At 48.1% G+C, this 60,948-nt stretch overlaps 4 protein-coding genes and 1 long non-coding RNA gene across 8 annotated transcripts; 2 read left to right on the top strand and 3 right to left on the bottom strand.

Annotated features, from left to right (window-relative positions):
* The first annotated feature begins 1,173 nt into the window (after nucleotides 1-1,173).
* On the top strand, nucleotides 1,174-11,418 carry sp2 (sp2 transcription factor). Of its 3 annotated transcripts, XM_088906194.1 has the most exons (9): nucleotides 1,174-1,263; nucleotides 3,598-3,915; nucleotides 4,302-4,378; nucleotides 5,434-6,177; nucleotides 6,411-6,629; nucleotides 6,934-7,237; nucleotides 7,402-7,585; nucleotides 7,796-7,989; nucleotides 9,083-11,418. In XM_088906194.1, exons 3-9 carry the CDS (start codon nucleotides 4,316-4,318, stop codon nucleotides 9,181-9,183), a joined length of 1,809 nt encoding a protein of 602 aa, XP_088762320.1. In that variant the 5' UTR covers nucleotides 1,174-1,263; nucleotides 3,598-3,915; nucleotides 4,302-4,315; the 3' UTR covers nucleotides 9,184-11,418. The 3 variants fall into 3 exon arrangements, with proteins under 3 accessions (XP_088762320.1, XP_088762319.1, XP_088762321.1); XM_088906193.1 differs by lacking the exon at nucleotides 3,598-3,915 and having other exon boundaries at nucleotides 1,214-1,263; XM_088906195.1 differs by lacking the exon at nucleotides 1,174-1,263 and having other exon boundaries at nucleotides 2,652-3,915.
* Nucleotides 11,419-12,521: 1,103 nt separating this feature from the next.
* LOC148814869 (leucine-rich repeat-containing protein 46-like) lies at nucleotides 12,522-17,615 on the bottom strand. The gene is made up of 8 exons (XM_088906134.1): nucleotides 17,606-17,615; nucleotides 16,943-17,045; nucleotides 15,878-15,986; nucleotides 15,126-15,172; nucleotides 14,519-14,628; nucleotides 14,093-14,162; nucleotides 13,729-13,892; nucleotides 12,522-13,260 (listed from the first exon to the last, which is right to left on the bottom strand). The coding sequence occupies exons 1-8, from the start codon at nucleotides 17,613-17,615 to the stop codon at nucleotides 12,599-12,601; spliced, it is 1,275 nt and encodes a 424-aa protein (XP_088762260.1). The 3' UTR covers nucleotides 12,522-12,598.
* Nucleotides 17,616-17,871: 256 nt separating this feature from the next.
* On the bottom strand, nucleotides 17,872-25,223 carry scrn2 (secernin 2). Of its 2 annotated transcripts, XM_088906056.1 has the most exons (10): nucleotides 25,089-25,223; nucleotides 24,785-24,949; nucleotides 23,242-23,420; nucleotides 22,745-22,926; nucleotides 21,967-22,166; nucleotides 21,537-21,752; nucleotides 20,795-20,960; nucleotides 20,521-20,701; nucleotides 19,103-19,271; nucleotides 17,872-18,786 (listed from the first exon to the last, which is right to left on the bottom strand). In XM_088906056.1, the coding sequence occupies exons 3-9, from the start codon at nucleotides 23,413-23,415 to the stop codon at nucleotides 19,113-19,115; spliced, it is 1,278 nt and encodes a 425-aa protein (XP_088762182.1). In that variant the 5' UTR covers nucleotides 23,416-23,420; nucleotides 24,785-24,949; nucleotides 25,089-25,223; the 3' UTR covers nucleotides 17,872-18,786; nucleotides 19,103-19,112. The 2 variants fall into 2 exon arrangements, with proteins under 2 accessions (XP_088762182.1, XP_088762181.1); XM_088906055.1 differs by lacking the exon at nucleotides 24,785-24,949 and having other exon boundaries at nucleotides 25,089-25,222.
* LOC148814866 (uncharacterized) lies at nucleotides 24,468-46,555 on the top strand. The gene is made up of 5 exons (XR_016086103.1): nucleotides 24,468-24,564; nucleotides 25,165-25,245; nucleotides 27,823-27,915; nucleotides 45,333-45,413; nucleotides 45,598-46,555. It is a non-coding gene; the product is annotated as an uncharacterized LOC148814866 (long non-coding RNA).
* On the bottom strand, nucleotides 28,235-38,573 carry sp6 (Sp6 transcription factor). Its single transcript, XM_088906057.1, has 2 exons — nucleotides 38,337-38,573; nucleotides 28,235-30,886 (listed from the first exon to the last, which is right to left on the bottom strand). Exon 2 carries the CDS (start codon nucleotides 30,592-30,594, stop codon nucleotides 29,722-29,724), a length of 873 nt encoding a protein of 290 aa, XP_088762183.1. The 5' UTR covers nucleotides 30,595-30,886; nucleotides 38,337-38,573; the 3' UTR covers nucleotides 28,235-29,721.
* Nucleotides 46,556-60,948: the final 14,393 nt, after the last annotated feature.

The raw sequence follows: 60,948 nt of genomic DNA, 5'->3' as shown, positions 1-60,948 counted from the left end.
CCGAAAACCTGCAAAGCCTCTTTTCAGCAAATACAGAGAACAGAAATAACGAGAAGTGGGAATTCAACGGGCACAGTAAGGTTAAAACACTATTTCAGGTAGCACATTAGTACGTTCACGTCAGTTAAACTGTAACTCAGCAGCGCTTGCACATATCAAACGTTACACTTGTTCTTGATGCGCTACATTTCCGGGCGTGTTAAGAGTACAAAACGTCTTGGCGGGCTCCAGCCGTCAGTACAGGAGGAGAGCGGTGGCGTCACTTCAGACTGACTATTTTATTGTTAATAAAAGCAAGGAATTGCGAAGGGTCCAAGCTCACCGACAGAGCATTAGACAGCAGCTCAGGAGGCCCTCCAATCAATTCGGCTGCGTCGCCTTCAGAAACCCACACGGAGCGTCTCGCCTGCAGCTCGCCTGTCCGGCTCCGCTTTTGAAACTCAAACACGGTTTCACGGGTACAGAGAGGGCCCGGCCCGGCCAGGCTCCACCTCCATGTCATCGTCACCCCCCTCTCCGCCGGCCTCACACCGAGGGAAGACTAAGACATCTTAAAGAACTGAAATAAAATAAATAACCCGAGCGCCCCCGCCGCTACAGTTGAGTCTTCGGATTAAGATTCAGAGGGTATCTGTTGAGTCTGATTCGATGATCACCGCAGTGCCCCGGCTCAGGGGCAAGTAGCTGCTCTCTCTCGGACAGAGACGCGTTTGCGGCGCCATTGGTGCAGGATGGCTGCCAGCTGCTCGAGCGCCCCAGTGCAGCTCCCCTTCCCCCCGCCTTCCCCTGACCCGGGGCGGGAGACAGCGTGTAATCAACTGCGTCATCCTCCGCACAGAACCAATCACGTTCCACTTAGTAAAGCATCCCACCCCCTCCTCTCACATCATTGGGCGGTATAGCTGTCAATCAGAATTTGATCGACAGACCCGTGGGGGAGGTGATTGGATAGTAAGACTGCCGGTAAAAGGAAACGCCCGCTCCATTGGACGGGGTTCCATCAATCCATTCCTCGAGGTCCGCCTGAAAAACCCTAAAACTCGGTATTCTATTGGTCTAGTTTGACGTCAATCGACGAAACACACGGTCCTGGCACAACCATTGGCTAGACGGTACTTCATTCAAGGAGATGCCCGTCAGCTATTGGCTGAGCGCGCCGTCCGTCAGACTCCCGCCTGCTTCTGGATTGGCCCCCGCGCGCGGGCGGTGTCGCGCGCTGGCTCCCTCTCGGAGGCTCGCGGAGAGCGAATGTCGTCATGAGCGGTGGGTAGGAATTAAAACGTTGGTGTTTATATTACATTGTACTTCGTAAAACAATTGATTTGTAACAAAAACGGATACAAATTAATCCCGGGTGCATTAAAATGGGTAGAAAGAAGAGGAAGAACCTATGTGCTGGTTAAAGCGAACTGCGTTTTATTCGCCCAAGTTTCCACGGAATGAGTGTTTTTCTCGGGAAGCGCCCGCGGGCGGCCGTGCGGGTGGCGGCCGGAGCCCCAGGCCGGGGCCGCCTCTCCCTCTCCCGGCCGCGGAGCCGGCGGGCTGCGCTCTTTGTTGTGCTTGTGGGTGTTGTACCGGGCTCCATCGCCGGCCGTGCGGCTCCGCCGAGTGTCCTGCTCTTGATGGCGGCGCTGTTGCAGCCCTGGCGCTACGCTTTTAAAGGGCCCGGCGCCTCCTCGGGGGCTGACCTCGGCCGACGCATCCAGAAACACGGTTTCAGGTCCCGATCACTTTGACGGCACCCTATGGGGTTCTCTGGCTTGCGTGGCGTGTCTGTGTTGTGCTTTCGGCTGGTACTTGTGCTCGGGTGCAAGGGGGCGGTGGGTACAGCTCCTGCCCCAGGGGCTCCGTCAGTCCCACGGCCGGCCGGTTCGGTTCAGCGCAGCGCTGGGACGCGGACACCTGGCTTGTTAAATTAACAGCTCCGTCCCGCCTCTGAAGCAGGTACGACATGGTATTTGGCAAAATGAGGGCTGCAGCCTGCAGAGTGAGAATTGAGTTCTGCCAGCAGTTTCAAGGGTGCCTAGCGTGCTACTGCCTTACTAACCCCCAGTGAGTTTTTTTGCGAGGTGTCTGAAATAAACCGTGGATAGGGTGAGGATGATTTCACACTTGGAGCTCATCTTGGGCGGCCTCTGTCAGGCACCACATGGACGTTTGATGCAGGGACAGTGAGACTATCCCCTCTCTTGCATGTCCCCCTAGGCACTGTACACAAACTAGGAGTAGGAGAGAAACACCCTTCTGGGCCTCTCTGAGCACTGATCAACAGAACTTGTTCAGGCTGAGATGCACAGGGTGAGGTGCTAGAAATTAGTGAATTTCTGACAAAGTGAGTAAATCTGTGGGACACCTTTTAAGAGACCCTACAGGGTGTTCTGATCGAATCCTATAAATGAGTTCTTACTGTTTCTCCTTTCTTGTCTCAATCTGGTGCAGTTCATTTTGCTTTATCAGAAATGTCCCTTGCCTGGAGCTGGGGCTTCTGTGCTGCAGCTGCAGTACATCTGGCTCAGCTCTGCACTCTTACCACAACACAGGAAGCTGCAGAAATCTCTTGAAGATGTTATTTCATGCCATTTCCTCTCTGCCCGACCAAGCAGTAAGACGACAGAAATGACTAAAACAAGTGAAAGAAACAAAGGGAGAAAGCAGAGAACTAGTTTGCCCTGTTTCCTATGCTACAAGCTTGTTGTTTATCACTGTGCACATACACAATGTTTGTACATTTTAAAAAGTAAGCAGATAGGTTATCTTTGGAATAACAAGGTAGCAAGATCACGTGGTAGGATCTCCTAAGAATGTCAGGTGCTCGGTGTTTGTTATTTGAGTTTAATTAAAAATTCAGAACTGAGTTGATTAGGGATATGTATAAATAGCCATTTGGAAACACATGATTTTAGTCTACTGAAGATCAGTGAAAGATATGACCGTACCCTGCCTGAGTAATTGAGATCAGCTGTTTGCTACTGTTTTGACTGAAGGCATTCTGTGTGTGAGAGGAGCTGTCCAGAGATTGTAAGCTGTATTTGCTTTAGTAATCCATAGACTAGTGTACATAAACCAGGAACTGGCTGTGTGATGGACAGGCCATGTACTGGAAGGCATGAGATCACCCCACTGTTAGAGCATCATTACATCAGTCTGATCCTTCTGTTTAACTGACTGCAGTGGCCAGCCACTTCCAGGAAATAAGTATGTACTGTACTTCAGCTAAATGACTGTAACCCTCTATCTTCATGAAAAATCTCTTCATGTACGAAGGCTGTTGATAGGCAAAATGGTGACCGTCTTTAATGGGCCAGCAGCCTTAGAGGTGTCAGCGATAGTGCTGAAGTGTTTTCTTCAACTGTGTGCGGAGATGTTGTGATGAGCTTACTGATATGTTTTTCAAGGCAGCTTGGGGGATGTGTAAGTGTGATGCAGGAAGAAATCGTCCGTAGCAAAATAATACTTTTCAATTGCTGCACATTAAGGAAGACTGAAAGCAGGCATGTAACCAGAACATGGGGGTTAACAGCCTTACTCTTATGAGCAGTGCCACGGGATCTTTAATAACCAAATAGTTAAGACTTCAATTTTACATTTTCTCCAAAGGATAGCCACCCTACACACTAGTCTTCCCAGTTATCATACGAGGCCATGGGTTTGGAAATTCTAGCCCAGAGGGAAGTGCGTCACCTTCAGACCTGCCACTAGCACTTTCAGCAGCAGCCTGGTTTTTCTTGGAGGTCTCCCAGCCCATTGCTAACCAGATCGGGCCTTGCTTAGCTTCTGAGATCAGGCCAGATCAGGCTACAAGTGTTGCCGTAGAACAACTGAGAGACCCAAGTCGCCTTCAGCAGAAGACCACAGTGACCAGCCAGCAGGAAGAGTGGCAGGACCTTCCACAACAGGTGTCCCGAAGCTGAGCAGGTCTGTGTTTCAGTGCGGCCAGGATCGTGTTAATACTGAAGCAAGTGGTACTCAGCACTAACTGTATTGTTTTCATCCTGACAGCATGTCCCATTTCACACTGAAATATATCATGAGTTTGCTATCTGGATTTTTGTCCACGTTTTCCTGGATTTTGTGCAGTATCTATTTTTAAAGTACAGTCTGCACAGCTGGGTCTTGAGGTGCTGGAAGGCGGTTACAGATGTTTGAGACTATGGAAGCTAAAGGCTTCATCGGGTTATAGACAGGGACTGGGGTTAAAGTTAGAGGTGCAATGGCTGATTTACTGATGCTGTTTGTTACAAAATCTGTTGTGAGCAGGAGTTACACTGGAAGCTGAGTAAGTTTGTGTCGTGTGTTCCCAGACCAAAAGGACAGTATGGCCGCCACAGCAGCTGTCAGTCCCAGTGAGTACCTGCAGCCCTCTACCACCTCAGCACAGGTAAGCACAGACATTTTCCTAATGAATGATGTTTTGGTATATATCTGAATATCCAAAAAATACCACAAAGAGATCCATTCATCGCTATGTATTAATGAACATATTTGGAATATTTAGACATCTCACATTTCTAAATATTTTTTAAAATATTTTCAAATAATATTTAGACATTTCACCACATACAAGTAAAAAGCAGTGAAAATATTTCATTCTGTTTGGTAGGTATTAAGAGTTTAATCTGTTTCTCTGTGAATTAGAAGTCTTGAGAAATGCAAGCTATATTGAAAAAACAACATGTTTCTTTTTGTATATAATTTTACCATCCATATAAAGCATTTCTGTAAAAAATATCATCATAATCTGAGCTGTGGCTGTGTACATTGACCTTTCTTCTATTTTTTTTTGTTTTTATTCTATGAATGAAAAATATATATATACTGTTATTAGGTTCTAGTTATTAATCAAATGTGAGTCATAATTTAACCAGCGCAGATCTTTATGATATAATTTTATTGGAATCGGTGCTTCTGCGTTGTTCTACCTGTCACTTGTAAACCACTATATATACACTGCCCTGGATAAGACTGTCTGCTTTGCAGTGAATCTATTAGCACTTACAATACCGTTAATGAGACTCAAACTTACAGGCTGTTTGTATAGTATTGTATAGGCCTGAATAAATATGTAGTGACAATACCTCTATAGAGTAGATACTTCTAATAATATTGATTTTTATTTATCATGGTAAATAAAAGCTAAGCTGTTTGCAAAAGAAAAATGCTCTCAGCATGATCAGAGGAATTGCTTTTTTCTGTACAGTGTTGTGTATAAACTTCAGTGAATTACTTCTAAAGCATTATAGATATATGTGGATAAATGTCCCTTCTGCAGTGTCTTCTGTCTACTTTCACAGTTAAAGAAGCTGAAGTTGTATTTGCATTACGTTCTTCAGCACAGTCAGTTCACATCCTCTTATCCGTTTAAGGAGGAGAAAGTAAAAGTGTTTGGCTGCTACACCAGCGTTCTTTGCCTGATCTTTGACATTTATTCCTCAGCCGGACTCCCAGCCCTCTCCCTTGGCCCTCCTGGCAGCCACCTGCAGCAAGATCGGCCCGCCTGCCGCCCAGGCCCCGGTGAGCACCGCCCCTGCCCAGCCTGCCACACGCAGGCTGCAGCCCATCAAGCCTGCGCCCATCGCTCCCGCGCCCCCCAAGAACATTGGCTTCCTTTCAGCCAAGGGCAATATCATCCAGCTGCCAGCTGGGCTGGGCTCCTCGAATCCGGGCACTCCATTGCTGCTCACCATCCAGAACCCAGCTGTGGTCAACAAGGTGGGCCGGCCCAGTGCTAACATCCAGTACCAGGTGGTGCCGCAGCTTTCTGGGAGTGCTGGGCAGACCATCCAGGTGGCTGGAGTGCCTCAGAGCGGGCACAGCCAGATCCAGATCATCCCAGGAACCAACCAGGCCATCATCACCACGCAGCCTGCCCCTGCCACTCCCGCTGCACCGCAGAAGGCGGTGGCCATCAAGCCCTCTCAGAAGAGGCAGAACAGCACTGCCAACATCGTCCGCCTGCCGGGCGGGCTGACGCTACCGCTCAACGTGACGGCGGCGGAGGCCGCGACACAGATCGTGGCCGAACCTGAGCCCGTGTGTCCCGCGAAATTGATACGCAGATCCCGGAAGAAGCTGGCAGCTGCAGCAGCACCCCAACACCAGCCCCCCCCACCCTCCGTTGCTGTAGCTGAACAGGTGGAAACCCTGCTTATAGAGACCACTGCAGACAACATCATCCAGGTAGGCCTGTTTACAGTACTGGGTATGTGATCATTACAGTGATGCAATAGTGCTGTAATATTCTATATATATATAGAGTAATATTCTCATTAATTTGATTTGTCTGATACTTTCTTCAGAGCTGACTTGTAAGAGTTTCGGTGAGAAATTGACTGTCCATGTGCGGTTGTGCCTCTCGAAGCCCCCCCTCTCTGAGTGCCTGTGTGTGACCCCGGCTCTGTGCTGTGTCCCAGGCAGGCAATAACCTGCTGATCGTGCAGAGTCCGGGCTCAGGCCAGCCGGCTGTGGTGCAGCAGGTCCAGCTGGTGCAGCCGAAGACTGAGCAGCCACAGGTGGTCCAGATCCCACCGCAGGCGCTGAAGGTGGTGCAGGCTGCCTCTGCCACGCTGCCCCCCGTCCCGCAGAGACAACCTACCCCGAGTGTGCAGGTCACGCCAGCTGAACCCACACAGGTGTGCTCACACTTCCTTTACTGCACAATACTAAAAGTCAGTATTGTGTTAGAGCCATATTGTCCAGAAATCTTTGAATTGCACAATTTCCATCTAAAATCTTACAATCTTTAATGGAACACAGAACTTTATATGTGAAATATCCCTTTGTTTCCATTTGATTATAGTATGGATAAAGCCATGTTTGTTGTTTGCTGGAGTTGCGATGGTGACCACTGAATTGAGAGTGACCCTCAGCTCAGATAACTAAAATGCATTTCTGAGTCTTTACATCGCAGAGTAATGTAAAACTCTCCCTTCCCAGGTGCTAATCAAGACCGCGTCAGGGGAGTGGCAGGCAGTCCAGTTACAGGAGACCGCGCTCACCCCAGCAGCAGCAGCCTCCTCGTGTGCTGGGGGGGGCGTGTCAGCCAGCCTGCCGTCAGCGGGTGGCAAGAAGGGGGCGACTGCAGGACGTAAGGAGAGGACACTACCCAAAATAGCCCCAGCAGGGGGGCTGATCACCCTCAACACAGCCCAGCTCTCCTCTGCAACGCAGGCTGTGCAGACCATCAATATCAACGGGGTGCAGGTGCAGGGCGTTCCTGTCACCATCACCAACGCAGGCGGTAAGGGCTAAGCCGCTCCACTGTCTGTCTGAGAAACACGGACTTGAACCACGCGCGCCTTGTGAGGCTCCGATTGCTGAGTGCTTGTATGGATGTTTCCATCCCTGCTCCGTGTCCCCGGTGTGCGGGAGTGATTCAGGCAGTGCGTGCGTCTCTCCCCTCAGGCCAGCAGCACCTGACTGTGCAGACGGTCCCGGGCAGCGGGCTGGCGATCAGCGGGATGAGCCCGGCGCAGAGCCACCAACTCCAGGTGGAGCACACCCTGGCGCTGGAGATCCAGGGGCAGCCGGGCGAGAAGAAGCGCCGCATGGCCTGCACCTGTCCCAACTGCAAGGATGCTGAGAAGAGGCAAGTGGCCTTTGCAAGCAATGATGAGAACAACCCTCGTTTCCATGTCACAGAGCTCCCAGGAACTGTCCTGAGGATTAGCACTTGAAATTCCTCTGTTGTAATACATAGCTTTCACATTTCCCAGTATTTCTTACCTTAATGCTTTCTGGTGCCAGCCCTCTGTGGTCAAGTTTGTCTGTGTGACCCTGGCTGTCTCGGTTTCCTCAGGCCAGGGGACATTGGGAAGAAGAAACACATCTGTCACATCCCCGGGTGCGAGAAAACCTTCCGGAAGACCTCGCTGCTGCGGGCACACGTTCGCTTGCACACGGGAGAACGGCCCTTCGTGTGTAACTGGATGTTCTGCGGGAAGCGCTTCACACGCAGTGACGAACTTCAGCGGCACGCCAGGACACACACAGGTCTGCATCCAGGGCTCAGTGCAAACCACTGTAGACATACTGTACCGCTGTCACAGCACTGGGTAATAGAGCTCTGTAGTAACAACACCTAGCCAGTAACACGCTGAAGTGGTAATCGTCCACAACACAACAGGAACACTAGCAATCATTTCCATGTGTTCACAACATGGAAAAGGCACTATATGGTGATACAAGTGTCCATATCACAGCAAGAACACTGCAGTGTGTTTGCAGCATAAGCACATCCACAGTGAAGAAAGGCTGTTCAGCTTTTCATGCTGTCTCACTTGGTGATTCCTCATTAGACACTTCAGTTGCCACAACTTATCGTCATGTGCAGTGTGTCTGTTGCAATGACTGAGGGTCCAGCTCTGTCCTCAGAAAATGCTAGCAGACCGAGGCCACGTTGCTTTTTTCACCTGTCCCCCTTGGGGCAGAAAGGTCATTAATCATCAAACAGAGGAACTGGTGCAGTTTTTGCTTGAAGTTTATTATACAACACTTAATCATTCGCTTTGGAATTAAACATGGTTGGGTTTGATGGGTTATTGCTTGGATGGTAATCAGGGTACAGTGGGATCTACATTAATGCTGAACTGATTTGTTAGGACTCAAGAGGGGTTCAATAAATGGGTAGTAAGAGGGAAACAACGTCAGGAAAGTCAGGGCTGGGCAGTTTACCTAGTCTTCTGGTCTTTTAATTTAGGAGACTGCTGGCAAAAGCAGGATGTAATAACAGACCTTGGGCTGGCAGTGTTCAGGTCTCTGCACTAAAGGGCAGAGCTTGTGGGTTCAGATCCCAGGCAGGACACAGCTGCTTTAGCCTTGAGCAAAGTGCAATACTCAGATGACTTAAACAAACCCACCCAAAGAAATAAAGATCCTTTTTTAATACTGATGACCCTGACTGGTTCACTGTGCTTGGATGAGACTGCAGTGTGCTGTTATTATTCTTCCTGTTCCTGTGCTTTATACTGTTGTGTAATTCTTAAGACCCACCTGATGAATATGATAAGTCTGTTCTGTGAAAAGCAGAGATGTCTGAAATAGTGCTTTCAGTATTGAAATATTTTTTTGTTGTCTTTTTCTGCAGGAGACAAGCGTTTTGAATGTGCACAATGTCAGAAGCGCTTCATGCGGAGTGACCATCTCACTAAGCATTACAAAACACACATAAACACCAAGAACTTGTGAAAGTAATTTTACACGTGTGTATATTTATATATCTACGCATCGATATATACACACATTTAAAAAACTGATACTGAACTGGGGGAGGTGGCAGGAAGAGGACGAGTTAGTTTGCCATGTGGACCTTGTCCTGGGTGGGCACCATGACCCCACACCCACTCATCCCAGCGCCACAAGAGACCCTAGCACACTTTCTTTCCCTGGGTCTGGAGATCTTATGTTTGACTTTTTTATTAAATCATTTGGATGTATGAACATGAGTGTGGACAGACTGTGCACTCTGGGACTGTTTCAGTAGCCTTTGTGTCTGTAGCACCTGAACCTGCAGGGAAACGGGGGTTCAGCTCAGAGATGGGGCGTTCTTAAAGAATGCTTTTTAAATCAGTTCAAAACTGATATGTTACACTTATGAGATCAAAACCTTTTTTTTTCCATCAAAGAAGAGGAAAAGTAGTTTTTAATGTCCTTTCTGAAGAGGAAGACTTGACACCCCAAATGTACAACTGGCCAAAGGCTGAAGGATGCTGTTTTTAATCTGTCTTTTGTAATATATATATAGGGCGTTAGACCAGAATGATGATGAGCATTCGGGCTGTTCTGACTGGGTTTTGAAGGATGAGAAAGCTGTACAGTTTAATTGAAGTGTAATGTTGTAAAGCTCATTCCTTCTTTTTCGAGAAACTGAAAAAAAGAACCTTAGAGAAACTTTGTTCAATATATAAAGTTGCCTTAGATGAATTGCACCCAGTATTAAAAGAGATTGTCTGTTGTGAGGAACTGCTTTATAGGTTTATTTTTTCTCTAACATGGTGAGAAAGCTTTCTCTCTCTGCAGAGTGGATGTGAAGCCAGACTTTCTATTTAACTACTTTCCTCCAGAGTGAATACAAGAAGGGAGTTTCCAGGCAGTTGAAAGGAAATATGGGACACTAAGTGTATGTAAACATTTTTTCAATAAGATGATTGTCCCTCAGGCCTTCAGAAATAAGCATCTGACATCAATTACAATCTTTTGGTGCCAGTTTTCCAGTTCAGTGGGTATTATTCTAGGTTTTATTAAATGTTTGTCCTTGAACTATATTTGTCTCAAGGAAGGGGGTGTCACTGGCCTCTTAATAAATATTATTCAGACTTAACTCACACCTGTCCTACTTAAAATACATTAATTTATTATATCTGGGTTTAACTAGTCCTCAAAACAGTGAACACGTCTGCTCTTTCTTGTGCAATGCTCAGTAAGAAGGATTTTACTATAATAGAAAAGGCTTCAGATTTCAATGCAGTCTTGGTTTTCATCTTGGTTGTGGTTAAAAAAAATAAAACTTGAATCATTTAATGCCTCTACGGGTTCCCACAGTCCCCTGGCAGTGAGATGTCTGAGTTGAGTTGTTTTAATGGTGATTTCGATATACAACTCATGCAGCTGGAAAAAGGAAAGGCAGCAGATGTTTGTCAGCTGCTGTTAAATGGCTCTAAGATCTGGTGTTGAGAATCGCTGGAATTAAACACTGGGACCAGATTTAGTTATGTGCAAGCAATAAAAGTGGATTTAAAATAAAACTTGCCCAGAACTATTAAAAGTAATGCAAATCAACTTGAGCAGAAACATAAGCACTGATGGGTGTTGCTTTTTAAAACTATTTAGAATTTTTAAACCTTTTTAAAAAATCCTAACTTGTAGTGGGAGAAGCTCTCTCAAAGCCTGTTCCTCTGACTATAACTGCTCTTGTACTTTTATTTGCACTGTAAAGACGCCTGTATAGACCCAGCAGGGTTCTGTGTGTCCAGTTGTTTGTGAAGATGGTCAGTATAATCAGGGTAGGGTTCAAATATCTTCACCATTCAGGAAGTAATATGCCTCCATTTTCATGGCTGTAACAGAAAATACACTTTATGAAAGAGTTCTAGTTTAATTCTGGAACATGCTTAAACTGATATTTCTATTCTAAATCAACAACTGATCTCTATCCCCATCATCAGGCTGTCGCATAAATACACAAGGATGGTACTGTAAGGGAAATTGTTTACCTTTATTTTTTTCCTTGGAAATCTACATATTGTGTTTTGAATTATTTTGCTGTATATAAAATGCAACTAACTAAACCCTGAACTATATAGTCACTGAACTAATTTTCACTCCTGCAATTTATACAACAGGTTGTTAATTCATTTTTCATTGTTCTTTCCTACCAGCCAATTGAGAATAGTGTTGCTACCCTAATAAAACAGCTGCCTGTTTGCCACTGTTTCCAGTGTGGTTTTGGACCGACCATTGACAATGCAGCTGAGTGATTTCAGTGTTTTGAAAAAAAACTAAAAGCATTATAACTTCCATTGTTAGTGGGCAGTGGGAAGCTCTTTCAGGGGTAACAGTAGTGCTCCTAGGGTTTACAGTGTAGTTCCTGGGTCATGCCTGGTGGGAACCGCACACTCACTCAGCATAGACTGGAGGCTACATCATAAGCTGAAGGGCCATGCTGTCCCAGTTACACTGTAAAAATTCTTACATTGTAAAAATCCACTGTAAAAAAGGGAAACATTCAGCTGTATTGGAATGGTAAAAGTATAGCATTAAAAAATAAACTTGTTAATATTTTTATTTGCTTCGGACACGTCTGGCCAGGGTGTCTTAGGATATAGAAAGTTTGCAGTGTGTAAGTACACGGAACAAAAGTGTTGGGCGAATCAATTAAAATGAAATAAAAGAACACAGACCTTGATGACAGACGAAAGTGCTGCACAAGTGAAAAATGCTAAAATTAGCAATGATCAGAGTGTACAGCCTGAGAATGAAAAACAAAAACAAGGGGGGGTCATAGAATGGCCCCTTCTTTGGCTGGGAGGAGGTGAAGGAGAGTAAAGAAACTGAAGACAGGCAAGAGCGCAGCAGTTGAGCCAGCGCTGGGTGAAAACTGCAGTTGTGCCTCTGATGTGTACGGTGACAGGCCAGTGCAGGCGCTGGGGTAGAGAGGCAAAGGGGCAGAGCTGCAGAGGTCAGGGTGACGCGGAGGGCAGGTGGAGTTGGTAGGGGTGGCAGGAAGCTCTCATTGTCCATGTGGGAGGGTGTCTGGGCTGAGAGCTGAGGACAAGGAAGGAGTCGGGAGGTTCTTAGAAGAGGAAGGCTAATAGAACAGAGGACAAGGAAGAAGAAGGAAAAAAAGTCCAGCCTGCAAGTGGTGGAGTTTAATGGGGAGAGGAATATCAGTGGGAAGAAAGGGGGTTTAATTTCATTGCAACATCTGCATGATAAATAATACAAAGAGTCATAAGGGATGATGACTGGTCCCGGGAATTTGAAATAGATAACAGTGATGCACAATCTTTAAGGCAGGACATTGAGGCAGCACAAACTGATATGCATACTTGTGTAAAACAATGTAAACCTTAGATTTCTCTGAAGTCTCCAGTAAAATCCTGTTTCAGAGCAACGTCCCTTCTGTCCCCTGGCTGGATCTGCCCCTGAGTATCTGTCGGCTGGTCGGGACTGCTATGTTAGAGAGCAGACTCAGCCCTGGGCTCTTCTGTTTCCTGGTTGTTCCAGCACTAAGTGTGCTCTGTTTCTTGGTGCTGTCAGACATACTGCTCGTTTTAATAATGCCTGCTCTAGCGCCTCCTCCTGCCTTTCCTACTCCTGGAGCGGGGCTCGCGTGTCCGCTAGCAGCCGCTCTGTTTGGGGGGATGCTTTTGGTTCTGGTGCTGGCTTCAGCAGCGGTGTTGCCCAGCCTGGGTGGAGCTGTGTTGGCAGGGCCTGCTGCTGCGCTGCTTGACCTTGCCGCAGGAGTCCGAGTGGAGCTGGGTGTCCTCTTCGTGGTGCTCAGCCTGTCTTTCCTCCCCTGAGGGGGCTGCAGGGGAGGAGTGGACTTCTTCCTGCTGGCGTCCTCGCTGCCCGGGCTCTGGCTGTGCTGACTGGCAGCAGGCGTGGCCACCGGCTCTGGGGGGGCTGTGGCTGCGGGTGGAGGGATGGCCTCACTGCCCCTCAGGGCCAGGAGCTCCTGCAGCCGGTCCTCATGCTCCGAAGCTGCCCAGCTCACTCGGCCCCGGGACCGTCGGGCCATATCCTCCCGCAGCGCCCGGAAGAACTCTGCACAACACACACGTGACTCGAACAGCCCGCTGAGGGAGCCCGAGCGGCCAGAACACATCCTTTGCTCTGTGCAGTAGGTTTACTAATTTATTTTTTATCTTATGAACTAAATAAATTACTAAAATATCCTAGTCTTGAGTTCACATTAATATATATATATATGAATGTATTAAAACTTAAAAACAAGCAAGGTTATGTGGCTTGAGGATCTTACAAACTGGCCCTTTAGATTTGCATTACTCTTTTTATGTGTCCATAAACTTCCAGCTATGAATAATAAAAATGAATAATAAAAAAGCATTCAAGGGATTTAAATGAAGATGCTGTAAATGGCAAAACAGTATTATAAAGAGATGGTTAAATCATTTTAAAAGGCAGAGTGTCGCTTGTTTAATCAGGATGGGTTCCATGCCGGGGAGGAGGGGAACAGACATGGAAAAAACATCCCTGAAGGCTGTGCCTCACCATGTATGCTGTCCAGGGACCAAGGAGTGAGACTGCAGTAATCTTTCTCTTCCTCCTCCTCTTCACCCTCAAGGTCACTGCTGTCCTCCTCGATGCCCGTCTGTCCCGGGACCTCCTGCCCGTCCAGCTCCTTCAGGTTCGGCAGCGCAGCCCTCACAGCTGCCCTACAGACCGACAGAACCGAGATACCGAGGGCTCACTGGCACAGCTAGGGTTGAGACAAGCCACCAGCAATAATGAAAGGGATCTGAAGTTTCCTTAACAGAGATGTGTGCTGACTAGCGTGTGTTGTGTATGTAGATCTGCCACCAATGAGTCCACACCGAGACAAGTGTGTGCATCTCCATCATCACTCCAGGCTTACCGGTAGTCGCTGTGCTCCACACAGGGATTGCCCCTTAAGCTCAGGATCAGCAGGCTCTGGGGCAGGCCGTCTGTAGGGGCAGACCAAAGACAGGCGTTGGATAACTAAAGGAAGTGCGGGCAGCCAAAGGCTTTTATCAGAGGCCCCAACTCGGCACCAGAGGGATTGAGGGCCCTTATTCAAGGACAGTTTTTTTTTCAGTAAAGCTTTTAGCAGAACAACAGAAGTGAATGCAAAGTTCCAAAACCCAAAACACCACCATAATTTGAAGACTAAGGGTCTTGCAGCTGTGAAGTCAGGTACCAAAGGGCTGGAGCTGCATGGCAGGAGGGCTCTGCCCCAGAGGGGAGATCACAAGACCTCAAGGGGGATCTGCCCCTTTATCTACCTCCGCCAGCCTGTGCCAGAAACCACTCCTCTCCTTACCCAGGTCCAAGTGCTGGATGAGGTTGTCGGAGAGGTCGAGGAAGCCCAGCCTCTTCAGACACCGAAGATTTTCTATCTTTGTGATTTTGTTGCCAGCAAGGGTGAGAAACCTGGAGGAACGAGAACAAGTTCTGTCTGCGTGATGAACTTTCTGCTGTTTGTAATGGATGTCCTACTAGCATGGCCTTGACAAATATTAATTAGTTTAACATGTCTGTGTTTGTGCTGATCAAAAGGGCAGGAGATCTCTCTTAAAACAGGAAAATATGAACAGCCTTAAACTTTGATTTCTCCAGCAGTGAGTCTTAGCAATGTTCTATGGTAAAGAATTTACTGATGTGTGTATGATAAACATCTCATTCTGATCTGATGTTTTTAACTTGTATAGAAGTATCTAAGAAAGGTGACTATTTGGCCTGTCTCACTCGCCTGCTTACTAGTAGCCCCAGTATGCTGCCCTCATCTAGCCATTTCCTGAAAGTTGTCAGAGGCCATGCTTGTTGTTAACACACATAGTATATTTTCCTTCCAGAGCCACAGACAGACAGTGCTGCCCCCTAACATTCTTCTACAATGCTAATGAAAGGCACCACCAATAAACTCTTACCTTAAACTAGACAAACAGTCCAAGTTTTCAATTTTCTTGATATTGTTCTGCAAAACAAACACCAATTATTATTCTGTCCCACCTAATGCAGTACTATTGGAAGAGACTGTTTCCAAAACAGAACACTGAGATGAGGGCTAGTAAGGACCAGGTGGCGTTTCACTGATGGTACTGTAAGGTATTTGGCAGTGTTTGACAGCACTGGTACAGTGCTCCTGATACTACATTGTGCAAGCCCAGTTACTGTGACTGGGATTCCCCCAGTGGTGATGGATGGGTAGGGTGGAATAAGTAGGCCAGGGATTTCTAAGACTCTCCTGCGACCCTTGCTGGCTCCTAGACTGGAAACAGATGTTCATCCAGGGGAAGTCAACACGATAAAGACGACAGAACTGTACTTAGACTCTAGCTACCGGAAGACAGGAGACCCAAGCCTCACTGCAGAGGTACAGGCCATGCCCCAGCCCCTCACCTACTGCAGGTAGAGGCCACGTCACCACCCCTCACCTGCTGCAGGTACAGGCTACGCACGAGCCCCTCACCTGCTGCAGGTACAGGCCACGTCACCGCCCCTCACCTGCTGTAGGTACAGGCCATGCCCCAGCCCCTCACCTGCTGCAGGTACAGGCTACGCACGAGCCCCTCACCTGCTGCAGGTACAGGCCACGTCACCGCCCCTCACCTGCTGCAGGTACAGGCCACGTCACCGCCCCTCACCTTCTGTAGGTACAGGCCATGCCTCAGCCCCTCACCTGCTGCAGGTACAGGCTACGCACGAGCCCCAAGCACTCCAGGTTCCCAATGGCACTGATGCTCTCCCTGTCCAGGCGCACTGTCTCCAGGTCTTGCAAAGCCTCCATCCTGAAACACACCCAAGCTGTCACTGCAGTGTTGCTGCAATCAAGCTGCCTCGTATTTCCTTATGGAACAATATCTGTTCTCCACAAGCTGGGAAGCTGTGAGCTGTTCCAGTACACCACACAGTCCTCAGACAGAAGCAGCTGTGCACAGAGAGTCTTCCGAGATGCTTGGATCTATGTGTTTCTTTTGGCCTGGACATCACATATCTGAAATGGATTTATCTTGGTAGACTGTTCTAAACATTTTGTACAGATCACATGTGCAATGGCAGATACCTGCCAGCCTCTGTTCTACAGTGCTGTCTACACTGACTCTATTACAACCTGCACATACAACTCACACCCCAGTGCAAAACAAACAAAATAAATGTTTAGATTTGTTGTTTCAAACAGATAAAGCTTTTTGCTCTACTTGCCTGAATGGGCAAGTTTTGATCATTTTATTGATTTATTGCTGGAGCATAGTCCACTTCCTTATCTTTGATCTTACGAATGAGACCATCTTACTGTGCTGAAGACCAGACTCTACACAGAGATGTCCTGTGCACACCACATTTGCCCACTACACTTTATTAAAGACCTGTCTTTTCACTTACGTTACTGATTAACAATTTAATGTTACGTTTGGTTTTAAAGTCATTTTTCTACAGCTTTCCCTCACTTTCTTTATGATTCTGTTGTGTATTATAGACTGATTATATATAAGATTATAAACAAATGAATTGCACTGTTGGACAACTTTTGTGTTTCCTAAATAGTACACGATAAAATTATATTATACATTAAAAAAACACCAAAAAAATAAAAATAACTATATTTAGTTGAGTTTTTCAAAAGAAAAAATATATATTTTCTAAGTTTCCTTTTCAGACGTTTTCATTAGAATAAAAAGTAAACATTTTGTCGTGGCCAGAGAAGCGGCTCTCTGCCGCCCCCTGGCGGAGGCGCTGTACTCACAGGTCCCGGCTGCAGCGGGGGGCTGGGCGCTCGCTCAGGTGGCGCTCGGCGATGAGAGCCGCCGATATGTAGACCTGCTTGTCCGCTTCTCTCCCGCTGCGATCTGCGGGGACTGAGAGTCACTGCGAGGCTCCCTGAGATCTGGTATCCCTGTGCTACACTTACCAAAACAAGCCCTATCATGTCTGGAAATAGAGTAGATTCCGGCGTCGTATCCCATTCGGCATCCCCTTGGAAATTTGTAGCCCCTTCCGAAATGCCGTTGTGCTGCGAAAGCCACCCCTGCCTCATCTCTCGGGAAACGCAGTGTCATCGATAATTACAATTTATATGGAAAAATCACAGATGCACAGAGCACACTGAACGACACCCGTTAGTTTTTTTACATTTAAAACATTTTAAGCATTTATTTTATAAGTATATGCAGAGTGCTCCACTGTTATCATAAAACTACGTTAAGTGATATTTCGCTTATGTCAAGCAAAAAAAGAACTTTAGTTCTAAAACACGTTTGTATCAGGCTTCCTGTGTTCTGAGCTGTAAACGTTTCAAAAAAGTCATTTTAACGATATAACGTTTCCAGAAGTATATTCATGTATCGACTCCGCTTTGCACAACTCTTAATTACACACTTAATGAGAAAATAAAACTAGTATATCATACCTCCTTCCATGACGGGCGAGCTGGTGTCTGTGAAGAAGCCGCGGGCCTAAATGCTCCGGTTGCTAGGATACAGGTCGGAACGCTTCACGTTCAGATAGATTCCCCACCTTGAGAAAAAACAGCAGCGCCACCGTGTGGCTCGGCCGGTCCAGGGGGGTGGACAGAAAAATGGCTTGTAAAAGTGTTGGGGAACATCAGGCACTGTGGTCAAGAAAGCTGTTCCCCCTGCCTGACATGAACCTGACATGAAGACAGACACACGTTGCTTCTTGCACAAGCTGTACTTTATTTGTTTGTTGCACAGATGTTCCAACTAGGGATGTTGTCTGGACAGCAGGGCAGAGCAAATTAATTAACTACACACTGCAGACTACCACTGACACATCACAATGCTCAGGATTAAAGTTCACATGGTTGTTTTATTGATGAAGAAGCCTTGACGTGATGTTAAGGACTGGAAACCTTAGGACACACTGTTAGGTCTCTGGAACCCTGTGTTTCATATTTTGCACAGCAATGTGTTGATACAGAAAAGTGAAGCACGATGCACAAGTTGCACAACAGCACCACCAGCAGGGGGAGCCAGTCAGACCTTTATGAACACACCTCTGTGCTGGAATAACTCTCCACCCACAATGTTCTTGGTGGCATTTCACATTTTCTTATACGCAGAGTTTTGTATTATTCTGGATGGGATGGAGCTTGAGCGATGCAGCAGGCCAGCAGAAGCACAGATCTCCCTGCCTGTCAGTGATCCTGCTTCTGGGGGACAGGTGGTAACAACAGTGTGGCTACAGAGAGACTGTTTATAGGGGAAAAGCAAACCCCCAACTTCTAGATCTGAAAAGGTACCAGATTGTTACCCACTGGGCAAGAATCACACATCCTACAGCTCAGCCATATGCTACAGGTGTATTAAATATCCACAACAGATATATCATATTAAAAGACAGGCTTGCATTTGCTGGGTCCTTTTGACGCTGTTAATTGCTAACACTTAGAAACGGGCTTCTGCTTGCTGCACTGGATGAGAAGATTCTACCCCTGCCTCTAACTGTATCTGCCTGGCTGTTCTGTTAATTGTGTATGTACTGGGAATGCTATTCAGGCTGTGGATCAATGGGTGCTGTCTGAAGTCCGTGTCCCAGAGCTGCAGGGCTGTAATACTCCATCAGGGGGCACTGAAAGAGAATAAAATAAAAACAGCTGAAAAAGCTGCAACAGCCAACAGCACATTGCAGATCTTGCTCTGTCTCTAACTATCTGCATTCGTTTTCTTTCAGTTTTATAATAGTGATTTCAGGCAATTGATTTGAGGCAAGTTTCCCCTTAGTTTTACTGTTTGGTGTTCCTAGAGTTTCATATTTTCCAGTATAACATAGTTCAATGTCAGAACACCTCATACAAGTTAAGGGAGCCCTGTCCAGCTTTAAAACTACTCCCTCAGAGAGAACAGGAGGGGTGACAGGTGGTGTCACCTGGGCTGCTGGACTGTACCTGCGCCCCCTCACTGGTAGAACTTCATCTCCGTGTCCACACAGTCGAAGAACAGATCGCCCAGCTCCTCCTCCCCCAGTCCACCCCCCTCCTGCAGTATCATGGTGATGTCACTGAGGCCCTGCTGCTCCAGATCACGCAGGGTCTCCTGAAGCTGAGAACCCCAGTCCTGCCAGAGAGAGAGAGGCGGACATCAACATCCCTCTCACCCCCAGCACCACAGAACACACACACTGCTCCTCTCTCACCCCCTCACCCCCAGCGCCCCAGAACACACACACTGCTCCTCTATCACCCTCTCACCCCCAGCACCACAGAACACACACACTGCTTCTCTCTCACCCCCAGCACCACAGAATACACATACTGCTCCTCTCTCACCCCCAGCACCACCACAGAAGACACACACTGCTAGTCTCTCTCACCCTCTCACCCCCAGCGCCGCAGAACACACACACTGCTAGTCTCTCTCACCCTCTCACCCCCAGCGCCGCAGAACACACACACTGCTCCTCTCTCACCCCAGCTCCACAGAACACACACACTGCTCCTCCCTCACCCTCTCACCCCCAGTGCCACAGAACACACACACTGCTCCTCCCTCACCCTCTCACCCCCAGTGCCACAGAACACACACACTTCTCCTCTCTCACACTCTCACCCCCAGCACCGCAGAACACACACACTGCTCCTCTCTCACACTCTCACCCCCAGCACCGCAGAACACACACACTGCTCCTCTCTCACCCTCTCACCCCCCAGCATCACAGAACACACACACTGCTCCTCTCTCACACTCTCACCCCCAGCACCACAGAACACACACACTGCTCCTCTCTCACCCCCTCACCCCCAGCACCACAGAACACACACACTGCTCCTCTCTCACCCTCTCACCCCCAGCACCACAGAACACACACACTGCTCCTCTCTCACCCCCAGCTCCACAGAACACACACACTGCTCCTCTCTCACCCTCTCACCCCCAGCGCCACAGAACACACACACTGCTCCTCTCTCACCCCCAGCACCACAGAACACACACACTGCTCCTCTCTCACCCCCAGCACCAGAGAACACACACACTGCTCCTCTCTCACCCCAGCTCCACAGAACACACACACTGCTCCTCTCTCAACCTCTCACCCCCAGCACCAGAGAACACACACACTGCTCCTCTCTCACCCCAGCACCAGAGAACACACACACTGCTCCTCTCTCACCCCAGCACCACAGAACACACACACTGCTCCTCTTTCACCCCCTCACCCCCAGCACCAGAGAACACACACACTGCTCCTCTCTCACCCCCAGCACCACAGAACACACACACTGCTCCTCTCTCACCCCCAGCACCACAGAACACACACACTGCTCCTCTCTCACCCCCAGCACCGCAGAACACACACACTGCTCACCGGGTCAGCCTCTACGGCAGACAGAGCTGCCTCGTGTGCTCGGTACAGCTCGTGCCTCCGGTCCACTCGGCTCTGGAAGCGCGGTTGAGTCCTGGCCGGGTCGGCAGCGCCAAATTGTGGAGAGCGGACCCGCGGCACAGGGGTCACAGCCTCGGTGAAGATAAAGGGCTTGAACACAGACCTGTCGGGGTGTTAGGGGATCGTTAAGGCTCTACTCTCTTTCTGTTCAGTCAAGAACAAGATGCCCTGAAAGACGCCGTCCCTTCACACTGACCTGGAGGGATCGGGGGTCGCAGTGAAGAAGTGCACGCAGGGGCGCTCGGGGTCCCGGGGCAGAATGGACACCATGCTGCCTGTGGTGCGGAAACCCCCCGAGTCCATGCAGATCCCACTGGGCCGGTCCCTCAGGATCTCCATCATGGCGCCAGCTGTCACAGAGCCTGGAACAGAGAGACAGCCCACAGATTCACTGCCTGCTGAGCAACAGCAGAGCAGATCAGTGAAACTCACTGCAGCCCCAGACACCAGCTGCCTCTGGTCCTCATTCGGCCCAAGCTCTTCACAGCCCAGCGGAATCAAGTCTCGATGGTTTCCAGGTCTTAAAGCATGGAAGCTGTTAAAACAAGCTTGCAAACCCTGCAGCACCAGAGGCTGCAGTACAGTCACAGCGTGGCTCGACACAATGAAATAGTACACTTGGTAAGTATAAGGGACCTGCCTTCATACACAGTGTAGATCAAAAGTCTCTACACCCTTATTGAAATTTCAGCTTTTGTTTTAGTTCACTTTTAATGAGATATTGTAACCAACAATATTTAAGTGAAAAACAAATTGATCATTTTTAGCAAAAAATAATTAAAAATAAACTGTGTATATGTGGGCTCTGCATAGGAAATCCCCATGCAATTTGACTGAATTCCAGTCCATGTACCCCCTGCACCCCCACACCTCTCCCATCACTCTCCGAGGAGGACGCCCCGATCCAGCCCAACCTGCAGCCGGGCCCCAGCTCTCACCCTGCCTCTGTCTCAGCAGCTCTGTCCCGCCGCGGTACCGCTGCTTGGCTGCCTCCATCCTGGCTGGGGGGTCGTCGGGGGTGAAGGCGTCGGAGAAGCTGAAGTCCCCCTCGCCGCTCCACCAGCCCCGCGCCTGGGCCTCCTGGCGCAGCTCGGGGTGCTCGGCGTCCACCTGCGTTGTGATGGTCAGCTGGTTGGAGATGTTCTTCACTCCGGCTACGGGAGACAAGACTCCGCACTAAGACAGCTGTTCTCCCCTTCTGGCAGACCCACAGACTGTGTTGGTCACAGGTAACAGTGAGAGGTTAAACACTTCTCTTTAATACACCCAAACTGCCAGGGAAATCTAGGAAGAATAAAGCCTACGTGCTACACTTCCCTGAATGACATCATCTTGGTAAACCCCCTCTCCCCGTCCTGAAGGGCTCACCGGTGACTCTCTGTGCTGCCCACAGCCGCCCGGCTGTCTCCAGGACCCAGGCCTCGCTGCGGTCAGCCAGCAGAAAGGTGTTGTGGTAGCTGAAGAGCGCCGGGTCCTCCCTGCAGCGCCCCCCCTGGCCATGCTGCTCCAGGAGTGCGGTGATCACGCCCAGAGCTTCCCTGGCCGACGCCCCTCGTTCCAGGCCCAGCCTGGCGCACACACGGTGGGCACAGACAACACAGCACATTAAAACCACCAACCCTGCCAGGCAGAAAAATACTGCAGCATGAAGCAGGCACATGAGAGCAGAAACAGCCGAGTGTATCTGGCTGGTGGTTTTGTGCATCACGAAGGGTAGGGCAATAGTCTTGATATTTAAATGATATTATACATTTAGCTCACACCCTTATTCAAAGTGACAAAGTGGCTTCATACTCATTTATACAGCTGAGCAATCTAAATTAAGCTTTGCTTCAGGGGACAGCAGCACCTCCCCCAGGGTCTCTCTCCCACACTACACCGGGGTCTCGAGCCCCACCCACTCCCCCACACTGCACCGGGGTCTCGAGCCCCACCCACTCCCCCACACTGCTGCCTGCAGCACTTGTACCACAGCCTGGGAAGTACTGAGTACATTTTTAAAATGCCTGATTTCTGATTTATTGTGCAAGAGGCTGCCATTCACAATCAGACTTCTGTGCATTAGCAAACTGAACCTTTTCCCCATCAGCCTGCTGAGCGTCAGAGCCAACTGGAATCACCCACAGGGTTGACACTGACCACACACCTGACCAGATCCATGCCAAGCAGGGCCTCTGTGTCGCTGACCGGCACCCTGGTCCACACCGCCTCATTGCCGATGCAGACGCCATGCTCGTTGGCACCCATCTCGGCGCCCCACAGCCAGGCCGGCCGGCTCAGCACCACAGCGTGGGTTGACTCTGCCTGGGGGATCTCGATGTACGTGCACTGTGGACATCAATATGACAACAACTCTCCCTCAAAGCCCATAAGAACAGTAACGAAAATACCAAGACCGTAGAGACTCCTCATATTTACAAAAGCAACCTAGGGACACTACTGGGGACAGCTGTGGCACTATGGCACCAGTTTGCTTCCCAGTCAGTACTAGAGCTCTAGGAGGCCCAGCAGTAACTGGGACTGTCCGGGTCTTCGCCACCCCGCTGGATCACCCCCTCCTGCAGGCAGACAAGCAAGACGGGGGCTGGTGATGTCACAGCAGGTGCGTGCCCCCCCCCCAGACCCCTCCCCCACTCTGCTCACCTCCACCTTTGACCCAGGCGGGTGGGAGGCGGCAGGGAAGTAGACCACCTCCTGCACCTCATCGCTCGGCCGGTCCGAGTTCTTGCCGAAGATGACCTCATCGCGCTGCGAGCCGGGCGGCAGCGACACGAAACAGTCACAGGAGCAGGGTGGCGCAGCAGGACCGTCGGCCATGACACCTGCAAGAGCAGCACAAGCAGCTGACGCCCTGACCTGCGACCTGCGACCCCCGACCTTCCCTACTTCAGTAACGTGCAAATGCTGAGCCCGCAAACTCTTAGGAACAGACTGTTGCACTAGGTCTCAGTAAAACATTGCAGACCTGCAAATTAGGCCTGTATATCTTTCTGCTGTGGTCTGTGGCAGTAAAGCTCTGCAAGGCTGCAAGAGGAGCAGACGTGTTTTCTCTCCTGACTTTAGCCTCATGAGGACAAAGACAAGTGCAGAACCAGAGGACACCTCTACACCGAGGCCACAGTGTCTAACCCAGCAGGGCACAGCTCCCATACAAAAAGCAGAAAAATTACCTATGAAAAGAAAAAAAAAATCTTACCAATAAACAAATAAAGAGATATATTCAATATTTTATATTAAAGAGATATTTCTTGAATACACTAACTGCCTTAACTGCTGTATTATTGGATACAGTTCCAAACTCCGTTCAGACTTAAACTTCAAACTGTTCAAAAGTCCCGTCATGGGAATTAGAGAATTTGCATTTGGAGATTTAATTTTTCTACCCCTGTTGACATGTTCAAACAAAATATCAGTTCAAAACCACTAAATGTTTAAATAAAAAAATGTCTCTGAGTCTCAGGATTCTTAGACAAGCACTATGAAACAGTAGTCATTTTTGTACCTATGCATGGGTGCGTTGCCTGGGTAACAGCTGTGTAAGAACTCAAAGGAATGTATTCATTTGGAAAGTAAGAGACACAAGGATCAGTCCACAACCGGACCAGGACAGAAAAGAGAATTTCTCCCGGGAATAGCTGATTAAAGGCCGTCTCCCATGCCAGCGGGTCTGGTCTGAGAAGGCCTGACCGAGTGACTCTTGCCACCGGTTCGAGCGGCGCTGAGGTGAGTCTCAGCGACCCGCCGGACTGCAACCCCGAGGACCCGGGTTCCGGTCCAGGATCGGCTCCATTACAGTTAAAAGGGTTGACAAGGGATCACCCGAGTCACGTGAGCCTAAAACCAATGAGGGCTGCGGAAAACTGCCCCGGTCGTTAGATCAACCCCTCAGCCACTTCCGTCTCTCCAGTCATCACGGGCAAAATGTTTCAAGGCGCGCCGCCGGAGCCGGGATTACCGTCTGTGCAGGTGCGCCGAATCGGACGAGTTCGTTCTCAGATCTACGGAATTTAAGGTGTCTGTATATCATTATAAAAAAAAAACGATACTGTGCGTGTACCTGTGAGAGTCGGTATTTTGCACATGAATACCCGAAGCAGGTCCAATATTCTGCTGTCTGACACAAAAAACAGTGACTGGGCTGCTGCGACGTTCTCCGTATCCTGCCGGCAGTTTGACAATCGCTAACCTTGTCAGACTACGATCTGATTGATCCCAGTTCCTGGTTCGTGTGCTGCCGAGGCGGCCTTCCACAGACAGCGGTCAAAACAGACAGGCCTGCGTGGGTTTACCCACTGCCCGTGGCATTGCTGTGGCCGGGAGATTACACCTTGTATCAGCTGTGCATGCAAGCCTAGAATATAAACTGACATTAAATTCAACGCGGATGCACAGGCGGCGAACAAAACGAATTTCGGATCAGTGGTGTGGCTGTGTGGACACACCCATATGAATGTCCTTGTGCTAATCGCTTGTTCACAGTTAATTCTTACCTTGGCGGAGCTCGGGGCTGAATACCGTACTGTCACGGACACAGCAGCTCAGCTACTGGCGCTGCTTATCTTGCAGATTCTGGATCAGCTGATGCGCCCAAAGAAACAAACAGCTCCGCGCCGTGGACATGTTAGGAATTGCTGCAGGAGGAGCGAGGTAAAAATGTGAATGCTTGCAGACGATTATTAATTATCATCATCATCACGATTTATGCCTGACTGCAGCAGACTGGTCATTGTCAGGTTCAGGAGAGTTTTTCAAATTCAGATACAAATGATTAATTTAATTATATGATCCTTTCCTGAAGAAGAGAACTGAAGCGAAATGCCATTCCAGAATCACTCTGTAAAAAGGACTGCTGGGTGATATATGGACACTATACCGAAGGGACATTGTAGGCTACATAGAAACATCTCTGTGAATCTAAAACATTTCATTTGTGTTGTGAAACATTTCTGGATCCTCTCCTCCACACAATCGTTTTTTATGTGTCCTTCATTGTGGCCGCTAGGTGGCAGACGCTCACCATTGTGGCCTGGTCTGTCTGCAAAGACGTGCGTTCCGTTAGAGAAAGGTAAAGCTCTTTATGTTTAAGGACAAAAGAAACTTATCGCTTAGAGCTGCAACAAATTTACAACGTTATTGTCAGAAAACTGAGCGAGTCATTGACATTGTATTGAACAGACACAAAATAGGTCAGTTTGTGCTTCCTTTCAGCCAGCATGTCTGGGTTTCTATGTCTGATGCCTGCCGTACAGCTCGGACCAGCATGCGCGCGGTCCCTGGTCCCAGAAGCCCCACACTCCCCTATGGGGCTCAAGTCCAGCAAGTAAAGTAAAGTAAAGGTCACAACGATGCTACAGGTCTGTGTCGTCCCGGGTCGTGTCCCGTTGTCGATGGGCCCTGTTCTTCTGTAGCTTCGAACAGCACAGAAATTGCCCAGGCTCCATCATGAGCACCCATGTGCTGCTGTCTTGATATGAGGGGCATGTTGAATACTGTAACGCTTACGGCCGACAGGCACTGTGTAAGAGCCGGCGTACCAGAGCAGGTGACGTCACCGCCCTTCCCTGTGATAGCAGGACTACAGCTACTGGGCTGTAGAGAGATCTCTCTTTGGCTCACGGGGCTAGGTCGCTGCAGAGAGACGCGGATGTCCCGGGTTCGAGCCCCGGACAGTGTGGGGCCGACCTGATGCGGCAAGGGCGCCCGCCTGAGCCCCCGTTGCGTTACAATACTTTGTTTTTCTTGATTCGTTTTCTCAGAGATAGAGGCTCCTGTAATGTTTATGCAACAGTCAAATTCACCCCCAGTGTACCTCGGTCAGTCAAGAATGGACTGATTCAATGCCAGAAATATTCCTTTTCATCACTACATGATAATAATAAATTATTACCATCGATCTATTTTCTAACTGCTTTATCCAATTCAGGGCTGCAGGGGAGCCAGCCCCTATCCCAGCAAGCAGCAGGTGCAAGGCAGGGTGCACCCTGGATGGGAGACACATGCAGACAGAAACACACACCAGGGCCAATTGTTCCAGAAGCCAGTTAACCCCCAGCATGGCTTTGGACTGTAGGAGGAAACATGGGGAGAACATACAAACTCCACACAGACAGCACCCCAGGTCTGGAATTGTACCCAGGGCCCCAGTGCTGCAGGGCAGCAATACCGACCACTGTTCCACCCCTAAAATATTATATTTATCATAATTCTATTTTTTTCTACAAATATATGTATACACAGCATTCTTTTGATGCTGTTAGTAACAGAATAAAGATAAGACTTTTTCAGTGTGCAGGACAGTCTCCCCACCCCACCAGACCCTGACTGGAGTGACTGCTCCGAATGATTGCAAAACTGAAACCTAAGGACTTCAGGCTTAGTAAGGTGGATCCCAAAGCTGAAATTACTGAAGGCAATACTTCTTCACAATATCATTTTATATTCATTTTTATATGGTTTATATAAACCATCTGTGCATGTTAAACCAAATCTTACAGATCAGGTTTAAATAGACATGTTGATGTCATAGTCTATGTATCTGTACTTGTTCCCACAAAAAGGCGAGATGGGAGAGTGTAGGTGAGAGCAGCTTCCTTTTGAGAAGCACTGCTCATTAAACGTGTTGACAGAAAGAGCAGCTCTGAGGTGAGCAGGTGACTCAGCGCAGACACAAGGCTGGGCTCTCCATGCACTTGGCCTGGGGCAGCAGCAGGGCACTGCCGTCTATAACCCATTAGGACGTGTGTGTTGAATTCCGCACTTTTCATATGTGCTAAATCTGTCTTCTGGCCTGACCTAGTCTAATTTGATAACAGAGGTGTCTGAGCTCTAAAAAAATGTCTGGCTCAGTGCGTGTGCCAGATTGTGAGAATATAGGGTTTGATATTTGTTACGGAATAGCATAACGTGAGCTTACTCACTGTCTGATGACCATCATTGATGATCTTCGCAGAGTTGTTTTTAAACAGGTTTAGAAAGAGACAACAGCAGCAGGACATGCGCAACAAGGAAACAACAGTTTCCACTCAAGAGTTGGGATGTTCTTGGCTTGGAGCTCAAGTGCAGACCTCTAGCCCCAAATTAACTGGTTGCACCGTGTCTAGCCTCTCTGTGGTGGAAGGTGTAGTGCTCATATCCAGATTACAGATGGAGTGTGTTTTAAAGAAAGAATCGCTGTAGATATCCACTCTGCTAGAAGAATTGTTTTTTTTGTTTGTTTTTTTTAAGGCACTGTGAAAGTAAACCCAAGGGACTTCAGGATAAACATGGAGACCTAAACGATGACAAATGCAGAAGTGCATTTAAAATGGACAAAACGAGGTACTTCTTTACATAAATGGTTGTGGGGAAGTGTGGAGCAAACTACTCAGAAATGTTGTCAAAGTAAATTCCCTGGCTTCTGTCAAGAAAGACATGGAAGAGATCCTTGGATCGGTATGTAACTTCCCAATGGGCTCAGATGGTCAAATGGCCAGCTCTCATCAGGAACTTTTATCCTCTCAAGAATGAGTGTGGCCCTGGCTGTTTCTGAGCATATTTGTGAATGCTGGGTGAACAATGTCAGTTTGCTTTGAATGTGTATTCAAAGTGTTTCTCCAGCTCAGCGTTCAGAAAAAAAACCCAACACACAAATAACTGTAACTACAAAAAAGTTTTTAATCTCATTACACAAAGTTCACAGTGTTACACTAACAACCTACTTGATTTTCTACCACTTTTATTCAGTTATTCTCTAAATTTAATCTCAATTTAAAACTTTTTTTTAAAAAAACTATCAAAACCGACTAACAGATGTAGGAGCCACACGGTAAAACTGGTGATTACTCATCGCCCCCTGCTGGCGGAGCGTGGCAGTGCTGCGATGAGAAGGAGGGAATCGGAGAAAACAGAGGGGAATTATTCTTAATTCAAAACAAAGGACAGAAAACAGAGAAATTGCCAAACCAGTAAACACAGCTGCTGTGTACACTGGGATTTAAATATGCCAAACATCATAAATTAACATACAGCATCTTTTTTTAAATCTCATAATATTTTATTTTGTCCATCTTAAGAAAGCACAAAGTTTTAAATATGTCATACAGTACTTAAACTTAATTTCATTCATTAGTGATGTTCACCTCTCACACAAACACCAGCTCCCTCCTGAATGGCAAATAAAGACAGCAGCTCCATTGTACTGTCAGGAATAGCGAAGTGACTGTTGTAGCACAGGCTGTGCTCAGTTCTCTGGCGTCTGCGATTCATACGGCTTTAGTATTCACAGGGGCTTTGGAAATATTAGAGATAAGAAACAACCCCCAGCACCTTGCATGGTTTGTGTGTGAGAGAGAAGGAGGACCCTATAGTGTTGGAGAATTTCTGGTCCAGATCAATATTTTAAAATAACAACCACAGCGGCCTCCTTTGGGCATCAGTGCTCAGTGCGCCAGATCACCCCACGAGGTGTGGGGCTTCGTTCTCTGGACCACTCCGAATCCGTTCCAAGAAACGCAGGAAACAGAAGCTGATGTACTTCAACAGTGGTTTAAGACCCAAAATATCAGTGCGCTTGTACGTGCAGTACACAGTACTGCTTTCACTTCCAGTGTCCATGCCTCACGGCTTCTCCCAGAGGGGCGACTTCATGTCCGCAGGCTGATACAGCAGAGCAGCCAGCAGCCAACCAGGAGCCGAGACTTAGTGAAGATCTTAAACAGACTTGAAAATCAAACAAGAATAAGTGCCTTATTAGAAATCATACAAACTACAGAATACCTTCCCTCTAGCCTGTCTTGTCGTAGAGGGGCATCCTAAAGCTTTCCTTGCGAACAGGAGCTGATACTCTAACCTACAGCACCAGCTTGTCTCGTGACCTAACAGCGCCCCCTACACGTCAGCAGCCAGAGGGTCAGCCACTAGGCCCTGTGCAGCTCTCTGCCTACGACTATCCAGGATTCTGAAGATCAGGTGCTCTTTGCGTCACAACTACAGACATTGAACATTGATAAAAGTTGGCTAGGCCCTGGCTTTGACTAGACTAGCACAGCAGCCCTCGCTGGCTCTCCCTGCTCGCAGTGCCGAGCTCTGCGCCCTGTCGCACTGTGTATCCAGCCCGGAGCCGGGACCCGGGACACAGCTGCGCCCTCAGTTGGGCTGGCCACTTCCCCCGGGGCAGCTGGACTCCGGTTCCCTCTTGGGTTTGAGGGGGGCTTCGCCGGCGCCAGCAGCAGCCGCGCTGGAGGGGGGCGGCGGCTCGTAGCACTTCCCCACGGCCGCCCCCCCCTCCTCCTCCTCGCGGGGGGGCTCGTGGGTGCGCATGTGCTTGGCCAGGTGGTCGTTCCGCATGAAGACGCGGTTGCAGATGCTGCAGGTGAACTTCTTGGTGCCGGTGTGCGTCTGCAGGTGGCGCTGCAGCTCGTCGGAGCGCGTGAAGCGCTTCCCGCAGAAGAGCCAGTTGCAGACGAAGGGCCGGTCCCCGCTGTGCCAGCGCAGGTGCGCTTTCAGGTGCGAGGTCTTGGCGTAGGCCTTGCCGCAGCCCGGGATGTGGCAGTTGTGCAGGTGCTTCTTCTTGCTGCCGTCGGCGCAGGGCCCCAGCCGCTCTGCGTCCACGCAGTTGGGGCAGCGGCACACGGCCTGGCCGGAGCCACGGGGGGCCGAGCGCCGCTGCGACTTGGGGCGGCTGCTGCTCTCCATGGGCTCGTCCAAGGGGTGCTGCTGCTGCTCCTGCCCAGCCGTCTCCATCGGCTTGAAGCCGTCCTGAGAGAAGAGGTGTGGGGACGGAGGGCCCAGGTGGGAGGGGGGAGGGCCACATAGCTGGGGGTCTGAAGTGTAGGGTCCCAGGGTCTGCAATCCCATAGCTCCCCCTTGCCCTGCGCCCTGTAGCCCCCCCGGTGCCCCCTGCAGGTCCATCCAGCTCCCCGCCCCGGCGTGGAGGTCCCACCAGGAGGGCACACTCATGTCCTCGGCACTTCCACTGGGGGGCGCTGGCCGGAACCAGGGCTCGTAGGGGTGCGCCATGGGCTTCCTCGACAGAGATCAGTACAGCTGCGACCAGGCACCCAGCGGGTAAAGGCACAGCGAGCGAAGACCGATTCCGTTTCCCCTGGACAGGAGCGTGTGGATCAGAACATCGCTCCCGCTGGCCAGAGACACAGGCAAGTGCAGCAGAGCAGGTGGGAGCAGCTGCCCAGTGAGGTCACCCTGGAGGTCACAGCCAGAGACCGAGGCTGGGGGCAGCGCGGCGCAGCTCAGGGATGGCGAAATGTACAGTGCATCTCCGTGCAGCACTCCTGTCCACACAGCAGCTGGCCTGCAAACACAGGGGGGGGAAATTATATCAGTCTCTCAGTCAGGCTGTTCATGCTGCCCAGGCATCAGCTCTCCCTGGAACTGTTTCTGCCAACGATGGTGCCGAGTTACAGGAAAAAATGGTATCTGGCCTCTTGCGCACTGTGCAAGTGCCGTTTTAAACCAAAACTTTAATCATTCCCAAGTAAAACTTCCATTGTATACACATACGGTCTGTGAACTAATGGAATCTGCCATCACTCCAGCTCCTATTTATGCTGTTATCATATCTTGGTACAGTACTAAGCCAAGGGCACAAAAATCGATAGGAGAGCCGCAGGAGGGCAAAGGCAGTTGGAATTAAGTGTAAAGCAGAACCACTGGAAAAGCATGACATTTCAGTGCGCTGTAAATTTACTTTACAAGGGAAGATGAAGGTACAGATACACTTGCTTCTGAAGTATTCAAGTCAATGGAGGCATAATGCTTGTTTTGCCAAATCAAGTAAAAAAGACAAATAAATAAAGCAGAGGCATGTCTCTGCAGCCTGCCCCCCTCCTTCCCCCTGTCTCCAGGGAGATCCTCAGGATTCTCACGCTGCACCCTGCACTCCTGACAGCGGGAGCATCGCTGCTCAGTAACGGCATGTAGGAACGGAAGCCCAGGGAGAGCTGGTGCCAGGTACTTCCCATGGAGCTTATTAAAGAGAGGCAGGACAGAAGGGAAAACAGGTTTACGAGCTGAGTGCAAAGAGCAGCTTAGATGCAGCTCTTTCCGAGAGAGCGAGCCAGCCTGCTGACAGCGCTCAGCCGCAGGCCGTGGGCTGTGCGGAGAGGGGAATGCAGGGAGGTATGGCTGCAGGCCAGAGTCTATTTGTATGTCTTTGTGGTTGGAGGTGAAGACTGGCAGACAGCAGAACCTGTTTTATGAATCACAGGTTGGCCAGCAATTTACAACACAGTTTCCCTGCAGCTCTTCTCTCTCCGTTCCTCTGTCTCTCTGCGACACACGCTGGGATTGGCAGACAGCCATGGCGCTCATCCCCGAACTCCCTGCCAGGACAGTACTGCAGCAGGGAGAGGCAGGGCTGGAACAGCACCAGTGCCCATAGCAGGACCCCTCAAATTCGGCTGGGTGCTTTCTGCTTAGAGAAATTCAAACTGGTACTTCACCTTAATGGCAAAGGCACTGTGAAAGCCTTTGGGTTTTCAGCAATCACTCAACTTGGTCTGTCCTGTGCAGCATTTTGCTGAGAGGCTGTGGACACACTCTGCACTACTGCTCTGCCCTTCCCCGACAGGTCTGAGCCTTTTGGGGCAGAGGAGAGGTCACACGACAGCAAATCAGACCAAGGAAGAATGTGATCAGAAACACCAGCATCGAATCACGGAGGGCACTAAGGCATTCATGTAAGAATTGGATATTTAGAGTCAACCTAGGCAATTCCTCCACATCAGAGAGCACGGTAATATCGTGGAGCCCCACACTCGAGCTGGAGTCCAGACTGCACACTGAACCGCAGGGAGACAAAGGGATTCAGAGATGTGCGCATCGCAGCCACCTGCTGTGTGTGAACCCAAACAGCCCCTCCAAGTTAATCGGGCTCCTAAGCCCTGTAAACAGCTGAACTCCCAGGAGAGGAAGTGTGGAGTCTGGAGAGAGGGAGTGTGGGAGAGAGGGCGCTGCTTAGAGTCAGTGTGGCCCTGGGGAACAGCCAGAAGGATTTAGGAGAATTAACATTTCTCAAAAGGAAAAGTGTACAATAGACAGTTAATCAGGTGTGCAGCTGCGTCAGCATGCGTAGGCTGCAAAGGAACAAGTAATAAGTTTATTCCATGCTGAAAAAAAGAAGAAAGAGAACACAACTTTTCATCCGTGGAGCCTTCTTCAGGTGTGGAGCCTTCCCACACCTGAAGAAGGCTCCACGGCCAAAATGTTGTGTTCTCTTTCTTCTTTTTTTCAGCATGGAATAAACCTATTACTTGTTCCATAGACAGTTAATCTGTGAGCAGAGAACACCCTCAGATCATCAAGCACTGTGCGAGAGGAAACAAGCAGCACAACCAGTGAGCTGTGAGGGTTCTGCTGAACCACACCATAGGACAGCCTTGCCTGGTGTATTCCTGGTAATTTCAGGTTATTGACATGGTTTTCCTACTCCTTGTAAATAAATTTAATTTCCCCTACTGTTGCCTTGTGGCCACTGTACCTCCCTGTCTTGACCTACTGCACAAAATAGTTACATTGGTAAACAAGTACAGCCTTCACTGTAGCATTACCAGAGTCCAGTTAGCAAAGCACAGCTAAATCTTTGATACAGTACAATACTTATTGTGCAATTGAAATAGAATAGAACTGAGATGTTTACATGCATATGTACCATACTACACCAGTGAGAAGCCAGGCCACATATTCCCCCTGAACAGAGTTATCTGTTCAAAGAGGAAAAAAAAGTGCAGTTTTGGTTTAAGAAATCTTTTAGTAAAGAAGCATGCGACTGAACTGCTGGTTTCAATGCATCCCAGAGCTCCAGCCATGCCTCCTGGTCTTGTCTGGCAAGACACACAGGGCTCTCTTGCCCTCATAACTGCCAAGAGCTCTTGCCTGGACATAAAACAGCAGACACTCATAAGTTAGAAAGATATTCATTATGTTATTATGACACAGACTTAACTGCAACAGCTGGTTTATTTGGTTAGGAGAATATATCCAATTGCCACCTATTCTGGATTGATAGAACAAACTGAGAAATGTGCCAAAAAACAGCACAAACCCCCAGCCCTGAGGAACTGCTGCCCTGGGCAAACAGCGCGATTACAGTACAGCGCAGTCAAGCGGTGAGCAGGGGAACCTCAGCCACAGACTGGTCAGATCACACTTCTTCAACTGCTTTTTTCTCCTCCATTAAACAATGCCTTTTTCCACACTATTTTGCATCATCTGCATGTCTTGCGGGCATTTCAGAGCAGTTTAGTAGCATTACTATGCTTCCATAATCAATAATAATATGGTCAGGAAGGTTGGCCTGGACTGCACTGTCATGACCAGCTGTAAAACTGTAAAGCCCAGGGACTGCTTAGGGATTTTATGTCTGTTGGAACATTATAAGTTTGCATTCTTGAGCTTTTTTAACTGTAGCCAACACCCACTGCGTCAGGGCACCAAGCTAACTCAGAAACTTTGAGCTTCTGCTCCAGTGCGCTTTCAGGGAAAATTCTCGCTGGGTTTCGGATTGATGGCCGTGACAAGAGGCCAGAGCTGCAGCACAGTATAGCCAGTGATGAGAGGGGCTCTTTTAACCACAGCGAAGCTCGGCAGCATCAGCATTAGCACTGTAGAGATGTGTGAAATGTGAAAGCCATTTACCACCTCATGCAAAGATCCACCAGTACCAACTACTACAACCAGCCTGTCGATTTCTCTTCTCTGTGCATCTATAGAATCTCTCCACTCTGTATACAGCCTGCCTGCTGCTGCACAGGGTTGGTATGTCAGGGTGTTTAAACAGACGTGCTACCGCAGAACAGAGGCAGCAGTTCAGCTTTAGTCTTTCTGAACTGTAAATTCAACACCAGGGTTTTGGGTCACCCGGGCTTACTTAAAACCCATTTCTTACAATGGTTTTGCAACTCTGCATTTAAGTCTTTCCTGAAAAGGAAACAAAAATCCCAGAACATTAAAACCTCATTTCTGTTTTTCAGGAAGTCAATCCTGTAAGAACTTCACATTCAGAAGGCAAACCACTGCAGAGGAGGGTCTGTTTGTTACTGTCTGTTTGTTACTGTTAGGAGACAAGAAACCCTTTAATAAGGGCTGTGAAGTGAACGGTCAGGCTGATTTATTGCAGAAGCCTGGGGCAGCTCTTCTCCTCTGTAATTACTGCAGAGTGCAGTTTAGACTCTCCACCAGGCAACCAGTGTCTCACAGAGCATCTGGGAAATGCAGGGGGTCATAGATACCATTCACAAAAAAACTGCCATTGACAAAACAGACAGTAGAATTCCACAAAAACACCTGGAACAATAGCCTGAGGGCAGCCAGCAAGCACAGGCTATCAAAAAGAGTCCAGGCGGTGGGTGCTGGACATTTGCAGATGAATAATAAACTGGCAGTGAAGAGTAATTCTGTGAGAATGGGCAAGACATTCTTCCAGGAACAGGATGAAATTCATTGCTTTTCAATTCTGGAGCAAAACATCTCATTGCTCTTTCCTGTGACCAAAAAACTCAAATCTTCCCAGGCCAAAATATCAACAGTGCATTGATCTTGCTTTTCTTCCCGTCAGTTCTGGTCAAGAGCTCTGCGTCGCCTCAGAGCTTCAGATAACGATCAGTGAAGAGAAGCCAGCTGGATTCTCCCGACGCAAACACGTTTCACAATCTCGGCGAGAGAAAGGAGAGCTCATGTCAGCCGGGGACAAACAGCTTTGGGAATTAAGTGTGAATTCCACACACACAGATGGGAGGCACCGTCTCCGAAAATTCAGGCCGTGGAGGAGGGGGTCCTCTTGACCTCCATTCTGGCGGCGGAAGTTCCCCGGACACTCCAGCTGCAGGGACGAGCTACCTTGTGCATTTCGGCTTCAACAGGCGGTGTCTGGTGGACGCTGAAGCACGGCGCACACGGAAGAGGTCACCGTGTGGGCAGCTGGCCGGTCAGGGACTTCTCCGGGGTGATTTTAGCCTTAGAAAGAAACGTCTTCCAAAACCGGGCTACCCATACAGGCTCACACAGAGGTGCAGATACCCAGAAGACACGGTGGCATCCAGTATTGCACTGAATTTACCATGTTGTGACGATTTCCACTGCCGGTATATTTGCCACAGCTCTTGCAGTTACCATGATTAAGCTTGATCACACTTTACACTGTTTTTTCTATGCTCTGCCACAGAAAACTTTAGCGTTTCTCGGGGTCTGTGCTACTGCTTGCACCGTGCAAATGCAGTTATGTCGTAAATCTCAGACGCATCGTAAGTCTCTCAGTCCAGCACAGCTGAGCGTGTCGAAATTTGCCCTCGGTACACCCATGAGCCTTCAGAGTTTGCCCGGCCTCCGACAGCCTGCAGAACTTTACATATGATTCATGTGTGACTCACGGAAGAGTACAACACCGGCCTCACACTGCCCTGGTAGGGACTCAATGAACAGGAAAATGCACATGTATACAACCATCAACTCCTGTGACACTCAAAGACCAAGTGAGCTCCTTTGAGCCCAGAACTTAAAGCAAATAAAACTACTCGAGCGAATTTCTGCAACCCTCACGTGGTGTAGATGGAGACCTAAACTGCAGTGACTTCATTCTGGAAAATGCAGTCTTTGCACTAGTGTGCAACAAGCTCTCTCTCCAAAGAGCTTTTTGAGATTATCGACGTGTTAGAACCTTCAAGAGCTTTAGTAGAACCTTGAACGGAACCACACTCAACGCTGCGTAGATGAGATCTATATCTGTAAACTTTATAAATCGTGTTCTGGAAAGATTTGCCAGAAGCAAAATAGACAATACATAAACTTGAGCCTTGGGCTTTTTGATGTTATCCCTCTCGTGTATGTCTAAAAGAAACGCACTTCTCGTCAGACTTATGCATGCGTTTCTATTTCTATCTTTTTGTACACGCGTGGTAACAATTCATAGATTTGTTCCTAATACTTGCTTTGTGTCCCCCAGTTTCTACTGCCAGTGCGGAGCCTGATGAAACTGATGTGTATGAAAGTCTCCAATAAGGTGAAACGGCAGGGGATCTGACCCTTTCCGGCCAGTGCAGGGGACCCCACTCCCACTCGGGGTCCTGCGGTCTGAGCGCCGTACAGCCGTGTGGCTGGACACGCTAAGCTCCAGGTGTAGGAGCCCCTGAGTACGCCCTGGCAGAGCCGGTCCCAGGTAATCTGAATAATCCGTACAGTGACAGAACACGCGTGTTAAATTCAGTGGGAAGCAGCAAATAGTTTAAAATAACAATCAAGAGTTAGTGTCACCGCTCTGGTAAGCCTGCTCTTACGCAGTCACTGTCGGCCGTATGCGTTACAGTACTATTCAGTTCTCCGTTTTTTAGCGATTGTTTGAATAAAGTTGCTTTGTTCCTAATCGTGTAATATTAGTCAGATTTCTGCGCTCTCTTCGCAGTTAAACTTCATACAAAGAGGATAAAGAATTATCACGAAAATACTCATTTGTCCCGTTTAAATAACTGAAGAGTACATTTGCGTCGAATACCGTGAATAGGAAGCGAAATAAAATCTTGTCGGGTTTCCACACGAGTCCTAATAAAGAGCTTATTGTGTTAAACCCTCGGGCATAAATCATACCTCAAGGGACAAGAGTTGTAATAATTATGGAAGAGTTAATTCTCTCCTCCCTCGGCGACGAAGAGAATTTATGTTGTAAGGAATCGCGCTGTTTAAAAAGATTAAAAATCCTTTTCCTTCAACAGCGTTCTTTTGTAATAGGCAGATCAAGGTATTCGATTAATTAGACGTTATTTATGGGGGATTTAAAACGAAACTGTTCTTTTCGATATCCTGCATCGTTTAAATTATTTCTTTTTTTGAAACAAACCCGAGACCTGAGACCGCGCAGCAGCTCGGTATCTCACCCGGGACACCGGCGCTCTGCGGTCCCGCCTTCGCTGTCAGCTCGATAGGGATCGCTGGTTCTGAAACCTGCATCTTCAGGATGCGCGGGCTCTCCGTTTTTACTGGAGCAATAAACGGATACACGCGCAGGCAGGCTGTGGCACCAAGCATTAATTCAGTAATTGGTGCCATTAAATGTTATTTTCGCTGGGAAAAGCAGCGGCCAAGCAGCCCGTTCACACGCCGAGACTCGCGCCCCAGCTCTCCCTCAGCCGGTCCCGACTCGGCTCCGTCTCCTCTTTTCACTCTGGTGTCATATTTGCGTCTCAAACGACCGCATCATTAGTCGATGTTTTACAATCCATCAACGTAATGATTTAATACAAATATTAAATCATAACAAAATAGACCTTTTCTATATCTTAATACACAAAGCTGGTACTTCTAAAATAAAACGCGCAGTGAGGTACATCTATCTGTGCGAGATCTTGAAGTAATTTTCCATCTGTAATTGTTTAGCAGTTGTGAAGCTGGTGTTATATTCTGTCTGGACTCCGAGCCGAGTTCCACAGCAGCGCTGAACTCACTGGCGGGCGGCGGAAAGGCGCCTCTGAATTCACCTGACAAACTCATCACTTCAGAAAGAACCTTAAACTCCTCGCTTGGGTTTTACTAAGAACATTTGTTTTAACTGGAAAATATATTGTGCGACACGAAATTAGTATTAAGCAACGATGAGCGGGTATGAAAAATAGTGTAACTTACATAAAAAGCTATTTAGCCATTTCATGTTTATGATATGTTACCCTCTTCCTCTGTTAACGTGCTTTAAAATCTAAAAAGGCTTAACCTGATATATCCCCTTATTACCCCTAAAGAACAAAAAACAATCACTTTACCTGCTACCATCTGTCGATCGAGCCCGGCTGTCCGGAGACAAGGAATCCGTTTCTTTTTAAGAACCGAAGCCAGTCGCAGGGAAAGGCGCCGAGGAGCGAGCTGGGAGGTCAGGTCAAGGTGCTCTGAAGGGGTTGGTCCCTGGCTGCCCCAGCGGTCCCACAGTCAGGCCCGGGCAGCACCGTGCCAGGTGAGACTTCAGTTCAACAGTCACTGCGCTGCGACTGCCTACATTACCTCTCTCTCTACCTTTTTCCTCTACTGTGGCCCCACCCTTCTGTAGACGTTTAACCCTTTTTAAGGTGCGAGAGCGCCCGCAAAAAAATCCGGCCCGGGGATTTCACGGAGAAAACGAGTTTATATTTCCGTTTACCAGATTACTGCCGCCGCTCAGACGTGGTAGAAGTTTTAATGACTCTCTGACCACCGTTTCCTCCAATACCCTCTCTCATAACGCCTTATAAGACCTTCGGCGTGCTGTTATATACCGGAGTGTTTTCCCCCAGCAATTCATTATTTTAAAGATGATATTGAAATCGATTTATCCCTAACCAAGGCAAGAACAGAGCCGACAACCCTGCCGCCCAGCCTCGCGAATCGCGCCTCTGTGAAGGGACTGATATTAGGCAGAGGGAGTGCTTGTGACACATTTTTTGAAAGCTTTCGATCTTCACGTCTAACCAAAATCTTTAGGAACAGCGGATTAAAACTTTTCCCAAAACGAATATTACATAGGAACCATAAAATGCACGGGATGTCGCTACCCAGTATAGATATGGGCCTTTCTAAACCTACCCCACACTTACAGAGCTTCGGAAATCGAACCCCAGTTACTACCGTCTCGGAACAAATTTGTGACTGAATGCGATTAACACATTTTTCTACAGTTGCCAGAAAAGGCTGATGTTTGTTATGGGATGTTTATTGACGTATTTACAACAATTTACAGAACAGTTGCAGCCAGGTTAGATTTTAAAACCATTAACCGTGGAGAATGAAGATCGTTGCTGCTGTATCAGACCGAGTCTTGAAACGCTCAAGAACACTATCGCGAGTGGAGAAACGGCCACACAGGCCACCCGTGTCCCCGAAGCGCCCGCGAGCTAGTCCCCACCAGCCCTCGCTTCTCCGGCACGAGAGTTTAATGTGGGAGCCTGTTGTCTCGCTGTGGGTGTCCACAACCTGCACCGCAATGAGAGGAATATCGCAGGATTTAAAGTATTATACAGCACACCATAATCTTACGTACAGCTGCAGGCGATAGTACTGAAACCCTCTGCTCTCTCCTACAGCACCGGAGCTACAGCTTGCTACGAGCCGTGGGAAGTCTGCAAACTCAGAGACATTTCTGGCTTAACAAACCAGATTTAATGCTTTAAAAAAATCTTAAGATCTAGAGAATACAAACGTCGCGGGGAGTATTAATTTAGCTTTATAGTGCTAAGATCGCAAAAACGTCTATACCCTATAACCAATACATCTGACCGTTTCAGAAATTAGAGCGGTCTTAGGAGTCCAGTAGTGACTCAGTATAGCGGACCACCAGGGATATCAGCTCTGACCTTTCGCCAGAAACCTCTGCTCGCAGCGAGAGCGCACTGGAATCTGATCGAACCGGGAAAGAACCGAATCAGCAGAACTAGGCTGAACATCACGCATGTTAACGCATCCGCCCACAGCCGCTTACGCCGCAGGCGGACATATCGCTCGGAGGACAAGGCGGGGTCTGGGCTCTTCAGCGGTGGAGAGCCAGTGAAGAGCTGCTTCAGATCCGCCGGCGCGGTTTCGGTAGGGGCACTGAAAGGAGGTTTGAGACTTTTTAGTGCAGTAGAATGGACAGGTGTCCCTTGGTAAGTCAGGTGTTTCAACAGATCATAATAACTAATAATAATAATTGCTTACACTTATATAGCGCTTTACAGGTAATGTGGATCCCCTCTACCACCACCAGTGTGCAGCCCCACCTGGATGATGCGCCAGTCCGCTCACCACACATCACCTATCAGTGGGGAGGAGAGCAGAGTAATGAAGCCAGTTCAGAGATGGAAATTAGGAGGCCATGATTGGTAAGGGCCAATAGGAAATTTGACCAGGAAGCCGGGGTTACACCCCTCCTCTTTTCGAGAAACACCCTGGGAGTTTTAATGACCACAGAGAGTCAGGACCTTGGTTTTACGTCTCCTCAGTAGGACGGCGCCTGTTTACAGTATAGTGTCCCCGTCACTATACTGGGGCATTAGGACCCACATGGACCGCAGGGTGAGCACCCCCTGCTGGGCCCACTAACACCTCTTCCAGCAGTAGCCTCAGCTTTCCCAGGAGTCTCCCATCCAGGTACTGGCCAGGCTCACACCTGCTGAGCTCCAGTGGGTTGGCAGTTGCGAGTTGCAAGATCGTAGGTAAGCGCAATTGCTTAGTGACGACCCGTCAGCCTTTCGGACGATATTTGTGCTGCAGGATAGTTCATCCCTCTGCCTTGATAACATTTTCATAGTCATCCTACCGGAAAGACAGTTATAGAGGCCAGAGCGACGAGACTCCGGAGCCGACTGAAAACACGGACGCCACTGCTACTCTCTGCTCCCATAAACACGTCAAACGTGGCCCCGAACCTCCGAAGTGAACACAACTGGGCTGTTCTTGTGCACCAGTGAACACTTATGAGAGTATTTTAAGGAAAGATATAAGTATCGGAACCAACGCCTCTCGGTACACAGTGCATTTGGGTCAGGCATCACTCCGCCCTCAGCGCGGTTACCAAGGAGACCGCTCGGGGAGCTGCTCAAGAGCGCCCCGTTTCGGAGCAACATTCCCTCACCCAGCAGGGGAATAGAGTTTAGAAACGAGGCCTCCAGCTCACTTGGTTTACTTATTTTGTCCGATACTCTCACCAGGGTCTCGGCTTTAATTTATCTAGTAGCGAGACAAGCTGACTTTAAAACAGCTGCAGAAGAGAGATAATATGGTTTGGACGTGAGCTAAAACAGATTTACAGATCACTTCACCGCTCTGTGGACTGATGTCCGTCTCCGTCTCCGTCTTCGTCTTCATCTTCATCTTCATCTTCATAACCGGAAGGCACACGACCACGGTAAACAACCCCCTCAAGTACCCGGAAGGACTAACCTGTTACTCCCCCACCCCTTCACTTTCCTCTTTTATCCCCGAACTCCATGAACACCGCGTGGACTCTCTGCCAGCTTTCCCACGCGCGAGAATTCGGGTCCCCGTGTGTCTCGTGGAAATGCTGCAAGTGTCTTGCAGTGAGCGAGGAGGCGGTTCCGCTGTTTCACCGCTTGATCCAAACTCCCACAACCCTTTAAATGAAGCGCCGTTTTAGAACAATTGAACACACTGTTTGCATCAGCTACAAGTGCTCAAGGCCCAAAGGTTTGGGACTGGGGTTTGGCCAGTGTTCGTGTCTGGACACTTTGCACTCTCTGACGCTCAGAAGATACAGATGCACTCTCAGGGTGAAGAGGACCACAGGGACACACAGATTCTCCTTGCTGCTTCAATAACTTGAAATGCATTAGAAACCAAAAATTAAAAATGAACAAGTTGAATATTTATTTCACCAGGGATTTGTCTCTGGGCTCCTCAGACAGCCTAGCTGGAGAGTTTCCTGAAGGTTTTTTCCAGGGATCAGAGTGGCAGAGTTAGATTGGATTTCACAGCTGGCACAGTATTAGACGCTCTGAGCCCACAAATCAGCACACCAGCGATAGCTCAGTTGTGGTTATAAATACTGTAGGTTTATGTCAGTGCACTAAACACAAAATTCCTCTTTCTTTCCTCTCTCTGTAGCTCTCTGTACTCCAGCTAAGTGATATCACTTTACTCATAAATAAGCAGTTAGCAATCCAGAATCCAACACGATGCTTAAAAAATTCTCTTCCTGTTAATGAGCTTGTCAGCCCAGCCAGTCAGAAGCCCTCCGCAGAGCCCTGTCTGCTCTAACACGTGGGCTTGCTGGGCGTCTCAGGAGTGGGGGAGTGGGGCTCAGGCCTGGGGCTGGAGGGGGCAGAGATGTTGTGCCCATCATGCCACAGGACTGTGGGCTCCTTTGGCAGCTCCTCACCTGGCTGACAGCACTCATGCAGCCTCGCAAGCTTCTTCCCTAATGAGAGAACTAAAAGATAAAGCTGACACGAGTCTTGTCTGCCTAGGATGCTAATTTAGAAGTTCCAGTTTGATTCTGTGCAATTAGCAATTTGTTCTTCCTTTCTTGAAAAAAAGGTGGGATACCCCAACTTGATGTAACCATTTTGTGACTGGTTCACTGAAAACAACACTGAAGGTTCTTGAATGAATGAGTATGGAATCCTGGTCTTGTGTTATGAGCTCCTTTGAGGTTCATATTGGTGACACAGCTCTGTGGGAAAATGTCTACTGATTGTAGAGGCGCTCTGTTCATTGGGTCAGGCCTTGTGTAATAGCAAGAGTAAGCTGTTCCAACTGTACTAGTCAGAACTGGTGATGGGGAAACACATTATTTGTTAACCCAAAAGATGGGTTGTATAGTTGTATAAGAGGTGTACACCCCACTCCAGAGAGGGCCAAGTCCTGCTTTAGCATTGTTTTGCCAAAGTACGGAGAGTGGTTTTAAGTCAGTCCTGTCCTGCTGACTGGGAGAGAGCCTGCGAAGGTCCTGGTGGAGCGAGGCACTGTGGGAAGCCAGGTGTTGTGGGTGTGCGCTGAGAAAGGAGGGGGTGTGGGCTTTGTGTGTGGGCAGCTCAGACGTCTTCAGTTAGCTGAAACGGCTCAGGCTGGGGGCAGCAGGGCTGCTGAAGCAAACTGAGTAATGTCTTCTGCTGCACACAACCCTCCCAGGGCCTGGGAGAGCCAGGAGTAATATTTCAATGTGGCAGGTCTTGTAGCTAACAAGATCAGATTAGGCTGGAAACACGAAAAGAGAAAGACATAAACCTGAATATATAAATCATCACAGGTGAATAACGTGGGGTAGCGTGAATTTTTCTCTGATGAAATAAGTGTGCTGTAGGAGTGAACATGTGATTGTGGAGAACACAGGTATGCATATATTAGACACATCACTGCGCTTGTCAGGGCTGCTGAAGATGATTAAGGTGTCGGCGTCTAGATTAGCCTTTCCAGATCTGTTCCCTCTCTCCTTGCGGTTTCCATTATTTCTCCCCTGAATTTCTGAAAAGTCACAACCACATTGTACTCAAAGACAAGCACATAGCTACAATACGGCTGGTCCACAACTCATATATTTATACCTGAAAAATATCGGTTCTGTTATTGGATACCAAAAGATACCTTTTATACACCCCCTACCAGAACAGTGCAGGAAACTCTCCAGTTCGGCCATCAGGACTGAGAGCTGGACACATCCTGATGTCTTCCAGCAGATCTGCTCCAATGGCCGTGGAAATACAGAGCCCCTCAGGGCTCTTCCTAGAGCACACCAGCCCTGCTCTCTGTCTGTTCAGTTCAGTAGCTCTTTCTGTTGGTGTTTCTCTTCACCCCTCGCCTACAAACACATGATGCTCTTTCTAAACAGATGTGAGCCAGATCTGCTACATCATGCCTTATGACTACTTATATACAACTAACTTAGAACAGCAAAATAAGGAAGAGGTCTGGTCTGCTACTACTTTACAGTCTTCAGGAATGTCCAGCCTTTCCCTCTACTTTGGACAGGATAGGTCAACTCCCAATTGAAGACATTGTCCTTTAAAGTTTTAGTATTATCTACAGTATAGTCTTAAGAGAAATGTAGGAATGAATAGCAAACAACATCAAATATTTGCTATTTTTATAAATATTATCATGTTATGTTCAACTTGACACGTAATGTGCTCTTGTCCATTATTTCTAGGCTTTTATTATTCCTGCTAGCATTACTCATGATTTCATACAAATCCCATGCTGCTGAGATCTGAGCACTGACTCCCCCATGACCCTGTGCTTGATAGAGAGGTTAGAAAATGGATGGATGGCTGTTGTTATTATTATTAGTGTTAATAAAAATAGAAAATACTTCAAAGTTTTTAACTGGGAAGACACAATGAGCTAATGTCTTGAATGTAATGACACACCTGTCCTAGGTGGTGTGTATCGTGTGCATACGGCTATATGTGTCTGAAGCTGTTTCACTGCGGGGTCACACAGCTGAGGGAGTGGGGCTGCACAGAGCCAATAGTAGTGCTGAAGCTCTCCAGTCGCTTCTCTGTGAAAATCCCTTCACGCGAATCCCAACATCTTAGATATAAAGCAAATAGACAGGCAATTAAAACAGGCTGGAGCCAAAACTATAAATCTAATTGATATCTGACAGGAAAGGAGGGAGTTCTGCCCTCAGGAGAGAAGGAGACTTTTATTTCTCTCTCTTGCTAATATTCTTCTCTTTGTCTCCCATCTATCTCCTTTCCTGCTCTCTCTCTTCTGTCTCTCTCTCAATTGCTGGCTATAAGCAGTACTAATAAAAGGTTTCTGGGTAGTTGGGAGTGCCAAGTTTTCATTTTAATGTTATTGTTTAATTTGTTACCTGACACGAAGGTTATCATTTGTCAAGAAAATATTACTGCTATTTCTGTCGCTGAGTCTTGCTTTTAGATTTCCCATTGATGGTTCTTGAGCTCCTGGGGTCTGTAGTCACAGAGGTGTGCAGATCCAAACCAGGGTGAGCTGCAATTTCTCCTGCTTCTACGCAGGATTTTGTCACACCAGACAAAGAAACCCAGAGAGCACTATGAAAGTGGTTGCCAGTTCGTATCCTGCGGCCGGCAGAGGAATCCTACTCCTTTGGGCCCCTGAACAAGGCCCTTAACCCAACTGGTCCAGGGGCGCCGTATAAAAGGCTGACCCTGCGCTCTGACCCCAAGCTTCTCTCCCTGTCTGTGTGTCTCATGGAGAGCAAGCTGGGGTCTGCAAAAAGACAAATTCCTAATACAAGAAATTGTATAGGGCTAATAAAGTGATCTGAATATTACTGCTGTTTAATTTTGATTCTGATTATTCTTTTTCAGTAATAATTAAGGATGTTAGACAGAGCAATGATGGAGTTAAACCCAGCAGCCCGATGAAGAAGAGAAAGAGAAGACAACAAGGTAAGGGAGGTTAAGAATGAGAGTGCTTGGTAGCTTATTAACCAGAGAATCTTATCTTTTCTGAAGAAAACAGCTGGATGGCATAGTTTGTCCCAGACACCCACAACCCTTTGTGTACAGAAGTGCCTCCTGTTCTATAAATGTACTTAATGTCCATGTTTGTCCTTTCGTTCTTGTTTCACAGTTGATCCTGAGGTTGGCCAGATATATCATGGTACAGCTGTGGAGAAGACACACAGACAGACACTGAGAGTGACACTGTGTTACACACACATAGCACAAACAGACACTGGGAGATAGTGACAGACAGAAACACAAGCTCGTAGAAACACACACACAGCTGCAGTGATGGAGTCGTTCGTATGCAGGATGTTTCAGTGGTGGGGAACAGCAAGCCTGTATTTGGCCTGACTCATTTTGCTGTGCATGTGCGCTCATTGTCTCATTAGCACTGAGTTCATCCTGTTTTCTTGCCTAAATGTTAACTGTAACATAAGAGCTGTTGGCAAATCTGCCTGGAGTTTCTGTCTGATGTGAAACAATAAATCAATATTTAAATAGTAGATAAAATTGATTAATTTTGGGATGTTGTTTTAGTGAAACTGCAGTTCCCTAAATGCAGCATAGACCTATTTAAGATGCATTAAATTAAAAAACAAAAAGCAGTATTATGATCCTACACTTATAGAGCACTTTCCTGGACACTCCACTCAAAGTGCTGTACAGGTAATGGGGATCCCCTCCACCACCACCAGTGTGCAGCCCACCTGGATGATGCTCCAGTCCGCTCCCCACACACCAGCTCTCAGTGGGAAGGAGAGCAGAGTGATGAAGCCAGTTCAGAGTTGGGGATTATTAGGAGGCCATGATTGGTAAAGGCCAGGGGGAATTTGTCCAGGACACTGGGGTTACACCCCTACTCTTTCTGAGAAACACCCTGGGATGTTTAATGACCACAGAGAGTCAGGACCTCGGTTTTATGTCTCATCTGAAGGACGGCGCCATTTTACAGTACAGTGTCCCCATCACTATACTGGGGCATTAGGACCCACACAGACCACAGAGTGAGTCTATTATATTATAATGTTGAAAATTATTGCTTAACCACTTTAGATAGGAACCAAATAAATATGTTTCTATGATTTCATGTTTTCAAAATGAATTATTTTTCCATTTTTGCATAATGATATTATCTTGCTGTTCCTCATTCAGTCCCATTTATTTCACTCTAGTTCTTATTTTAATATGATTTTACTGGCCTAATTGTTGTGTTGGACTCTTCTGTAAAACACATTTCTCCAATGGGATGATAAAGCTTAAATTGAATTAACTTCAACATATCGACAACAAAGACCTGCTCGTGAATCTGTCATACTTCTCTGTATGAACTATTATTGTTTGATGTTAATTTAAAAGTATTCTAACCTTTTTATAAACAGACTTTTATTTGCTTTAAATAAGCTTTAATGCGGCCAATACGTCTGCTATTGGTCGTAGTGTTGGTAATTTCTCATGTCTAATTAATATTTGATTTGTACTGTTTTCTTTACGGGTCTCTCTTGAAAAAGTAAATTTGACTCTCATGTGACAACCCAAGACAAATAAAGATCAACAGAAAAACAAAATGGGTAGTCATCATGGTTCCAGAGCTTGTCCTGAGTGATGTCAGAGGTCAGCTGAAGACTCGGGCATCAGTCGTGCTGCATTCTGGGAGAGGAAGTCGGTGTGGATCCCTGAGTCTGTGACACTCTGTTTCCATGCAGATATGGCTGCGTTCCAGCCAGGACAGGACACAACCCCTGAGCCCCAGTTTGCTGAGGGGAGGAGTGCCACAGAGGTGTGTCCTAGTAGCGTCAGCCATTGTTTTTCTGTCTTTAGCTGAATAGTGTTGCAGTATTTCGTTATAGTGTTGTACTGGTTTCCTAAACAGACTCTTGTTCTAATCCCCACTCACTGAGGCGTTTAAAGACCATTCCTGTTGCAACCTGCTGGGACTGAACCTTCACATCACCTGAGAGAGAGATAAGATAGGTGCGGCTGTTAATTAAATAATTGCCATTTTCTTTTATTTTTAGAACTAGCAGTTTAAGACCATGAGTATTCTCTAAACAGCTAACATATGCTGCATTTCCTCCTTAAATCCATGTGTTCTGACAGACAGTCAAGAACCATCAGCTCTTAATACAGAGAGACAGCAAAGTTCTATGATCCTAATCCGCACAACAGTTTCTTACTCCTTCACACTCTTTTCTCAGACTTCATATAGATCTGCACAAATTGAGAAACAGAAGGAGAGAGCTAAATGTTTGTGTATGTGTGTCTGTGCGTACATTTGAATAAATATCACTCTGCAGGATGAGAGACCACACACACAGACTAAACAATGTTTATCGTTCGCTTAATGAGTCAGTCATATTTCCTCACAGATAAATGTTTGAAATACCTAAACATACCTTGAAATTATATTTAATTACAGTACATTTACATAAATTACAAGGAGAGCTTACAAATTCTTTAAATGTATTTCATCTGCTTAGACAGCAGGTTCGACGTTCGAATATTGTCAGGCCTTTGTTTTTGGGAGTGGTGTCGAACCCGAGCGCGGAACGTGTGTGGGACCGCGGGACGGAAGGGGCCGGAGCTGCTGGAAACAGCCGGACGTCTCATCGTCTTGTCAGGACTCCTGTGTCTCCTATGGCTGCTTCCTGAAATCCAGTTGTGTGTCTTGAACAGTGTACTTCTTAAACGACACGCAGGGGCCGTTTTAATATCATGAAGCCTGCGGCAGTCGTCCTGTAACACCCTGCAGGGCGTTTGCTAGGTCCCCTTCTTATTCCTCAAAATAGACTTCTCAAACACTCACGCAGGATTAGTGCTGAATTCTGCCTTGACTCGAGACTGGGTGCTGTGTGTTTTGTCTGCGGCTGCTCCCTCCTGCCCTGATGGACGTGGGCACGGAGGAGCCAGGCCTCTCCGGTGAAGCGGTCTGTTTCTCCGCACACGCAGCGGGAGACAGCCCGCCGGAGCTGGGAGCTGGGATCCACTGCGCTCCAGAGAGTGGGGCTCCCGCGTCTCGGGAGCTGGATCGGCAGGAGACAACACATCAATTAAAGCGTTTAATTTTCGGTTTTGCCCCTTGAAGGAGAGCAACACAAACAGTGCCAGGTGGCACGGGGCTGTTTTCTGTGGTTCAGACACTCAGACGAGCCGTCTCGAGGCAGCCCTTTCAACTTCTTCCTAATTTCTGTTTTAATCCCGTATCCCATGTGCTGAGGTTTGCCTGACCCCACCCCAGCCCGCACCCTGCCTCTCCCCCCCGCAGGGCTGCCGTGGGTCTGTACCTGTGGCCCCAGGCCCCCTGCTCGAGCCCTGTCTCCCTCACTCCCTCACTGGCCCTCCTGTAATGTGTGCGCTGTTTCTTTAACTGGTGCTGCCAGCCTCCAGGGCAAGCTGCTGTGTTGCTATTAATATTTCCTTGTTTACAAACACATGAGCCCTACCAAATAATAATCTAGGTGAATGGCATACCTAATTGTTGTAATTACAACTGATATGCTTACAATTATCACATCAAATTAACATTCAGTCGTTATAAAGAGTAAATGCTTTTTTTCTGAGCATTAGAAGCCTGTTCAACATGGTGATGATGCAGGAGGCTTTTTTTGCTCAGAAAAACATTTTCTTGCATTCACAGTGGTACTGAAAGCCTCTTAAGCACGCCCTGTTGATATCAGACTCATAGAACAGTGGATGGTTTAACCCAAGTGGAACTGTTCTCCAGTTATTTAGTGTTACATACAAACCTTAAAATTTGACCTTTCTATTGAGGTGTAATGGTTTAAGATAAGATCACTTTATTGGCCAGATACAATTTCTTGCATTAGGAATTTGTCTTTTCACAGACCCCAACTTGCTCTCCATGAGACACACAGGCAGGAAGGGAGAAGCTTGGGGTCAGAGCACAGGGTCAGCCATTTATATGGCACCCCTTGAGCAGTTGGGGTTAAGGGGCCCAACAAAGTAGGATTCCTCTGCCAGCCATGGAATTTGAACCGGCAACCTTCCAACCACAAGTACAGATCTTTAGCCACAGTGCCACCGCTCCTAGGGTTTATTAGAAATTCCATCATAGCTGCAATGATCATGAAGTGTTGGGTTAAACAGCAGCCCAGCAGATACAAGGGCTGAGGAACCAGAAGACAGCTGCAGGGCAGAATGCAATCAATTCTGTGTTTCTTGCACCTTCTTGAGCTGAGGGCTGTCGTGAACCGTTTTGAGAGCAGATTTGGTCAGCTGGCTCTGCAGCAGGACTGACTGCCTGTGGACGATGAGAGGTGCCTCAGTCTCAGGCCTGAAACCACCTGCACGGAAACACATGGAACAGCCTCTGACAAAAAGGACGTCCTGCCGAGACCGCGCAATGTGTGGAATTCATGTTCAGTTGTCAAGGCAGTATGTGGGCTGGAGGATTTATGGCTGTCTTGTGTATGTCGACACCTGCGACACTACAGACAGTAAATCAGTGCAGGAATGCGGCCGGCAGCCTGCAGCCCTGCCTGCGGCATGTTTGTGTAGCGAGACATTGCAACACTCGGACACAGAAATGGTTCCTATTGAGAAAGACACGTGCCCCTCTAGCGCAGTCCACAACGACAGCTCTTGTCCGACAGCCCTCACACAACACCACCAGCTTCTTGGGATAACACAACCAGATCCTTCTTGTCTGAGAGGCGTGTGCAAAAGTAAAGTAGTGGAGTAAGAGGTGGGCCCCTCTGTGTTGTGCCTCCTGGGCTCGCCTGCAGGACTCAGTGGTCAGAGCTCTTCCAGTCTGTGCTCGGCTGGGCTGGAGCTATACTGGCAAAGGGCAGTGGGCAGGCTCCTGCAAGCTGGTTGTATTATTCTACGTGTCAGACCACATCCGCAGAGCATTGGGTCACAGAACCAGAACCTGGTGGGAGGGTGCAGTACGGGGGTGGGATTTAGTCCAGACATCACCGGTCTGACTGGGCCCCGCTGGCTATGCAGAGCGTGACTCCGCCAGGGAGCTTGAGTTGTGTCAGTGCTCAGGGCTCACGGTGTGAAACATGGAGAACAGGCCATCTGGAGGAGAACAGTGCGGGTCCCCCTGCCTTGTGCCCTGGTGTGCAGTGCAATAGCAGGTATGTAGACAAGAAACATTCAACTTAAAAGGTCAAATAAAATTCCCTCTGAGTCTCCAGAAAGCCCAGTTGTTTGCAGAGGTAAGAGTCTGTCAGGCGGGGGGGGCAGCCCCTCACAGACAGGTGAGAAAGAGCTACCCTGCCCCCCCTCGCTGCACCAGGCCCAGAACCTCTCTGCTTTTCTTTTTAACTTCAAACCTGTTGGTTCCTGTGAGCCGAGCTTTGATTGTGCAGCAACACCTGTATTTTAGGAAGGTACTTCCTCTGCAGCCTCCGCCCCCCTGCTTTGATAGTTAAACTGCTGCGGCTCCTCGGCCGGCACCGTTATTACCGTCTCCTCCGCTGACGCCAGCGCCCCCCCTCCAGCAGCGCCGCTAACTGCCTGTTTGGAGCTGCATTCCTGGCCTCTGTCCCCCCTCCGTCGTGCTTTCAGTTTGCTCCTGTTTTCTACTGTTCCTGTTGCTTCCCTCTCTTGTTTGCGGCTGGGGCCGCTCAGAGCTCTCCTGACCCAGAGGGCCGTGTGGCTGGTGTAGAGAGCGCCCCCTCTTGGCGGAGTGTCAGCCTGTCTTCTTTGGCCAGCGAGAAACCGGCAACATTCTCAGCACTTTTCCCTTCAGCAATCTGCCACTTTGACCTCTGACCCAGGGTGTGAGCTGTATGAACTCGGCACTTGTTGTCAGCTTCAGTTCAGTTTGTCTACATTCCTGTAATTTCAGGGTCAGGATTGGGGTCCCTGTTAGTACCACCCTGCACTGGCTCACTAGACCCACTTCCGTCACACTTGGAAGAGTGCACTCCAAGCAGCTGCAGATTGTCCAGGTTGAGAAGTACAATTCTGCTTCAGTCTTGTCTCTAACAAATCAGCAATGTAACTAATGAGTCTGCTATTCTCACACCTGTGGGCTTGTGAATCTTTGAAAGTGTTCCCAGTGTCAACCAGCAGAGCAGGAGTGTGTCCCTGTCTGACTGATGAAGCTCCTGGTGAAGAACAAAACAGAACGTTCAGCTCAAAACACATTTAAAAAAGCAGCTTACAGTATTATTTTTCAATATCTTGCATTTTCTTTTCTTTTTAATTTACATGTACAGTATCAGGCTTTAAAGATGATTCCCTTAAAAATGTGTAGCACCTCTGTCCCAAGTTATATTGCAATAATCGCCCGAGCCTTTAGTTATTGCATCAATCCACTCCACACCAAATATATAGCTGACAGATAAACACAGCTTCAGGTTTATTTATGTAAATGCAATCACAGAATCGCTTGTTAAAGCAAACACCAAAATGCTCTCATTGCAGATCAGACGCACACACAGCATGTAATTTCACAGAGATGAAAAAGATCTCTGCAGTATGAGGAAATAAAAAACACTTCATACGAAGAGCTTGTATTTTCACAAATAGCTTGAAGTGCCATTGATAATACACCACATATTTCTGGTGTGTGAGCAGTGATGATGAGGGCTGGAGCAAAGAGATTGGCTGACTAATTAGCGAAAGGTGCTTGATTAACAGGACTAATTGACCAACATAAATGCCTGAGTAGGGAACATCACCGTCTCACAGGGCTGAAGCCTTGTCCCCTACACATGGGTGTCAGAGAATTGGACAGGGAATGGGGGTTTTGATTGAGTTGCCAGGGATGCAAACAAAAAATTAAATCCTTCGTGTCAAACTTCCAAAACAGTAACTGATGCGTTTCTGCTTACGGATACTAATGGCAAATGGAAATAAAACCTTTGTGGAAATAGAAAAGAGCTACAAACCATATCAAGAATGTAAGAGAGGAACCATCTCAACAGCAGAAGGAGAAGACATGGTGCTTGTTGGGCAGCGAATGGCTGAACTCACAGTCACAGTATTAGACACAAGCAAACCACTTGTGCATAGCTGTGCTCCAAGAAGGCTTGTTTCTATGAGGCAAAGTGAGAGCGTGGCAAAAACTGCGCCAGCGCAAAGCGAGGGCACAGTGTCATTGTGAACTGAGATTCAGCTGGTTCCCTGTCAGCAGGGCAGTGCCTGTGCGCTCGGCAGCAGGCCACTGAGAAATACATCTCTTAGTTTGTGTCAATCAACAGCCCATTATTTTTTCATGTTGCTTTTTGGTATTCTTACTCTTGTTTAATATATAAAAACCACAAGGCTTAACTTCGGCTTTCCCTTAGTATTATTGTTCAGACATTGTAAAGCAATTAGTTAATTTAAAATATTTAAGATAAATGTATATTTTCTGACCCTCTGTGAAATGCAATACTTGCCAATGAGATACCTTTTAGACAAGCTGGATACCTTTTTAAATATATATGCATTCAAATATATTATTTTATAAAAATAGAATTGAAATTTTTAACTGAAAATTATTGGACGCTGGGATCAATTAAATCTAGAGGGAGATGATTTAAAACAGTCAGCCCAGGTACAGAGATTGTGCCCAGGTGCAGAGATCATGCCCAGATGCAAGAGTCATGCCCAGGTGCAGGGATCGTCACCAGGTGCATGGATCGTGCCCAGATGCAGGAGTCATTCCTAGATGCAGGGATCATGCCCACATGCAGGGATCATGCCCAGGTGCAGGGATCGTCACCAGGTGCAGGGATTGTCACCAGGTGCAGGGATCGTGCCCAGATGCAGGAGTCATACCCAGATGCAGGGATCATGCCCACATGCAGGGATCGTGCCCAGGTGCAGGAGTCATACCCAGATGCAGGGATCATGCCCACATGCAGGGATCGTGCCCAGGTGCAGGAGTCATACCCAGATGCAGGGATCGTGCCCAGGTGCAGGGATCATGCCCAGATGCAGGAGTCATACCCAGATGCAGGGATCATGCCCACATCCAGGAATCGTGCCCAGGTGCAGGAGTCATACCCAGATGCAGGAATCATGCCCACATGCAGGGATCGTGCCCAGGTACAGGGATCATGCCCAGATGCAGGAGTCATACCCAGATGCAGGGATCATGCCCACATGCAGGGATCGTGCCCAGGTGCAGGAGTCATACCCAGATGCAGGGATCATGCCCACATGCAGGGATCGTGCCCAGGTGCAGGAGTCATACCCAGATGCAGGGATCATGCCCACATGCAGGGATCGTGCCCAGGTACAGGGATTGTGCCCAGGTGCAGGAGTCATACCCAGGTGCAGGGATCGTCACCAGGTGCAGGGGTCGTGCCCAGGTGCAGGGATCGTCACCAGGTGCAGGGATCGTGCCCAGATGCAGGAGTCATACCCAGATGCACGGTTCATGCCCACATGCAGGGATCGTGCCCAGGTACAGGGATTGTGCCCAGGTGCAAGCTGGGCCCAGGTAACCTTCTATCTGAGAAGCAGCTCTGCTTCCTGCTGTCTATTTACATTCATGCAACTTCCTGTCACCTGAGACCCTTCCACTCTTCTCATGATCCTGTGATCAATCAGACGCTGACAATCAAACAAGCAAAACTCTTTTTTTCAAACTCCTCCTCCTGTCTGCGTCTCTTCCTGTGTTCTAGTCCTGTGTTTACCCCTCCTCTAACGCGGAAGCAGCGCCTGTCTGAGATCCCCCCGGACGTCGAGGGGAAGTGGGTGTCTGTGTGAGTGGCCGTGAACGTTTGGGTTAGGCTCCTCACCCACCTTCCCACACTCGCACACAAGCAGCCCAGCATGCTCACTGAAGGTCTGGAGTCTTGCCACTCTGCTTCTTCTGTTTTAATCCAGATTAATATTTTCCTCTTGTGGAGCCCATCTGTTTCCTATCAGTAATCCCTCCGCCTTCCTGCCCTTTGATCTGCAGTTGTGGGGCTCAGGGCGAGTGTCTGTGTTCCCGAGACGCCTAGCAGGACTGAGTCCTTGTCTCCCGGCATCCTGCAGCTCTCCTCCCCACCATCTCCATGTGTGCTGTACTGTGCTGTATGTGCTATACGGTGCTATACTGTGCTGATCCTGTACTGTATTGTGCTGTACTGCACTGTGCTGATACTATGCTGTAGGCCTGAACCAGCATCTCACTCTTGGCTTTGCAAAGTATTGTGTTTAAGATCAGTCGTGTCAGGATGGTTTGTAAGTTTCTGTGTACATCTCTTAGTCCTTGGAAAGAATCATAGAAATAACACAAAAACAGAATGTGTTACCCCTGCAGGCCAGGGAATTAAAATAAAAGCAATTACAAAGGGGGTAAGCCCTTCAGAACATCAAGATATTTTGTTTTTTTCCCAGGGTGTGACTGATCCCGAGATCACACCCAGTCATCTTTGAAAGAAGCCAGGGTATCTGCTTCAATCATATGGCTGGGCAGTTTATTCCACACTCCTACCACCCTTTGTGTACAGTAGTGCCCATTCTGTTCTCAGTTTTTAGTACATTTCCATGTGGCTTCCACCTCTGTCTTCTGTTTTGTGTTTTACTGATGATTTTCAAGAAGTCCACTTTGTTGGCTTTCTCAGTTCCTTTGGGGTTTTGGAATACTTATTTCAAGACTGAAAAGGTTGAATTATTTAAGCCTGTCAGTCAGGATGGGACCCCTTGATCCTGGTTGCTCTTTCTGAATTGATTTCAGGGCAGAGATGTCTTTCTTGTGACTTGGTGACTGAAACTGTGAGCAATATTCTAAATGAGGACTTCCTAGTGCACTGGATAACCACAAAGCATTATTTACCCTGATCCCAGCACCCAGCGCGATCCGGTAGCAAGCAGTACCTGATGAAAGTGCAGATGTTCTTTGGAGCAGAGCTCCTGCACAGGGATTTTCCTCTGTGGCATTCCTGGTCGGTAAAACGCTGAATAGAAACTTCTGTCTCCCACGTTATCTCCTGATGAAGGAGAGGGTGAGAAGTTAAGTGGCTTAATTAGTTCCCATAGTGCCTCTGCATCATCTGAGAAACATGTTAACACTCGCAGGAAATCAACAGAGAATGCAGCAAAATAATTACTGGGGGGATGACACATCACTTGCGAGAGACCAAACAACGTAAAACTGGTTAGAAAATAAATGCGTTTTTTTTAACATAGCTTGAAGTTCAGGCACGCGGCCTGAGCAGTCTAGCAGTCAAGCAGGGGCTCAACAGATGAGTTTCGCTCCTCCGCTGTGAATAGGAGAGAAGGTTCTTGAAACAAATGTAGAGCATTAAGACACAAGCTCCTGGGAGACTGGGGCTTAAAAAGTTAGAGAGCGCAGTGCAGCTGGAATTCGGGATTCTGGCTGTGCAGTAATTTCGGAGTGGAGATTTTAACAGGCGCAATCGCGTCAGCCCGCATTAGAGCAGGATTAAAGGGAGGCCTTAATAGGAAAAAAAAATGTCACTCTCTCACACAGACAGCTGGCTGTGTCGTAAGACGCTCATTATAACGCTTTATGTTCTCATGCTACAGTTTCTTTCCATAGAAATGTACAACAAATTACTCGGTTGCTAGCAACGTCATCTTGTGTGAGAGTGCTGGGGGATGGGAGAGTTTATGTGAAATAATTTCTCTTTGTTTATTTTTTCTGGCGAAGTAATTGCCTAGAATGTGCTTGACAGACATTCTAAGCTGTCCTAAAATTACGATCCAAGGACTCTTAATCAAATGGTTGCTCAAACCTAATTGCAAAATTTGCGAAGCTCCTAGTTTCCAAAAGACAAGGGGGGATCTTGCTGGAAGGCAAGAAAGCTATCTGATCATTAGAGAAGCCTGTAACTCCAGACACACTGGTGAGGTGTGACCTGAGGTCTCACTGCGCTGCTCAGCTCCCGTCTTAATGAATTTGATTTACTCGCCAGCTTCAGATTATCCAACACTAGGTACGTGGCAAGGGAAATTCAGAAAGTCTTAGACCATTCAGGACTGGGCAAAGAGAGTAGAATTCAAGGGATTTTACATTTAAACTCTTGAACAATGAACTAGTAAAACTTTGTTTGGAATACTATGTAAGATTTTGTTCCCTGTACAACAAAAAAGGATGCTGATCAGTCCAGAGAAGTAGAACCTGATATAGTCCCATGTCTGTCAGAATCTTCTACTCTGAGAGACTGAGAAAATCTAAATCAAGAACTCAAAATCCTCAAAGACAAGGGCAAAGACATCCCAGTGGACTCTTTCAGATTGGACAATGACACACAAATCAGAGAAAACTGAAACAAGTGGAAAGTAAGAGGAAAACAGGAAGCACTACTTTACACAAAGTGTTGTGGGAGTGTGGAACATGCTACCCGGCCGTGTTATTGAGGCTGTTGCCCTGGCGTCACTCAGTAAACAGCTTGATGAGACCCTCAGATTAATTAGCTAGTAACTGCCACCCAGGCTAGACTGGCTGAGAATGGCTGCTGTTCTGAAGTTACTATTTTCATATTGACATGATCTCTCATTTTAAGTCTAACTTGATCCCTGGCGCTCAGCGTTCAGATCAGCTGGTTGTCAGAACTTGTGTGCGACCCCTGAGCGTGTGCGTTGCCATGGCGACCTCCCCACAGCGACAGCACCTCAGGGCGACAGACACTCTATAATAGAGCGGTTAGCAGGCTCCGGCGCTGTGCTAACGAGCGTGGAAGGAAGAGCTCTGTCGCAGGCTGCTGTGCTTCAGTTGGGACCCCTCTGTCCAGCCCTGCGGACAGCTAGACTGCGGGCCGCTGCCCCATTGGCGACTCCCCCCGCCGCCTGTCAGTACTGGCACAGGCGGGAATCCAGATCGCACAGTGCATTCCTACACAGTCCTTAATTGCTCGACTCTTCCGTTTCAGATTCGTGGAAGTCGCACAGGAATTTGGCATGAGCTCAGGAGAAAACGCAGCACTGAATCGAGAGCAGAAATCATCCAGGAGCTGTTTTTGAGGGCAACGAGGATGTGCCCTTGGACTGCCCAGGAGTCTCTCGGCCAGGGGGCCTGCTGGTGCCGACAGGGGCATGTTTGCCCATATATACAGTACGGGACAGGCGCAGCTCTGCTGGGCCTCTCATGTGGACTGAGCCCACTTACACACAAATCAGCACTCTGGTGTCTGTGTGTGTATGAGCCCAGTACTACACCTGTGACTGGCTGTTCAGCAGGGGTGTTTATTTGGTTGTCTAGTCTGAGTAATGAAGTGTTGAGGGATGCAAACTTGTTGTGAAATTCTGCCATTAAACACAGGGATTCTGCAGCCCAGGTGCAGAAAAACAGGCCCTGCTATCTTACTTTTCCGTGTTTACAGACCCTGCTGTTCAACTGATCTAGGACTGTCCATGGCTACTGGGGAATCTGCACATGCTCCTGAAACCCAAACTACACACATACCCTAATCCTGAACTATGTCATGCATGTAATATAAGAGGTTGGAAAGGATAGACAATACTCACAGCTGGGCAAATTGCAAAATGCTGTGCAGATTTACTACGGAGATATTGCTAAGGTTCAGGTCTCACCTTCACATCTGACTAGATACTGTCGCCTGGATGGTGACCAAACAGGATTGGGGCTCAACTCAGGCGATGTCTAAACAGCCAACGCCTTAGACAATGACCTCAGAATGTCTGGGGGGGGGGGCTCATTTTAGAAACATACACCATTGCACTATTCTGTTCTTCAACCAAAAATTGAAACAAAAAGGAAAAATGTCATTTCTTTTGACTTCTAAATAGATTTTATTTTACAGACCCTGGGAGGGGAATTAAAGTCACCCCTGACAAAAACCGGGACGAACCCAGGCCAGCTGCTGTGTGGCTCCTGTGCGCTGTTGGCTCGGCCTGTGCTGTGAGGCTGTTTTTCAGAGGACAGACCCCTCATTAGACGAATCCTCCTCACCCACACCCTGTCCTTAGCAGCGGAGCTTCTTCCTTGAGCTCCAGTCAGGCATTTAATTTCCTCTTCCTGCCTGTTGTGTCATTAAGAGATTAGGGGAGAGGGCGCAGCCCTCTGGGGGCCTGGTCACAGCACACCTGACTCAGGTGCTCTTCTCTGTCCCGAGTGGAAAACCACAGAACCTCCATGCAGCACAAGAGGAACCACCCAAAGACTAAATATAAAACTGCGAATCTGAGAGTCCCAGCAGGCAATTCGGATGTTCCCCTTTCCTTGCAGAGGGATTTGTTGTGCTGATCTGTGATAATTATCCAAGCAAACTGATTGGGTGTTTTTACAGTTTTCCATTAGGTGTATCAGTGTTTCATACCAAAAAGTTTACTTTGCTTTGCCATAGTTTATCACATTATATACCCTGCTCCCTGTGTTTTTACCATGATTACTCTGTTTTTACTGTGTTGAGCAGAGACATTAACCTTTGAAGGGGATGTGTTTGTCATTAAGAGGATGAACAGTGCAGTGGAGTCGGCCCCTGTGTGGCTGGGTCACGTGCAGCCGGAGCCGACGCCCCCAGCCCTTGTCTGTTGCCTGAAGACGTGTTTGAAGTGATTTTGTTCATGTGAGCAGCAGCCTGGCATGTTTGTGCCGACAGGTTTTCATGGGAAAACGGGCTCTGCTCTCCACAGACGTCACGCCTGCTTCCATTAAGACAAGAAACAGCCGTGAAGGAAGGAGCCCCCCCCCCAGCGCAGGCAGAGACGAGCCCCTGCACTCAGACTCCAGCAGGGAACTTACCTGAGCCTCACAGCCCCCCCTTCTCCCGCCTACAAGATAAGTGGGCTGATACTGTGTTTTTGGCACCAGGCAGCCATATGAAAGCATACCTTAAGAGCAGGTGAAGTACAGCAACTAATCTTTGAACTGAGACAGTGTTTTCCGAAGACAGAGGCTGCTGCTAAGGTGGGGAAGTCTCAGATAGACCAGCTCTGATCCCTTCATTCAGCACCTGTCTGCATGAACCCAGGTTTATTCTGGCTTAACAGCACAAGCCCATGTGCAGCCCAGTATTACCTGCGGGACTTTTTAAGGAGCCAGTGACTCCAGGTGCCCAACCCTAGGCCCCTGCACAGCAGGCGTGCAGTTTCACGGCTCCTGTCTTTCAAGGTTCTGCTCCTCTTTGTACTCACTTCTGTCAGGTGTGCATCTCTGCTCCTGCCCTGCAGGGGTCACTCTTCTCTCTTCACGCCCAATTCACATTCAACATAGCAGGGGCTTTTTAAAGGTTGGTCACAGTTCTATAACCACAGAGAAAACTATTAAACTTACCTAAAGAAAAAAAATGTCTCCTTCCCCTAAGTCCTGCCTCTTTCTGAATGTGCACGTTTAAACTCTTTACAGTCACGTTCAGGAAACAGGATGGGAAACTTCGTACTGGAGCAAAACCATGTCGAAGCCCCTGCTGTGTATCTAACTGCCAGTGCCTGTTCTTCAGCAGCCCAGAAGACCAGAGAGACCTGCTGGTGATTGAGAAAAGGAATTAAAAGGACAGTTTGTTTTTTATCCTGTGAAAACAAACAGGTCACTTCTCATCACTGCACAGCCCAGGAAACAAAATCCAAGTAATCAACAAAAATGACAAAAACAGAGAGCTGGACCCACACTGATTTCAGAATCAAAGACTGACTTTAAATGTGAAAACTGAAAAAAAAAGCATGCTTTCAAAGTTGTCAACTTTATATTTAAACTGTTGATATTCCTGCAATTCTTTTTAATGATCTAAATGAATTAGTTCTTAAAGGACATTTGGAGATTTCAGGTGATTGCAGGGACTGTAAACAAGGGGAGGGGAGCTCAGGGCCCTTCGCTGCCGAGCTCATTCCTCAAGCACACTGTCACTGTCTTGCTGCAGGGCCCCACACTGACGCTGCTTCCTGCTGTTGTTTTCCTCCTGATGCCACTTCTGAGGGAAGGAGTGTGAGCAGGGTGCTTCTCTGCAGCATTTGCATGAGTGTTGATGCCGTTGCCTGAATTGGGGGGGTTGGGGAGCTGACAGGTTGCAGCCTGTCTGGAGGCAAACAGGATGTTTTGAGACCGTCAGGAGTTTCAGATGAAGATGAAAGAGCAGGGTGCGGGGTGGAGCGGGCAGTGAGGATGTCAGGGATTCCTCAGGGCAGACAGACAGTCTGGTCGCTGTCCTGGAGTACACAGATCCCCATGGTGTCAGAGAGGAGAGGCTGGCCAGCGGGCCACAGTCTCCGACCATAACTGTGCCATTAATTCAGCCCAGTCTATGAGTATGTTTTGATTTAAAAAATGTGCAAAATAACCCCAGTCTATTAAGCACAGAGAAAGCGCCTAAGATCTAAATTGAAAGGGTTAAATACTCCAAATGACTGTTTTTTTTTTAGTACAGAAACAGTTCTTGTCCAGAAAATAAATATGCAGAACCAGGTGAGAGAGGTCTGCAGAGTCTTTATTTCCTAATTGAACTACTTGCTGGTTTAATTGAAACAGCTGAAGCCTTTCTGCTTCTCCAGCAGTGGCAGGTGAGAAGGTGATGTCTGCAGGGCTGTGGTTCTCAAGCACCAGAGCGCCAGGCTGGCGTTTCCCTGCTGCCGGGGGTGCCGCAGGGCCACAGCCCTCCGGAGA

This window comes from Atractosteus spatula, chromosome 26, assembly GCF_055471065.1.
Source record: "Atractosteus spatula isolate fAtrSpa1 chromosome 26, fAtrSpa1.hap1, whole genome shotgun sequence".
Taxonomy (NCBI): domain Eukaryota; kingdom Metazoa; phylum Chordata; class Actinopteri; order Semionotiformes; family Lepisosteidae; genus Atractosteus; species Atractosteus spatula.
The sequence above is the reverse complement of the archived record's forward strand: the minus strand, read 5'-3'. Positions and strand labels throughout refer to the sequence as shown.

What these genes read in the sequence shown, in the direction of transcription:
- scrn2 (XM_088906056.1), bottom strand. Translation starts at nt 23,415, where the DNA reads ATGGCCGACGGTCCTGCTGCGCCACCCTGCTCCTGTGACTGTTTCGTG. An exon ending in CGCCTGGGTCAAAGGTGGAG is followed by an intron (nt 22,927 to 23,241) that starts GTGAGCAGAGTG and finishes TGATGTCCACAG; the next exon opens with TGCACGTACATCGAGATCCC. An exon ending in CTGCCGTAGAGGCTGACCCG is followed by an intron (nt 19,272 to 20,520) that starts GTGAGCAGTGTG and finishes TCTCTCTGGCAG; the next exon opens with GACTGGGGTTCTCAGCTTCA.
- sp6 (XM_088906057.1), bottom strand. Translation starts at nt 30,594, where the DNA reads ATGGCGCACCCCTACGAGCCCTGGTTCCGGCCAGCGCCCCCCAGTGGA.
- LOC148814869 (XM_088906134.1), bottom strand. An exon ending in CATCCAGCACTTGGACCTGG is followed by an intron (nt 14,163 to 14,518) that starts GTAAGGAGAGGA and finishes CTGCCCCTACAG; the next exon opens with ACGGCCTGCCCCAGAGCCTG. An exon ending in GTGGAGCACAGCGACTACCG is followed by an intron (nt 13,893 to 14,092) that starts GTAAGCCTGGAG and finishes GTCGGTCTGTAG; the next exon opens with GGCAGCTGTGAGGGCTGCGC.
- sp2 (XM_088906193.1), top strand. An exon ending in CGCCAGCTGAACCCACACAG is followed by an intron (nt 6,630 to 6,933) that starts GTGTGCTCACAC and finishes CTCCCTTCCCAG; the next exon opens with GTGCTAATCAAGACCGCGTC. An exon ending in TGCAAGGATGCTGAGAAGAG is followed by an intron (nt 7,586 to 7,795) that starts GCAAGTGGCCTT and finishes CGGTTTCCTCAG; the next exon opens with GCCAGGGGACATTGGGAAGA.